Genomic DNA, 65,599 nt, shown 5'->3' with positions numbered 1-65,599 from the left:
TTCTTTTTTCTTTTTCCAAAATCCAAAGACTTTGCAAGATCGCGCGTGCGCGCTCTCATTTTTGAGTAAATTTTATCCCTAACGTGAGGCTCAAACTCAGGACCCTGAGATTAAAAGTTGCATGCTCTACCCACTGATGCAGCCAGGTGCCCCTTTGCTCATCACCCTACAAGACCTGTCATTGACACGTTATTTCTGTTTTTATATTTTATTGTCCCTCTTTTCTTGTCTTAGTAAAGTAAAACTAAAAAGTCCTCTACTGCGAATATTGGGATAAGTTTGAATTATGAATAAATTTTTTTTATTTGTTTACTATTTTGGAGATTAAGAGGCACTTTTCCATAGGTTACCTTTTTTTATTTTAAAGCAAATTTCTAAACTGTCTTGGACACTGAAATTGGCAGTGAATATCCACAGGGAAAGTCATTGTCCTAGTCTTTGTGGAGCAGTCTTAGGTTTTAGCTATCTAACCTTTGTTCATTAGTGTGCAGAACAACTTTCCTAACTCCAATATACACCAGCCCACATTCCTTTCCCTCTTTCTTGTTTCACTTTTTTTCCATTACACTTATCTTTCTCTGACCACCCCCCACCCCCCCACACACACTCACACACACAGGGAGGCATTTTTGTCATGTATCCCCAAAGAATGTATTCTTTGGCTCTAAAATAGTGACTGACATAGAGTTACCATCCAATAGATATTTGATAAGTGAATGAAAGGGTATTTTCATCCTGATACTGCACGTGTAGAGAGAGAAAGTTGAGGAATGTGGGGACTTTTCTATGTTCACACTTCTTGTAAAAAGCGGTATCATTTCCTGGTTCTCAAGTATCTTTTCCTGGTTCCCAAGTTCTTTCCCAAGTTATAAAGTCTTCCACATTTAAGTATTGTCCAGACTCCATTTCAGTTTATAGCTGAAGAATGAGTAAAAGACACTAGAATCACAACGACAAGGTATAGATTCGATAGGAAATCAGTCAAATTCATCACATTGTGGATAAAATTGTTTAATATATAATGAGGGCTAGTGGATATGTATGAGAGGAAGACCAAAGGAAAATCACGTTGACTATTATGAATGCAATAATGATGTCTTTAAACTGAAAACAAATAAAGGAAGGGAAAATTTTGCAGCTGGTGGTATCTTTTTTACAGACTTCTTAAGGCACGTCACCTTTTCACTAAGCCCTAGTACATTTATTGGTGATATCCTGTTCCCTTTAAGTCTTCCGCATGAAGATTGTTGGTTCACCTCTGACTTACTAGCTTTCTACAAATACACCAAATACTGTTTATCTTTGGAAAAGGCTAGGATTTCCTGTCATGAAAAAAAAAACATTATTAATATTTTCTTTCGTTTTCAGCAAGCTTAAATATGTGGACTGAAAAGTGCAGTGCTTTATTAAAAATTAATGAACTACACAATGCATAGCTATCAGACAACAGCCGTGGCAAAGCCTTTTGTCAGACAGTAGAGAAAATAAAGGGAAACGTGTCAAATATCAACCGTCACCCTGAGAAGTTTATCACGCACATGCCCACAAAGTATCTGTAAAGGTAAAGAAGAATCAAATGGAATCCGTAAGCCTCTTGAGTTAAGATTTGAAGCAAAGGCAAAGAGAAAGGAAAGGAATACTTTTGTTGGGCAGGGCAAACATCTAAAAGCTATGGAAGTATGAGTGAGTATGGCGTGATCCAAGAAAGCAAAGTGATCAAGCATATTCGAACTGAGGGTTCGTGTCACAATATATTGGGATATAAGGTATCCTATTTTTTTTAAAGTTTTTTTCAACGTTTATTTATTTTTTGGGGGACAGAGAGAGACAGAGCATGAACAGGGGAGGGGCAGAGAGAGAGGGAGACACAGAATCGGAAACAGGCTCCAGGCTCTGAGCCATCAGCCCAGAGCCCGACGCGGGGCTCGAACTCACGGGCTGCAAGATCGTGACCTGGCTGAAGTCGGATGCTTAACCGACTGCGCCACCCAGGCGCCCCAAGGTATCCTATTAAAATCACTACTAAACGTATCTTGCAGGGGTAACTAATCAATTATTTAAATATATATTTATTGATCTCTGTATGTGTATAGTATTCTATTTTCCGGGATAACGTGGTGAGCAAAACATACAACAGTTGTGCTCTTATGGATCTTATAATCTAGTGGAGGGCGATGAACACAAATAGCAAAGAGGCAAAAGAAAGAAAAAAGCAAGATAATTTCAGATCGTAAGTGCAATGTAAAAAATAGTGTAATAGATCTTTAGGGGCGGAGCTTGGGACAGGCCCTTGTGTTCATTTCACTGGACAAGTAAATGCTGCTCTGAGAGTTAAGGCAATCAGTCCGTCAGCATAGCCCTTTATTGGAAGCAGGATATTTGATTATCCGGATTGGTTGAATATACATTTCAAAATAAATTCTATCATGTATTTATCCTCCAGCTCCTCCTTGTGGCCATTTTCTTTTTCTCTCTGCTTTTATCTTTAGGTCTTTGATGCCTGCGGATTTAATCTTGACTTTTCTCCTTCCCTTTTTGTAAATAGTGTTGAATGAATTTCCATTTTGCCCATTCTCTAAATACTATCCAATTAAGACCCCTCTTTAAAAGTGTTCTCTGAAATGGGCACATAATATGTGGGAATGGAATGATCATTGAAGGGTGGAGTTAGAGTATCTGATTGTGTAAACTCTATTTCTTTTAATGTATCCCAAATCAACAATACTTCCATATTTAATACGTGCCTCCCCTTATTTCCCACAATGAACAGTACAGTCTGGGGGATTTAATTCATGTGACAGCAACACGAGAAGTCAAAGTTGATTCTGAGTTTTGGGCTAAGTGAAGTTTTCATTTACTGAAATGGAGAAGCATACAGTGACACAGCTGGGAAAGCGCTGCTTATTTTTTTGAGGTGTTAAGTTTGAAACTCCTATAGCATATCTAAATAAATATTCCAAGTCGTCAGTCATATGTACGGACCTAGTGATCAAACCCTGGCCTGAATACATAGGTTTGGAGATCACCTATGTATGGCTGTCAATATCCCTGGATGAGCACAAACAGGACAGAGGGCCAGGAACTGAACTTTGGGCCACAGCAGTTTTGTGAAGTCAGATAAGGAGGAACCAGCAAATCAGAGGGAGTATTAGGTAGTGAAGTAGAAAGAAAAACAAGATAATGGTGTCCTGTAGAACAGAGTATTTTGAATTTTTTTTTAACGTTTATTTATTTTTGAGACAGAGAGACAGAGCATGAACGGGGGAGGGGCAGAGAGAGAGGGAGACACAGAATCGGAAGCAGGCTCCAGGCTCTGAGCCATCAGCCCAGAGCCCAACGTGGGGCTCGAACTCACGGACCACGAGATGGTAACCTGAGTTGAAGTTGGACGCTTAACCTACTGAGCCACCCAGGCGCCCCTAGAACAGAGTATTTTGGAGAAGAATTTTAAGTTAAAGGGAACAACCAATTATATCAAACACTGCTGATAGGCCGAGTAAAATGAAACTGGGGAAAAAGTCACTAGATGGGTTAATGTGGAGGTTGATGGTGATTTAGGAATGCTTTTACAGATAAAGTGAGGGGAAAAGCCTGATTAAAGTGGATTCGGGAAAAGTAGGAAGAGATAGAAGGCATACAGAGCTTTTTGAACTCCTTTGTTGTTAAAAGAATTCGAGAAAGGGGGTAATTGTGTGTATATTTGTGTGTGGAAGGGTGAATGAAACCTTTTTTGCTTATTTTTAAAATGGGGGATAGTATATCCTATGTGTAAATTAAGGTGAATGAACCAGGAAAGATGAAACAAGTTAAAAATCTTTGAATACTAAGATGGAATGGATTCAAGTATGTATAGATGGAGATTGACCATGGATAAGAGTTTGTACAATTTGTACAAATGGTTGTACAAATGGATAGTGGTTGAAAATGATATTGTTTGACATACAGATACGACTTTCTTTCCTTCCTTCTTTCCTTCCTTCCTTCCTTCCTTCCTTCCTTCCTTCCTTCCTTCCTCTCTCTCTCTTTCTCTCTTTCTTCTGTCTTCTTTCTTTCTTTCTTTCTTTCTTTCTTTCTTTCTTTCTTTCTTCTTTCAGTATATTTGGTCAGTGGAACAGAGGAAATGTACTTGTGATGTTTATATTTTCTCAGGATAAAAAGAAGTAGGTCATCAATTAAGTTTGAAGAAAGAGAGAAGAAATTTGAGAACTGAGAAATGAGGAACTGGGAATAATCTTCTAGGAAATTCACAGAATAGATTGGTTAGCAACCACGCTGAGAAGTTATAATTTAAAAATATAAAATAAACCCAGTTGATATGGTCACAGTCAGCTTTGTATGCAAGGGCGAGAGTAGGTAGAGTTGAATTTGACCAGGCTGCATCTTCCAGATGTGTGTGATCAATGAAGGAGTAAGCAATGAATTTGTAGTTGTACGTAAGGAAATGATTATTATAATTGACCCTCACAAATGGCCCAAGTCAGAAAATGGGAAAAGAGACATGAGCGATTCATGACAAAAAAGAGGTGGTATGGTCACCAAACTTGATATCCTCATGGGCATCAAAGCACTGAAGGCTATAGAATCGCCACAGAGAGAGGGCTGGAAAGATAAGAGGTGGAGGTTAGAGAAGAGAATTTCTACAACAGAAGAATTAGAGGAGGTGCTTATATTGGCAATGAAATTGTCAAGAGTAGCCGAGTGCTGCCCAGTAGGATTTTCTGTCATAATGGAAGTGTTGTATATTTGCTGATATGTAAGGAGTATGACTGAGGAAACGAGTTTTCATTAAAAAATTTTTTCTTCATGTTTATTTTTCAGAGAGTGAGAAGGAGAGCAGGAGAAGGGCAGAGAGAGAGAGGGAATAAGGTAATCCATAGCAGGCTCCGCACTGTCAGTGCAAAGCCTGACGTGGGGCTCGAACCCACAAACCATGAGATCATGAGCCGAGCTGAAGTCAGATGCTCGACTGACTGAGCCACGAGCTGCCCCCCTGAGTTTTTGCTTTCATTAATTTAAATTTAAATAGTCACGTGAGACTAGTAAATACAATATTGGAGAGCATAGTTTTCAAGTATGATCACAGTGGGGGGATGCCAGGTGGTGTAGTCGATTACCGAGGTTATTCCGGGAACTGAGAGTCCAGTATATTGGAATTATCATCTACATAGATATTGGAATCAGTGCTAATCATGACAAGAGTCAAGATTTGAGAGATTCAAGACTATTGAAAAAATGGTAAGGAAATGAGAAATTTGGCGTATGACTATAGTAAGGTGTGGTATATAATAGCGTAATCTGTCAAAATGAGCTAGAGAGATGCTGGAAGTTTTGAGGGAGATAAGTATAAACAGTGGTTTCTAAACTAATACAATTATAAAGTAATAATAGATAATAAAGCCTTTTAGCATCATAATAGCAGAAAATGTGTAAGACGTGTAACCAACCCTTTTTCTTTTTCTTTTTTTTAAGTTTATTTATTTATTATGAGAAAGAGAGAGAGAGAGAGTAGAGCCGGGGGGAGGGGGAGGTACAGAGAGAGAGAGGGAAAGAGAGAATCCCAAGCAGGGTTTATGCTGTCACCAGGGAGCCTGACAGGGGGCTGGATCTCAAGAACTGTGAGATCATGACAGAGCCAAAACCGAATCAGATGCTTAACCAATGGAGCCACCCAGGCACACCGATCATTTTTCTTATAGAAATTATTAGCCACCAAGTGGGATTCCGCATCACGGTTTTAAAACCCAAGTATAATTTCATATAATACTGTAAGAGGTTAAATGCTTTCTTAGGGAACTTGAGGGTATGAAAGAATCAGGGCAATGAAAATTACTCAGCCTTTGCAGAATGTGGTGAAAGACACAGACCAAAGGAGAGAGAGAAAAACATCCTGAGTTTTCGTTTTTGTAATCACCTGTTTAACTTTTCTTCGTATCGATGGCCTCTGCCTTTGCCTGTTACATAGAATAGTAAACAGAAACGTAAATTTGTTATTTACTTCCACATTTTTGACAGGGGAGTTTAACTGATTATGACTCAGAACCTCAAGATAATTATTTTTTTGACTGAGCATTGCATCATTTTGAAAAAACAACAACAACAAACCAAAGAACAGGAACAAGAAATACATGTGCATTCGTGTGTTTAGAGATCAGACATAAAAGCTTTTGAAGAATCATTAGCTTCACATTGTCTTTCTGCAACCTATTGGATATTCATTCACACCCATGAAATACGGGCAGTTTATTCTGGAGAACTTTGACGAAGATAATCTTCACACAGAGGTGGACCTTGAAGGTTCTGGATCAAGTCCTTCAGCCATTTGAAAACAAAAACCTACACCAAAACACCCCCCACCAGTACTGTTATGTAATCTTTTCCTTCTTACCCCAAAGGAAACTTTAGAAAAGATTTCTTAGTTCCCTTGCTCATATATAGACCCCCCCAAAAAATTTTTTTGGGTCCTGTGTGAGTTCCCTCTTGCTGCTTTAGCAAATTCTACAAATAGAGCAGCTTAAACAACGCAACTTTAAGGTCTCTCAGTTCGGTGGGTTATTAATCTGACATGGATCTCACGGGGGTAAATCAAGGCTGTCAGCGGGGCTGTGTTCCTTTCTGAGTGCTCTGTGGGAGCACCTGTTTCCTTTCCTTTGCCTCTTCCTTGGTTCCTGGCCCTCCTCCTCCACCTTCAGCCAGCAATGTTGTCTCTCTCTGCCCGAATCTAGAAAAGGTTCTCCACTTTGAAGGGCTCGTGAGCTTAAATTGGGCCCCGCAGATAACGCAGGATAACTTCCTCATCTCACACTCTGTCACCTTGGTCACATCTGCGATCCCTGTTGCCATGCAAACTACTCTATTCAGAGGTTCTGGGGAGGGGAAGGTGCACATCTTTGGGGGAGGGCTGTCATTCTGCCTTCCACAGGTTCTCCACAACAATTATTTTTTCAAATATAAATTAGTGAATTTTTATAAGAAGCGATGATGGGATTAGAAGTAAATGCCGTGCCTGGAGTCTGATGCCGATGAACTAAATGACCAACCGTAGGTGAGAGGTGCTGTTTTTTTTTCTCATATTCTTCCAGATAATAGCCAGAACACTTGCTATATCAATTGTCTGCTTTGGGGCCCCTGGGTGGCTCGGTTGATTAAGCGTCTGATTCTTGACTTCGGCTCAAGTCATGATCTCACAGTTGGTGAGATGGAACCCCATGTTGGTCTCTGGGCTGACAGCACGGAGTCTGCTTGGGATTCTCTCTCTCTCCGCCCCTCCCCCACTCTCAATCTCAAAATAAATAAATAAATTAAAAAAAATCGTCCACTTTCTTGCTCATAGGGTGTTGTTGAAACAAAGTATCACAGTGAAATCTTTGTGCAGTGGGTTGACTTCAGTTTTACTAGAAACACCTTTTCAGGGCATTTTGAGTCCTAAGAAAGAGAACATAGAGCTTGGTTATTTTATCAAGTTATTTTTAAGATGAGATGTATATAACTTGTAGCTCAAAGAGGCTTCAAGGCGTAAAGATTCTCTAGAGATTCCCCATATGCAGTGGTCCCCGTGACTACCCAGCACTGTTTGTTCTTCCGGTTGCCCCAAACTCCAGTCTTTGAAATTTTCAGACCTGAAAGATGGCATATATTCTCTAGGAGTTTTAGCTGCCCCACAACAACGACTGTTGGCTGCCCGCAGGTTAAAAACCGACTGAATAAACAAATTAAAAACAAAACCAAAAGCACCACACCATGAGCCAGCCCTTTTGTCCCCAGAATCTCCGGAACTTCTGGTAGTTGCTTTTTAAATCTTGTCCTGAGTATTAGTTGTTATCTCCAGAGGGATTATTCTGTTTGGAATTTAGCCATGCCAGAGGGACCTGCCATGGGTACGCAGTTTTAACAGCTATCAATTTCTTCTTTATGTTCCATTGCTAGTACTGCCACTCTCCCCTCTCCACAATCTGTCTTTCTCTGTCACACACACACACACACACACACACTCACACACACACGTATTTCTTAAAACAGCAGCTAAATGTGGTTGGTCTTTACCTACACAGCTTTTTCTGTCTTGCACGTTCTATCTGATATGAGTGAGTATAAACCAGAACCAATGTCTTCATACAGGCTTAGCTGGTCTTTGACACATGTAAACACGACAGTCGGACCCTTTACTGAAACATTCAGATCCTCTACCTGAGGATCATGGGAATTCCCCCAGGAAACCGCCATCCGGGCTCTGCTCCAAGTACCCCTATTGCTTCACAAGAAGCAGTGCAGAAAGAACAGAGGGATTGAGATCTTTTTTATTCTGGTTTCTAAAGAGAAAGGTACTTGACTTCTCTTTCTACACACACACACACACACACACACACCAAACAAAAACGAAAACAAAAAACAAAAAACTGATTGTCATTCTGTCCTTACAGAGGGGCGGTGGGGTGTGTCTTGGGTCAGTAGAGTGTGTTTATAAAAGCTCCCAGCCTTGAGAAGAACACCCTGTTCCTGAGCCTGAAGACATTGCAACATTAATTGAGTAATTTACAGTAGCGCTTTCTTCTACAATGTCTGAAGAAGTGACTTACGCGACACTCACATTTCAGGATTCTGTTGGAGCAAGAAATAACCGGGATAGAAATAACCTAAGGAAAAGAGGTAGGAGTTCAGAGACAGCAAGATGTTGACCTTGGGGGATGCACAGGTGTTAAATGCTTTGAGGTTGATGCTAAGGAGAGGTGTGCTGCAGAATCTCCGAAACGGAGACAAAGTTGTGGGATGCGTTAGGTGGAATGGATGTTCCCAATTTGGGGGAGAAAACATGTACCTTCCAAGATCTCTTTAAACGTGTGGTATCACTATGTTTCTTGAGGCTCTGTGCCATAGTGAAACATATTGGATACGAGAGAAATTGAATTTGGGGATTAATGGATTTCTTTTTAAAAGTGAAGTCATGATATTGATACCTTGTGAGAGATGCCAGGCAAATATTCTTTTAGAAGTCAGATGGGAGGCTTCTAAAATAGAGAAAGTGGGGGAAATTTCTCTTTTCAAAAGTACAAATAACTGAAGAGAGGAATGGGAAGATGAGTGAGTCAGAAATAGACAGGAGATCATTTCTGTTTTAGAAGTTTAAAAAAACTGTTTTTAGAAGGTGGAAATTCCCAGTATAATTCGTACTGTTGAATCAATAATAACAGTATCTGTATAGTATTTTATATGCATTATATCATATTTTTCTCAAAATATAATTGTGAAGTAAATGGAATAATATTAGCAAAGCTGAGGCTGAAAAAAACTAAATGGTTAGCCAAGTTCTTACAACTAGTATGTGGAGTCCAAACTCAGTTCTAGTCTTCAGCTCATTCCCTTATCCCTTGTTGGAAGAAATATAAATCTCTGTGGTCAGGAATCCAGGTTAGTATATCAGACTATATTCTTAATTTTCAATAATCTGTTGACAGTTCAGGTTGTTGCCCAAATCATCTGATATATAGGAACTACTTTCTCCTCTTTGGATTTATTTTTAAGTGCGTGTGTGTGTGTGTGTGCACGCGTGCGTGTGCGTGGTATTAGGGCGATATGCAAAGAGGACGGGAATTGGTTTGTCATGGAGTCTAATAAAACTGGTTATACATTTTCGTTTATTTGTTTGTTTAAGTTATAGCTGTAATCCTTGAGATAAAAGGAGTTGTGGTTGTGCTGTATGTGACAGTGCACCTGAAAATTTGCATTAATCTGTCTGAAAATGTTGGGCTAGATGCCATTAGATTCTGAATAAAGAAATATTGTAGGTTAGACTACATGTTAATTTTGCCTTTCATTCAGTATTCATTCATTACCTACCAGATGCTAAATAGAATGTAATTGATAAAAGTAAGATCTGTAATAATCCTAGCCTTAGGGAGGTTTTGTGACCTCAAAAACTTGAAGTCTCCCCTATTGTCCAGATCATCCAGAGAAGCATTTTTCACCACATCTCATACATGCATTTGGTAACCTTTTTTTTTTTTAATGTTTATTTATTTTTGAGACAGAGAGAGACAGAGCATGAACAGGGGAGGGTCAGAGAGAGAGGGAGACACAGAATCTGAAGCAGGCTCCAGGCTGTAAGCTGTCAGCACAGAGCGCGACGCAGGGCTCGAACTCACGGACCGTGAGATCATGACCTCAGCTGAAGTCAGACGCTTAACCGACTGAGCCACCCAGGCGCCCCTGCATTTGGTAATCTTAAAGAAGGGTGTTCAATGATATAAAACACAAACCTAAAAATTAGGAGACACTCTTAAAGGGAAAGAGAATGGTGGGAAGAGAAGTGGGGGAGCACTGATGGTAGAGATCTTACTGCACATCATTTTAGGTATTTTTGAGAAAGTAAAGAGAGAAATAAGAGGGAGATTTTAGGAAGCTGGGGAAGCTTCCTAAGTGGGAGAAATAAAAACTCATGTGCAACTACAATTTCTCTGTTGGCTTTCTTCAGGGTGTCCAGCTCCTTCCCCCATCTGGCGCCAGGCTGCCCTGAGTCTGTTAACTCTTTGTCTGATGCTGCTGATTGGGCTGGTGACCTTGGGGATCATGCGTAAGTATATTTTCATCCAACCCAAGAAAGGTGATTAGGAAACACATTTGTAAACTATGCAGACTCAGGTTTGACAATATTATATGATCACATCTCTTTCATTCTTCCAAGTCTCTAAGCTCAACAACCAAGGGACAGACTTTATGATTATGAGGATTTTGGAAATGGATTTTATCCATTTCCTTTTAATAAACTAGACTGGATTATGAACACGGCTTTTGTTTTTCTCTTTATTCGTTGGAATGGGGAGCTTCTTTTCTGCATAGATGCACATCCACCTATTATCCCATTGGTGACCAACAGGGAGCCAACGGAGGGGGACTCAAGGAAAAGCGTGCCGTTTCATTCACCCCAAAGACTTAGTACAAGACTGGCTTAATCTGCTCACTCAAGACCTTTCTAGTGTAGAAACAGCCTGCCTGCTAGAAATGAAAAAGAGATAAAAACAAAGAGGAGAAGTTACCTGGGGGACCTTACCCTGTATGTAGAAAGTTGAACCACCTCTGCGTAACAATGGAAGTTCCAGTCCCAATCATAATAGCCCCCCAAAAAAGAGTATTCCCTTGGTTCTGACCCATCCTTGAACCGTCAGGGTCAGACAGGATAGGGAGTTGTGGACTAACATTAAGTGGAAGAACATCCCGAGAATACACACTTTGTAGGGTGTCGTTAAGTATATGATGGACAGAGCAATATTCCCTTTCAGGGGACTTGCAGGCAAGAAAGTTTATTTTCTGGAGGATGCTAGCACCTTCCATGCTACTTTCTTTCATTTTTACATGTGGAAGATTTCATAGGTAATTAGAATTTAGATATACTGGTTTGAACATTTAACTAGGAGCTAATGATGTGGCTTTAGCCTTTTTTCTTTTTAGCTTTCTTTATTTTAGAAAGAAACATGATGTTCTAGCAGCAGTAACAACAATCATTAGGGATTAGCAGCATGATGTTCTAGCAGCAGTAACAACAATCATTAGGGATTAGCAGTTGATCTTCTACAATGATGTATATTTTAAAAATGAAGATGCACTGATGCATATTCATTGGTTCACTATAGACGGGTGAAGGGTTTTTTTTTTTTTCCTGAAGGGCAGTGACTCTTAAATTTATTGTGACGATGAATCACCTGAGGTGATAATTAAAGAGGCCGATTTTTATGGATCCAAGGCCAGAAATAGTCTAGTGTGGCAATAAATCTGCATTAAAAATGTTTATTTACTGGGGCGCCTGGGTGGCTTGGTCGGTTAAGCGTCCGACTTCAGCTCATGTCATGATCTCACGGTCCGTGAGTTCGAGCCCTGCGTCGGGCTCTGTGCTGACAGCTCAGAGCCTGGAGCCTGCTTCAGATTCTGTGTCTCCCTCTCTCTCTGCCCCTCCCCTGTTCATGCTCTGTCTCTCTCTGTCTCAAAAATAAACATTAAAGATTAAAAAAAAAAGTTTATTTACTTATTTTAAGAGAGAGAGTAGGGGAGGGGCAGAGATAGAGGGAGAGAGAGAATCCCAAGCAGCCTCCCAGGCTCCACACTGTCACTGCAGAGCCCTGCACAGGGCCTGATCTCGGGAACCATGAGATCATGATCTGAGCTGAAATCCAGAGTTGGACACTCAGCTGACTGAGCTACCCAGGTGCTTCTAAAATCTGCATTTAAAAAAAAAACAAATATGTGGATGATTCTGATAAAAGTGGTCTTCACACCATACCTATTGCCTTAAAGGATTCTGTTCCCATGAAAACACCAATTACATGAACCAACTCCAAACAGGAAAAAGAAAACACACTAGACGAATGGCAAAATGGCATTGCCTTAGATGAAATAACAAAGATATATAATCATTAATTCATTTATTTAATACAAGTATAATCAGATGCAAAATCTCAATACAATTATAAAGGATGAGCTCCAAACAATTTGGAATAGCAAGGCAATCGTGTGTGCTTCGTCCACGATGCTTCAATTATTGGGAGCCGCTAATACATACGACGTGATGTAAGAAATATGGCTGTGTTAAAAGAATTACCTCTGGCTGAGAATAAGAGGATATGTGAACATGTATCCTATTATGTCTTGGAGTTTTGCAGACATCTCATGAAATTAACTCAGATTCAGAGAGATTAAGTCAACTGCAAAAAACCATCCACCAACAGCAAGATAACTTCTCCCAGCAGCTGAGTGACTACAGGAATTTTCCCACCGAGGAGGAGCATCTCAAATCCCAGATCTCCAGTCTATTGAAGCGGCAGGAACATATGGCCATCAAGCTCTGCCAAGAGCTGATCATTCGCACTTCAGGTAATCAGGACCTACCGTCAGGTCAAATCTGTTGCCCCAGTGGGCACTGATCACATGAGCCACCTTGCAGTATGAGAAAGTTATGGTATCCAAAGACTCCTAATGATGTCGCCCTACATTTCCAGGGCACAAGGGAAGATAGGAATTTATTTAACATTTCTGAAAACACAGAGGTGAATTTGGGGAGCATCTTGCAATGATCCCAACCTGGATTCTTCAGCCTCTTAATGTGTGAACCATTTTTAGGTGATGCTGATGTTATAAGAAGTTAAAAGTGTAGCTGGTAACTCTGAGGCCAGAAGACTGAGGCCTGGAAGGAGAATTTCGATCACTGTTGCCCCAGCCCATAATTGGGGGTGATTTCATTTTCACAGGCTCCTAAAGCGGTATGTTTTCAGAATGCTGGGTCTCAGACCCTATCGTCAAGTTCAATTACTTAGTTCCCAAATCCTTTCCCAGTCACGCCAGGATTATTTAATTTGTGCTAATGGGTGTAATTTCTTTTTCAGACCACAAATGCAATCCTTGCCCTAAAATGTGGCAATGGTACCAAAACAGCTGCTATTATTTTGCAACAAATGAGGAAAATACCTGGATTAACAGTAGAAATAACTGCCTGGACCAGAATTCCACCTTGGTGAAGATAGATAGCTTGGAGGAAAAGGTCTGGCTGAATTTCTTTCCCTGGTTATAGACATTATTCATATGATGGAAAATAAATACATGGAATTTCTGACTCACACAGTGGGAATTCGGGCATTTTGAATGAGAATGAATATCTTAACGTCTGCAAACCAGAATGTGGCTCTCCCATGATATTTTCCCCGTTGTCTCTCTCAGGATTTTCTGAAGTCACAGCCATTACCCAAGTTTTCTTTCTTCTGGTTGGGCTTATCATGGGATCCATCTGGAAAGAGCTGGCTATGGGAGGATGGCTCCATTCCGTCTCCATCGTTGTAAGTCTCAACTGTCGGGGTGATGGGGGGCGGGGGGAAAGCAAGCAAAGAATACTAAGAAATGGAACACTAAGAAAATCAATGTTAACTGTAAGAATTATAAATCTAGATACAAAAATAAAAGAGTACAATGTACGAAGAAAAGAGAGCTTCAGGAAGAACTATTGAGAGCAAGACTACCTAATTTCATGTATGTGACAAACTCATGGCAAAACACGGAAGCTTTTCTATTACTTGAAATTTCTTCTTTTTAATTTAAAAAACAAATAATACGCTTTGTTTGAAGCAGTTTATAAATATTAGCCCTATGATAAAAGCACTGTTATAGTCCTATTTTAGGGATGAAACAATTGCCATAGAGACATTAAATAACTTGCCTGAGGTCACTGAGCTCCCAAGTGGCAAAATCAGGACCGAGTGCTTTTGTGATCATGACCTTGGGCTCTCTGCTACCCTGACTGCCCAACACTTACAGTCCAGAGGGTGGTGTTTATCATGGACATACATTAACACATTTATTTAAATTCCAATTGTCAACCACTTTCTAACAGCAAGTATGTCTAAATTGGCGAATCACTTTAATAATTAGTTTTTTTGATGGAATTTACCAATTAGATTATATGGCAAATGTTTTTCATGACTTAAAATGAGCTGAATCCACACCTTCAAGGTTTTGAGGAAATATTTAGTGTACCTATAGAATACATGATACTTCGAAAATTACAGTTTTTGCAACTATTTAAAGTTGTGAAAAAATAGATGTCAAAAATATGTCAAGGAACACAGTCTTACAAAATTCTCTTAGTGATTACAAATCAAATATTTTGAGGAACACAGCTCATCACAACTATATCAAGACAATACAGTTGTATTTGTACTTTTTAAAAAAATTTTTTTAACGTTTGTTTATTTTTGAGACAGAGAGAGACAGAGCATGAATGGGGGAGGGTCAGAGAGAGGGAGACACAGAATCTGAAACAGGCTCCAGGCTCTGAGCAGTCAGCACAGAGCCCGACGTGGGGCTTGAACTCACGGACCACGAGATCATGACCTGAGCTGAAGTCAGCTGCTTAACCCACTGAGCCACCCAGGCGCCCCAATGAGCCACCCAGGCACCCCTGTACTTTTAATATAATACATGGTATTTGTACATTACATGAAATGTAAGATCATTTGGCACATTTCTGGGTGTGGTGGGTTTTTTCTCCACCTCCCTTCCCATTAAGTTATTCACCCATTCACCTCACTCCTGTTTTACTCCTTAATGCATGTTGTCCAAATTTCCTTTTTTAAAAAAACTTTTAATGTTTATTTATTTTTGAGAGACAGAGAGAGACAGAGAATGGGCATGGGAGGGACAGAGGGAGAGGCAGACACAGAATCCGAAACAGGCTCCAGGCTCTAAGCGGTCAGCACAGAGACTGATGCGGGGCTCGAACCCACGAACCGTGAGATCATGACCTGAGCCGAAGTCAACCAACGCTCAGCCGACTGAGCCACCCAGGTGTCCCGTCCAGGTTTCCTTAAACTGAGTTATAATCACTCATTTTCCACCAAGGGTACTGTGCTTCAGCGGTGGCTCCCCACATTCCCTGAATAACAAACAATGACAGGTCTGCACTTTTGTCCCCAGATATATGTCATCTTTGTCCATTTCCCACCATTTTGTCATGGTGGGACACACCATGACAATTTTGCGCTCGCTAATGACCACTACCAGTCATATTAAATCAACCAGTCTGGTTTCACCCAAATACTCACGGCGAAGAGCATGTGCAAAGTAATAAAAACACAAAGATGAGAGTCACTTCTTTGCAAATGGAGCCATATTGGGCATGAGATGATTACACACTAATCCGGAGTGTTGCTGCTAGACTGAGGGTTTATAGAACGCGCCACCATACCCTGGGAAGTGCCACTGTTTCCATTTTGGGCTTTACGAAGATGAGTCCCTTCTCCCAAAGGACTTTTCATTATCCCAGGCCCCTCCGCTCACTCCCGGTTAAAATATGGAGGAGATGGTCCCTGCAGCGAGGTGGGGAGTCTGACGTCACTGATGCCCTGAGACTGTGGCTGTTATCACGCAAGGTGCTGGGACTGAGCTTCTGAATCACACAGCCGTTTCCTCCTGAGTGAGGCTAATCTCAGCAAGCGCAGAAGCCAAGAGGAAGATTTAGTAAGCCCGGCCCTGAAGCCAGAAAAGAACACTGCAGTTTATGCAGATCATGCGAGTAAAAAGGCACACAGGAGGTTGAGGCCGGCTGAGCATGATTTGTAATGACGTTATTCAAGGGTTACCACCAATTCCTTACGGAGGAACTAGGGACCGGTATCAGAACCACATCGATGTAGTCACTTATGTTCTCCCTTAACCCTTATCGTGTTCTTTCTTCCTCCTCCACACGTGTGTGTATATATAGATACATAACACAAAATTATATATACACAAAATTATATTTGTGCATAACAAAATGTAATAACTGTCCACCCAGAACGTGATTTCACTTGTCTGTTTTCCTTCATAAAGTTCCAAAGTAAAGAAATCCTAGTACTTCTAATATCATATGTGCTGGGTAGTTTCTACCACGTTAATGGAGAGGTTACAAATTCTCAACCCAGAACTTAAGAATCCTGCTTAAGTAATTCTACCTGGGATTATGATTAACTTGAAATGAAAAACTCAGATATGCCAGCTTGAAGAATTTTGATATGTTGTGGGGGCACCCGGGTGGCTCAGTCGGTTGAGCCTCTGACTTCGGCTCAGGTCATGATCTCACGGTTTGTGAGTTCGAGCCCCACATCGGGCTCTGTGCTGACAGCTCAGAGTCTGGAGCCTGCTTCGGATTCTGTGTCTCCCTCTCTCTCTGCTCCTCCCCCACTCACACTCTGTCTTTCTCTCTCTAAAAAAATAAATAAACATTAAAAAAATTAAATAAAAAAAAAGAACTTTGAGATGTTGTGGAACCAGAAGTCTCTGACAGTTCAGATAGATGGCTTTCGGTAACTGAGAACACTGAATTGTGATCAAATTTCAAATATGAAATTTGTCTTTAATTTTAAATGGATGACTTTCCAGATTCAGCCCTAGAGAATACACCCAGATCAACGGATCCAGAGGATGTGCCTATTTTCAGAAAGGAAAGATTTATCTTTCCCGCTGCAGCGCTGAAATTTCTTGGATTTGTGAGAAGACAGCTACATTAGTGAAGATCGAAGATCTGGATTAATACGCATCTTCCGAATTCACCAAGATGTAAGGGACTTGTGATTACGTTCATGGGAAGAAAGAGAAGGCTACCCGACCACAGCCAAAAACATGAAAAGATGACGGTGTACGTAAACTATCAGGCAAATAAATTTCACGGAACATCCTCTGCTTCATCGTCTGATGGCTTCTGATCTGATGTTCTGGTGACTGCTGGGGACCTCGGGAGAATAGCCACTGTATGGCCCTGTTATTCTATCTCAGCATCATTTCACTGAATTTCCTCCCTCAAATAAAAGGCTCTTTTCCTGCTCTGTCATCACACATGCACAAGTGCACAGGGGTGACGTTTGAATATTTAGCAGCCAGCAGCCCTGGAACAACATTCAGGAGGCCCCGTTGTGACAGAGATCTGGGGGATTCTGGGATAGGGGTGCTGGCGGCTAGGGCAGCAGCATTATACCAACTGATTTGAAAATATTTTAGTATCTTGGCAAATTGTTTGCTCGTACCCTTTGTACGAGCTTTGTCATATAGGTGGAGTAGCACATCATTTAGTATTTATACTATCATTTTTTTAGATCAGTAATGTTGAGGTTATTGCTTGGGTAATCTGGGTATTAGAAATTGTGTGAAGATAGTAGAACCATTGTGTTCTATTTTTCAGAACTTTCCTGCGGCGTAGCTGGTCAGCGTCCCTGCACGGTAGTCGCCGAACATCGTAAATCTAGCTTGAACGTTTTTCTGGGACAAAATTGCTTATTCGGTGAAGGAGATGGTTTTTACTTGCTCCTCATATAATTGCGCAGCTGCGTAGAGGCTCGATAGAATGGTAAACTAACCCACAATACTGATCTGGCCAAACCAGAGATCTAGAATTCACTGGAAAAACTGACATGATCGGAGTTCTGAGCTAGGTGCATTTCAGACTACTTTGACAATCCTTTGAAAGAACATCACGCTAAATCCAGTAGCCTTTTACTCTCTAAAGATTTAAAATTGAGAGCTGATTGAAATTTTACATAGGCACTAACAGAAACTCTAGAACAAAGGAATCAAAGTCTAATGTGAAAATGTAGTGAAAGTTATAAGCAAAATATACGTAAGCACAAATTTGGAAACATAATTATTTCATCATAGTTCAAGTGAGCAGGCTTTACTAATTATCATACAGGACTGAAACACAAGTCTAATGCAGATTAAAAAAAGCAACTTTACTCTTTTATTTCTTTAGTAGCTTTCTGTCACTGTCATTCGCACAAAGACAAAATTATTCCTCAAAGGTCAACACCTCTGCACCTGACTCCCACACATTTGAGTTTTTCTTAATTCCCCTGGGAAAGATCATTTCTTCTTTTATTCCTCTATTTCTAACCATCGAAAGATCTACTATTAGTGTTAAAATATCTTTGTTGGTTATTTTGTTCCTATCAGGAGGTTACAAGTTTCTTCCCTGGTGTCTTGTATCTTTTAACTCTTATCTCCTGTGCACTCTGACTTTCCCCCTCACTGAAAGAGGACGTTTCTGTTTCTGACCTCAAAGTGGCTCTGGAATTTCACCAGATCGTACTGCTCATAGACGTCTCCCCACTTCCCTGCCATCATGATGTCGTCCCTGGCAGTCTTTGCAGTGGATAAGTAAACCCAAAGGTCTTCTGGAAGATCCTCCAACCCCTTATGTCGGAATAATTTATTCCTTGCTGCTTTCTGATACCTTGGCTTATGTTATGAGACATGCCATATGCCAGGAGTCAATCTCTCTCTCTCCCCACTATTGAAAATTTCTGGGAGATATCACACAACACACACACACACACACACACACACACACACACAGTCAAAAGTCCTGGGGAAAGGCCATGGTTTGTATTTGTTTTGGATAACTGTCCTTCCCTCATTGAAGAGTTATGTAGTTTCCAAAGCTGTCTTCATGTAAGATTTATACAGGTAGTCCCCTTAAAAGGACAGATTCCTGGGCTGCACCTCAGGTCTAAAGACTCAGAATGACTGGAGGGCGGGACTGCGGAATCTGCAAGTTTCACAAACGCCACTGGAGATACTTATTAACTCGGCCTGGATATTCGCCAATGTTTGAATAAATGGCCTCAATACTAGCTTCCCTGAGCAAGCATATTCAAAGGCAAAGGTGGCGGAACCATCCTCAAAGCGAAAACTCTTTCTTTTCTGTCTTTAAAAACATTTTCCTTATTTATTTTTTTTTAATTTCATTTTGCCGGCTTTACTGTGATATAATTGACATATAACATTGTATAAGTTTCAGGTGGATAAAACAACGATTTGATACATGTATTGTGAAATGATTTCCACAAGAAGCTGGAACATTATTTTTAATGTGTATTTACTTTTGAGAGAGAGAGAGAGAGAGGGTGCGCGATCCAGGGAGAGGCAGAGAGAGAGAGACCGACAGAGGATCTAAGGCAGATAGCAGAGAACCCAATGTGGGACTCAAACTCACGAACCGTAAGCCAAAGGTGGACACTTAACCAACTGAGCCACCCAGGCCCCCCATAGTAGGTTCAGCTAACACATCCATCACCTCAGTGGATGGCTCTTTCTGCAGTGTTAGCAAAATTAGTTTGGTTCGTGCAGGGCGAATTGGGTCAGGACAGGTCAAAATTGGGACAGAAGTAAGTACAAACCTCAGCTATTTCATTTTTGTGAGCTCGTCCCACAACTCTTTAATGAGAAGACTGGTTGGGGTGGTCAGGATAGACAGGTAATATGCCATTTGCTTTATCTGGCTTGGTGGACATACTCAGTTTAGCTGTGCGCTGCAATTATACTGAGAAGCTTTGAAGAAACACTGATGCCTGAGATTATTCCACCTCTTAGGACTCTGATATAGTTGATCGGGGGTGTGATTAGGTTATGGAAAAAAGAATTTAAGCTACTCTTAGGATTCTAATTTTCAGCTAGGGTTGAAAACCACTGGACTGAGATCATTCTAGCGACTATTTTGTTGGCGTAGGGCTACCATATTGGTAAAATAGCCAGACCTCCATTATATATGAAGAGAGAAGGTGAGCTAGTCCCATTGGTGAGGAGTCCATGGCCTTGGGACAGTGGGCATGGTGACTGTGATCGGAAGCTAGGGTTGTTGGTATATTCGAGGCTGTATACTGATTACCCTAAGTGAATCATGCTTGTTATGTTTGCTTATGTGTGGAGAAAGATGAAAGGGCACATTATTAACACTCTTTTCCTCAGGGCAGGTGTGATAGTAGTAAAACTGGACAGGAAGAGGATAGAATTAACTTTTAAAACTGAGAATTCATTGTGAAGCAGAGGACTGAAGAGGCGGTCAAATTTAACAAGACAATCCTGAAGCCAATGGAATTCTGTTCCTCAGGTATGTTAGTCTTGCCGAACAAGTAACTTGAAGAGCTGACATGTTTTTTCCCCCTCTCCTTCAAGGTATATAATATTATCAAGATAATAAAGTGCATCTCCCCTCAGTTTTCTCTAAATATATCTTAGCATGTTTTTCAATAATCAACAAAGACTAGGATTAAAAGTAGAGCATACTGGGCTTGAAACGTACTGGTTCACCCATTAAGCCATTTTTTTTTTAAGTTTATTTATTTTTGAAAGAGAGAGAGTGTGTGCACGTGCACCTGAGTGGGGGAGGGGCGGAGAGAGAGGGAGAGAGAGAATCTCAAGCAGGCTCTGCACCGTCGGCACAGACCTGAACCGGAATCAAAGTTTCAGATGCTTAACTGACTGTGCAACCCAGGCACCCCCAATAAGCCATTTTCAGTGATCTCGCAGATCATTTCTAATGTTCCCTATGAATAATCTACGTTCCTCTTTCCGTTTTCATAGTCATGGGGTCTAACGGCCTTGAAGCAACACCTCTACCTCGATGCCTATTATGTAGCTCCCCAGCGATTCTGGAAAATATTTGACATGAACGGATATTTTTGGCTATCTTGAGGACCAGAAAAATGTGATGTTTCTGTAGGCGATTTTCTTCCATTCTCTGCCTAGAGTATGGAGGTAGAGAAACTGTTCTCTTCACGTTCAGGTTCACAGTTAGAGGTGAGAGTGCCGTGTGTCCTCTCAGTTGCTCAGCAAGCTGTAAGACACGGCGAGAAGTGTAATACTAGAAATAGCGAATGAGTGCTATATGTGGAAATACTGAAGAAGGAGTGGTAACGTCGCTTTGGGTCTATTTACCCAAAAGCTGCTCTGTGTTTTCTTCATGTTCTAATTACCTTCTTTGGGTTAGGAGGCATGTTCTACTTGTATACTCAATTGTAATTTTATTTATGGACAGAAGTCAAATCTGTGTAAATAATAAAATACGCTGTAGCTGATCTTCATGCTTCCCCGATCTGTTTAGACTGACAAAAATTTCTTAAAATTCCTAAAAGAATCGTGTAGGTGCCTCTGAAACCAATTGTGATGACGACGATAATAATTAATTATAACAACGATAAAAAATATTCAAATCCTCTGAGGAAACGGCCATCTGTGAAATCAGGGGACCCATTCTGAGAGAGGACGGGAGGATTAAGTTTAACGTCCTGGTTTGGGCACAGGGTTGGTTGGTAGAATAGTCCACGGCACAGGTGGACGTAATCTTGTAGCCTCTCTGCCCGGCCCCTGGGACCTGGAAAGTGTCCCTGAATAGCACTGTGAGCTGACAAGGTAAATCTCCATTTTAAGGGCCAAAATAAGTAGTTTCTGGGAGGCCAAACATCTGTTTTTAAAAAGGCACACCTGGCGGCTCAATTAAGCGCCCGACTCTTGGTTTCAGCTCGGGTCATGATCTCGCAGTTTTTGTGGGTTCGAGCCCCATGTCAGGCTCTGTGCTGACAGTGTGGAGGCTGCTTGGGATTTTCTCTCTCTCCCTCTCCCTGCCCCTCCCCTGCTTGTTCTCTCTTTCACTGTCTTAAAATAAATAAACTTTAAAAAACATATATATATGTTTTTATATATATGTTATGTATATTTTAAATATATATATTTTAAATATAAAAATATATATTTTTTAAAAATATTTTTATATATTTTAATATATTTTTTATATATTTTAAATATTTTTTATATATTTGAAATATAAAAACATATGTTTTTATATTTTTAAAATATATTTATATATTTTAAATATTTTTTATATATTTGAAATATAAAAACATATATATATATATATATATATATATATATATTTTTTTTTTTTTAGGTGGAGAAATTCAAGTCATGAAAGACCAGAAGAGGCTTCTAGGCTACACCAGCAGGAGGCAGCAGACTATCAGTGAGAGGGACAGGTACGCACCAGCTAAGGAATTTGAAATTTTTGTTGTCTGACATTCCGGATGTTTCTTCCACTTTTAAGGGATTCTCATAATCGGAGAGAGGAAGGGGTTGTGGGATTTTCTTTCAGCATAAACCAAGATTATAACAAAAACAGCCATCTCCGGACTATTAAACTAACAGCCAAGGGGGAAACTTCCAGACACTATGCGCTGTTTTTTAAAAATTTTTTTTTTTTTAACGTTTATTTATTTTTGGGACAGAGAGAGACAGAGCATGAACGGGGGAGGGGCAGAGAGAGAGGGAGACACAGAATCGGAAACAGGCTCCAGGCTCTGAGCCATCAGCCCAGAGCCCGACGCGGGGCTCGAACTCCCGGACCGCGAGATCGTGACCTGGCTGAAGTCGGACGCTTAACCGACTGCGCCACCCAGGCGCCCCCTATGCGCTGTTTTTAATCCGAGCCCTCAAACTCACAGTACTGGGCAAAGGCAAATTATAATTGGCATGATAGAGCATTTGAATTCTTATTGGATTCGTTTGGTAATGATGACAAGTTATGAATTTCTGGTCTATCTCTTTGATTCTCAAGTCTTTTATAATTGTTTTTATTACAGGAGTAATATTCCTTAAGTGCTTTGCTCCATCATTCAATCAAGTAATTCATAGTGGAATAATCAAAATTATCTACCCTCACAAAATTAGATAATTCTCCATAAATACAAAACATGTGGGTACTTAGAGGAGGCCAATAATTCCTTTGAAAATATAAGCACGTATCTTTGACTCAATTCTTCCATGATATTTTGTGATTTTAATTCAGAAAATAGAACTTAAAAATATTTCAATTCATGAACACAATTTAAAAACTTGGTTGATAACTTGCAGATGTCATAGTGTTTTATTTTGTTCATTTCTAAGTGATAACTGTAGCAACAACTGCAGCCTGTGAGATAAAAGATTTTTTTAGAAATAAGAGAAATTTTTAAAAATTCTTTTTATTGAAGGAAGAATTGTGATAGACAAATTTTAATATCTGTGCCTTAGAATTTTGGCTGTTTAAATATGGATATTACCTCAGCCTTAAAAAAAACCCTAAAATTTACATATAAATGTGGTTTACTGCATTATTAATTCATCTTTTAGTTTAGTGTGTGTTTGAATAGAGATTCAACCTAACAGACAAGTATTGATTTTACTCTACGGATCCAGATCTGAACTTTATCTTTTGGCAAAAAGTGGTTGGTCCAAGTTGTGGACATGTGACCCAAGCGAGATAAATCTGAGTTCATTGATGGGTATTGAGGAGGGCACCTTTTGGGATGAGCACTGGGTGTTGTATGGAAACCAATTTGACAATAAATTTCATATATCGAAAAAAAAATCTGAGTTCATGAGTTGATAAATGGAAGTTGAGAAATAGATTTTTTTTTTAAGTTGGGGTTTTTAGTTGGGTTTGCTACTTGTTGCCGTAACAATCCTCCCTGGAGAAGGTTAACTACAGTAAGCGAGCAGAACTCAGATTCAAACAGAAGCAGAGAATAGCACCGTGCAATTTCATCTGCGGAGACCTGAAATCGGTAGCTTTCTTCAGTTTTCTGTACCACCCTAATCACCTTCCCCTCTGTGAGATAACAGATGCCTTCGTTTGTCTAGGCTGTTTAAATGGACTCAACTTTCTATTAACCATCACTAAAGAGACCTGACCAATAAACAATTTTTTTTTTTAGTGTTTCTTTTTGAGAGACAGCGAGAGAGAGAGAGTGCCTGTGCAAGTGGGGGAGAGTCAGGTAGAGGGGGACAAGAGGACCTACAATGGGCTCTGTGCTGACAGCAGAAAGTCTGATTCAGGGCTCGAACTCAAGAACTGTGAGATCATGACCTGATCCAAAGTCGGATGCTTAACCGACTGAGAAACCCAGGTGCCCCCTGACTAATACAAATAACAAATAATAACATACAAATAACAAATAATAACAAAACTCTAATAACAAAACTCTTTCCCAAATTCCATGGGAGCAACATTTAGTCCAAATCTACCTCATCCTTCAAAGGTATGTAGGGATTATTACCAATATCAAATATTTTACTACATTCTATAGCCTTTTGGTTATATTACACAGTTATATTACAGTGTTAACATATACGTAGCTTTCTGTCTTCTATTCCCGTTTAGATGACAGTGGGGTTGTAATTCATTTGGCAGAAATCCAGCACACTGTGAATCTTACATCTGTGCTCTAACTTTAGAAATTCTGACGGCAAGTAAAGTATGAATATAGCTTTTCTTCTGGTTTTCTGTACCAGAAGAGAAAGCAGGCCTTAGGAGACAATTACACATCAGAATTGCCAAGACGTTACATGCTTAATCATGAGATGAACGAGAAAGATCACAGAAAATGTCTTCTGAGGTATGTGTAGATGTCTTGATTGTAGGTATTCTAACAGCCCCAACCTCGCCTCCAAAAATGTTCCCAGGAAAGCACACTTCACATTCTGCATTTTCCCAGAATTTGAAATCGAATGGAACAGAACTTTAGAAACTCAGTCTCGGGCACTTTGTAAGAAGAGAGGTAAACTAGTGTCGTACCAATGATTATCATCATGGCCAAAATAATCTTAGTGTTCCCCTTATTTTCATAAAATATAATCTGTACACAGAACCTTCTACTTATTCAGAGGACTAAATAGCAAATCTATTTTACGACAACAAACCATAGTGGTTGAGAGAACAGACGTCAGTTCAAATCACAGCTCAGCAGCTTACTAGCCCTGTGACCTTGGGGAAGTTACTTAACATCTGTTTGCTAATTTATTTCATACTCAAAATAGACATGATAGTAGTTTTTTTTTTTCTTTTACAAGCTTGTTGTTAAGACTAATTAAGTTAATATTAAGCTTTGAGAAAATCGTCCAGCAAACACCAGGCACTATTTGTACTATGACTGTTGTCGGACATTCCGGACAAACTAGAAGTTTGCTGAATGAATAAAGTTGGGTTTCCTAATCAATGTAAACTCTGGCATTTTTTCACTATTTGTCTAAAACAGCTGTCAAAAGATTTCTTAAAACTGTCTGTTTATTTGAGAGAGAGAGGGCGAGCTGCAGAGGGGTAGAGAGAAGGAGAGAGAAAATCCCAAGCAGGCACCTCTCTGTCAGCGCGGAGCCGGGCTCAGGGCTCTGTCTCATGGGGCTCGGGGCTCATGAGATCATGACCTGAGCCGAGATCAAGAGACAGAGGCTTGACTGACTGAGCCACCCAGGGGCTCCAAAAAGATTTTAAACATTGCGGATTTTCACCCAGCAGCACGGAATAGGATATCCTGTTCTTAATGTTTATTTATTTATTTTGAGAGAACGAGAAGGAGAAAGCATGAGTGGCGGGGAGAGAGAGAGACAGAGAGAGAGCACGAGAGAGAGAGAGAGAGAGAGAAAGTCCCAAGCAGGCTCCACGCTCAGTGTGGAGCCCGAAGGGGGACTTGATCTCATGACCTTGAGTTCACTACCTGAGCCGTTATGACCAGATGCTTACCGGACAGTCACCCAGGCACCCTGAAATAGAGTGTTCTTGAAATGCAGTTGTATGTTTTTATGAAGTAAAATTGTATCACAGTGTGGCCTGTAGATAAATGCTTCAAAAATGTATGATAGATCTTTATAAGGTTTATACTTGAAAGCATCAAGAGTATACATTTGAACTACTTTGACAAAACAGTTTCATGAACAGTGTATTTTCTACCCAGTCTACCAATCTAGAAGAATTCTACCTTTTAGGAGGTATTTTAAATTCTAATTGTGTGTGTGTGTGTGTGTATATATACACATATACATATATGTACACATATATATGTATATATGTATATGTATACATATATGTATACATATGTATATATGTGTATATATGTATATGTACATATATGTATATATGTATATGTATATATGTGTATATATATACACACATACATAGATATATATAATATTCATACACGAACATACACAATTAGAATATATATATATATATATATATGGCACATACATATGACACAATTGGCTCAGAAAATACCATTCACACACGCACACCCACAAATAGTTGAAAATAGAATTTGTGTAATTCGCTTCCCCCCCCCTCTGCCCCGCCCAGTTCTGTGTATAAGTTTTTTTGTCCCCTAAAGAAGAATGTTTTGTGAGGCTGGAAGTTCCCAAGAAGCCTATGTCCCTTTAAAATATTTCTGTTTTAGAAGGGCCTGATTTCTCTCTCTAGCTCTCTCTCTTTGTGCTTCCTCTCCTCCGCCTCCTTTTCTTTCGCCAGGGACCCTGGGGAGGGCAAGGAGCGGGAGAGGCATGATCTTGGGAGAACAAGGCATCTGCCTTATTCCAAGCCCTGTCCTACATGCACAGCTGGGCATGCACCACTGAAGGCAGAGCTGGAGGAAGTCGGACTGCCTGCCGGAGTAGAGGTTGGGGGTTGGCTGCGGTATTCTCCAGTAAGGAACTCCCGAAAGCCCTGCTTGCTAGAGAATCGCAAGAGCCTATCAGGCAGCAAGTTCAGATAGGGACAAACTATTGCCACTTTGCAGCTGCCGCTGAGAATGATTTTCAGGGGGTAGGTCCCCTCCACCCCGGAGGCTATGCAGATGGTTGTGACTGGGCTCTACCTCCATAGGTCTAGAGGGGCCCTTGCTTCCCAAGGCCTACTGAAGGGGTGCCATTTCTCCCCTATGCCTACTCTGCCGTGCAGTTTGGTGTGGCCAGGGACCTGGAATAAGACAATGGTCACGAGAGACTGGGTCACAGGAGAAGGCTCTTGAGGGATGAGGTGCATACCTACTCCAAGCCCCAATCTACCCAATGGAGAATGTTCCCCCTGAAGACAGAGTTCCAGTTTACCCAACCCTTTTGCCCAAGAAGGGCCAGGTGGAGTGGCTGGTATAATCACCTGTCAACCTAAAATGGTCAGAAAGGCAATAATTAAGCAAAAGTGTTTATCTGGGATCATAAGCTGCAATTCAGGGTACACGAGTTTGGGTAGCAACCCACATAGTGTCTACTAGGGGGTGAAAGTCAAAGATGTTTATAATTTTTTTTTTAATGTCTATTTATTTTTGAGACAGAGGGAGATAGAGCACGAGTGAGGGAGGGTCAGAGAGAGGGAGACACAGAACCTGAAACAGGCTCCAGGCTCTGAGCTGTCAGTACAGAGCCTGATGCGGGGCTCGAACCCAGGAACTGTGAGATCATTGACCTGAGCTGAAGTTGGATGCTCAACTGACTGAGCCACCCAGGCGCCCCAAAAGCCAAAGATGTTTAAATACAAAACAAGAATGCTTATATACATTGCTCAAATAATTCTTTTTTTTTTTTTTTAGAGAGAGAGAGAGAAAGAGAGAGGGGCACCTGGGAGGCTCAGTCAGTTAAATGTGTGACTTCGGCTCAGGTTATGATCTCGCAGTTGGTAAATTTGAACCCCTTGTCAGGCTCTGTGCTGACAGCTTGGAGTCTTGTGCCTGCTTCGAATTCTGTGTCTCCCTCTCTCTCTGCCCCTCCCCTGCTCATGCTCTCTCCTTCTCAAAAATACATAAACATTAAAAAAGTTATTAAAAAGAGAGAGAGAGAGAGGGAGCATGCCCAAGAGTGTGAGTGGGGGCGAGGCAGAGGGAGAGCAAGAGATAGTATCTTAAGCAGGTTCCATGCCCAGCTCAGAGCCCGACATGGGGCTTGATCTCACAACTGTGACTTCATGAGCTGAGCCAAAATCAAGAGTCGGTCGCTTCACTGACTGAGCCGTCCAGGCGCCGCTGTTCACAAAGAATTTTGGTCACAAAGAATTTTGATGGACTCTGGCAGCAGAAAACTAATCTTGACTAAAAGGTGACTAGGGCTTTCGCCAAGCAAAAGTTGTAGCAAGTGGCAGATTGTTGTGCAGAGTCCTTGGAATATTTGTGGTTTGGCCCAGTTCAGAAGTTCGTGGTTCCACTTGAGGAGAACAGGGAGGACGTGTATGAAGCCCACATCCTTAATGGCCTCCCAGGTCAGTTTCAAAACCCCTTGACATAAGTGATTCCATTTTATTTCATCTTACATACACAGAGAGAGAGAGAGAGAGAGAGAGAGAGAGAGAGACATCTGGGAGCCCTAGTTGCTGGAGAAGCCCAGAAACTCCATCAGGCAGCAAGTCCAAATTGGGACTGTCACCAATTTGTAGTCGCTGCCTGGAGTGATATCCAGGTGGGGTGAGTGGGAGGGGCCTCAAGCACGCCGGAAGCTATCTAGTTGTTTGGGGGTGGGCCTTAGCTCCACAGTCTAAGAGGTCTAGGCTGCCCAAGGGCTACTAAAGGGGTGCCTAATGCACATGCAGTTGCAGCACAGTTTGGCTTAGCCTGTAACACGGCAAGGGTCAGGAGAAGCCTGGTCACAAGAGGCTTGGGAAGAAGGCATCTACTTAATTAAGTAGATAGGCACAAAAAGTGTGCCCATTCCCCAGGAAGGCAGTGCTGGAGAATGCTGGACTGCCTGGTTAGGGAAGGGCTGGGGTCCTGGCTGGGGTTTCCTTTATATTAAATTTCCAATTCTGATGAATGTATCTACTCATTTCTAGCTGCTGGCATGAGTTCTTGGGCGTGCACTGAAGAGTTGATTGAAGTTGGGGGCAAAATTTGTCTTCTGGGTAAACTTCTGATTGTTGGAAATCTGCTTTTCAAAACACAAGACACATCTCCCGTCTTCAGTCTTCTCGGGCCAGGGGTATTAGCAGCCAGCAATAATAAACTTTAAAAATAAATCGCAACACTTTATTTCTTAGGGAAGTTTTAGCTATAGAGGTTGATCCTGCCCTAAATGGTGTCTCACACTTCCCTGGGACCCACGGAGCACTCAAGCCAGTGAGAAGCACCGGGCAGAATTAGCAGAGAAGGGCAGTCACACGCTGCAAGGTGGAGGACATTGCAGAGGTGACAGGAAATGAACAGGGGAGCAAGAAATGGCCACGAAGGCCTCCTGAACAAACCCTCAGACCTATGAAAACTCTGAAGTATCCATAAGCTACAAAAATATCGTCATGTATATTTTCATTATATCCTGATTCATCCAGAAGAAGGGTTAGCATTTAGATCCTATTTAGGGAATAGGATCAATGTTCACCAGCTGAAAAGTGAGCCTTCAAAAATGTATCCCTCACCAGAGCTACTAGTACATTTATAAAATAGCACCGTGATAGTTTGTGATTCAATCACTAATTTCATTATATACTTGTATTTTTAAAAAAAGAAAAAAAAAAGAAGATAGTCTCAGAACTCATGGATATTTCATTTTAAACCCCTTTGGCACTTAGCAGACATAACACATAACCAAAACATATTGCTTTTGAGATAAGGAACCAAAGAAAGAGAAACAAAACAGCAAGTAATGTTTAGTTTCAGCTTCACGTCAGTTCTGGTTAATCTATGACCGGTGCTTAAACCACAAGACCTGTGAACTTAAAATATTTTAGGAAAAAATCTTTCCTTAATAATTTAACTGATGGGGGCGCCTGGGTGGCTCAGTCGGTTGAGCGTCCGACTTCGGCTCAGGTCATGAGCTCGCGGTCCGTGAGTTCGAGCCCCGCATCGGGCTCTGTGCTGACAGCTCAGAGCCTGGAGCCTGTTTCAGATTGTGTCTCCCTCTCTCTCTGACCCTCCCCCATTCATGCTCTGTCTCTCTCTGTCTCAAAAATAAATAAACGTTAAAAAAATAATTTAACTGATGAAGAGACATCAGCAGGATGGCAGAATAGGAGGTTCTTTGTCCCTTAACAGCAACACTAATTTGACGACCATCCGCACATAAAAACGTCTTCACGAGTGCTGTAGATTCCGGGGTGAGAGATTATAGGAAGGAGCATGGAAATAAGAAAAGATGCATTGATGGGAGTAAGGAGGACAGCCTCACTTTGTACACATCAGCCTTCCCTGTGCCCAGGAAGTGCAGTATAAGAGAGACCCCCTCCACCTGGTAAAATACTGGTAATCACCTCTAAAGAAATAGAGACATCCAAACTGCCTGGCGAAGAATTTAGAAGGGATGGGAAATGTTTTTAAACATCGTGCATTTGGTGAAAAAACTACCTAACGGAGAAACTGGTTTTTGAGAAATGTTTGATTGGTGGAAGCTACTCAATTCCCTAATGTTGTTCAGATGAACTGTCATTCTGTTTGAGGAGCCTTCCCTTAATCCTCTTCCCAGAAATTTGTCGATTACATTTGGGGTTTCCTACCCTGGACCAGTTCTCGTGGATTTTCCATTCCTGGGCCTGTGCTCCCAGAAACTTAGATTCTCTGTATCCATTTTTCTATCTCTTCAATGTACTGTGTAGTGACCTGTGACCTCAGTTCCCTCATGGATTAAAGAAGAGCTGTTAATTTTTAATTTATTTGGCTTTTTTTCTTGTTGTGTGGATGGCAGTGATCATTTCTAAGCTCCATATTTGCCAGACCAACACCCAGAAGTCCATTGCTAATTGTGTAATCTCAGGCATAATCATTTCTGCAGTTAGAACAGGCTCATTTATTGAATGGATGGACACTGAATAACTAAAAGAGTGAGTATAGTAAGAATTAAGTAAAGTGGAAACAGCTAGAGTCATGACGTGACAGAATGTTTTTATTCCCCTAAAAACAGCATTCAATGGATCCATAAAACAATCACTTCAGTTCATTTGTTTTTTTTTTTTTTTTAATAAGTAGGATTCGTTAGGAAATAGACTCTGAAATTCTGAGATTTCTGGGTAGAAGCTTTAATGCTAAATGCTTTTGAGAATGAGAACACTGAAGGTAAGGGGAGCCACGCTGGGTAAAGGAAGAAATTGTGCATCCACACAATGTAGTTGCAACAGAGGTCCCAGCTGATCCCATGGGGGAATTCTGGGACTTGGCTGGTCCTTCCAAGTTGCACTTCTTGAAATAAAAGGGCTGGGTCTGCATACCCCCCCTCCCCCAGCTTAACCAGTCATTTGATTTGGGCTGTCCTGAGAGGGTGACTTTCTTTGGCAGAGAGCAATTCCCAGTAAGAGACTCAATTGAGAGAATTCATTTGCCAACACTCCCAGGAGCCTGGGAAGTAAATACCTCAGTCCTGAAGGGGGTATTCGGGCAACACACTAGAACATCTACTGCAACCTACTCTTGCACTGTTTGGATCTGCTTGGCTAGTATAAAAGTGTTCCATGACTAGCTCCTCCAGCATTCTCGTCAGTCTCTTTTCTTGGTGAAACTTACTAGTGAGACAAACTCTTCACCCTGTCATTGCAACTAACATTTACTACCTTCGTACCTCACTACCCATTCTAGACGCTGCTCACCCTTGACCGTGCTCTCAACTAGTCTAGGTGTTTTACCTAGTGGGGTGACCATGATACTCATTGCTAAGGTATCTAAGACTCTGGCTGCCAAGTTCTTCTCAGATCACTTCTACTGAACTTACCTATTAACTGTCAAAGTTTAGCAGGGAACTTGCAAGAGATATCCTAGTGGGTCACCTTGATGACAAACATATGCTTCACCTTCCCTCTTATGCAACAACAGCCCTACATTCTCCTGGTGATCAGACTTAATTAACTTTGTCAGGATTGTGACTCATTGCTTTTCCTGCTGGGCTCTTGGCATAAAAACCCCAGACTAGCCATAGTTTATGCTTTAATGAGATTCTGATTGTTTGCCTGATGAAAATGCTCCCGCTGTGGAAACCAGTGCTTTCAGACCTGCATATCTTAAAGTTGAGATTATGTAAACACAAATTCCCCAAACCGATGGTAGCAGTGGTAAACAGGGTCAATCCTATTTCCACCATTGGTTCCCAGATCTGTGGATTCTACCTACTGAGACATAGAAACATGTGATAATTGTTGATTGAGAGTGTTTTCTGTTAATCCAATATTCTTCATGTGACTCATGAGTCTTTAAAGACTCTAAAACTTTTGAGAAAGGAGGTGACCTTCTAAGTAAATAACCCACATTAACAATTGTAACAGCAATAATGATATTTTCCATACTGAGTTGTGATAGCTAATTTTATGTGTTAACTTGAGGACCATGGGGGCACCCAGACATTTAGTTAAACATTATTCTGGGTGTGTCTGTGAGGGTGTTTCTGGATAAGGTTAATAATTTAATTGGTAGCCTGAGTAAAATAGATCGCCTGCCCTAATGTGAGTGGACCTCATCCAATCAGTTGAAGACTAGAATTTTTTTTTTTTTTTTTTTTTTTTTTTGTAAAGACTGAGTAAAAGGGAACTTCTCCTGCTTGATTGCCGAGCTGGAACACCAGCCATTTTCCACCTTTGGACCGAAACTTACAACATTGGCTGTCCTGGGTCTCTAGCTTGCCAACTGCATATCTTGACACTTTTTTAGCCTCCATAGTCATATGAATCAATTTCTTGTACCTATATCCTATTGGTTCTGTTCTTCTAGAGAACCCTGAATAATATAGGTCTTGGTACTAAAACTGGTTAAGAGAAACAGAATGTTGAGGATAAAGTTTCTGAATTAGTTGTGGAGTTTCTGGAATTGGCTCTTGATTTGATTAGATTTAAAGACACGAATGACTATTTCCAGTTGTAAAGGGGGCATTGATAGTCCACGGTGTGATGTGGCAATGGATATACAAAAACATCACCATGGGATACTCATCATCAACCACTTAAAAAAAAAAAAAAAGAGGAAGCTGGGTGACTATGAGACTTTCATGTTTTGTTTTGTTTTGTTTTTTCTAATCAAACTAACAAATATAACAAAACTGGTTGGTTGTTTGTACTGGACAAAGTGGAGAAAGAAAAGGATGAGCTCAGGGATTTGAACTTCCAACTCAACTGGCGCATAAATGATCTCAAAACTTAATGTATGCCGTGAAGGACACCCTTATATTCTCCAGACACAGGGTCGAGATTGTTGAAAATCCAACCTAGAATCTCATCCTATGATTATTGAATTACTATAGATATTGAAGTCCCAGCTTCAAAGAGTATCTACTGTTAAAGAGAGAGTGTTGAGTGAGGATGAATGGAGTCCTGAAAGTTGGAATGGGGACATGTGGGAATATCCTGGTGAAGCTGGGGATATTGAGCCTCTAAATTCTGATGGATCTTATTTACCACTGGAAGAGATCTCCCCATCCCCAGAGGGAGCAGCCTTTCACCCCCAGTGGGAGTAGCCTCTCTATCCCCTTCTGAGAGGATTAACCCTACGATGCTGAGGAAACTGTACAGACTCCCTGAGACAGCTGCTCAGCAAGACAATTCTGAATATCCTCAGGACCTCCCTTTCACTCTTCCTTACTTCTAAACTTACAACAAGACTCAAGTCCCAGAAGGTGCCTAACGGTACAAAGTATGATCCATGAGAAGGTGAGCTCTACCTCAAAAGAACAACTGGAGTTTTCTAATTTATGCAGATGAAAATCTGGGAAGCATGTGTGGGAATGAATACTAAGGCTGTGGGATTTTCCCACTAGACGAAAGAAACATGAAGTTGGATTGGGTCAAATTTATTAATATGAGCTCACTAAGCAGAGATTCTGCATTTAATATCGCAGTTTGGAGAGTTAGAAAAGACTCTAACAATTTGTTTAGTTGGTTGACTAAAATATGGACCAAAAGGTGGCCTGTCGTGAGAACATTGGAAATACTAGAGCTGTTTTAGTTTAATGTAGGAAAAGCTGAAGGAGGTTGGAATGTTAGAGTGGATTTGTTATTTAAAACCTACTCACCCACACTGGGAGGGTCTGGAAGACATACATAGCCTTCACCATGAGAGATAAATTTGTGAGGGGAGTCCCTAGCATCCTTGAAGAACGCTGAGATCGCTCTTCTCTGTAAACTAGACTTACTGTAGGAATTGCAGTCACTGAATTGGGAATAAAAGCAAGGAGGCTAATTGGATCCAAAGTGGCAGTGGCCGAATGGCAACATTCAACTGCAAAGGAAAGCTGAGTGTTGTTACCATGATGGACAGCACAGCCAAAGCAGCCATCAGAATACTCTGACTCACATAGACCTGTGGACTTGCACAATTAACTAAGGTGTTCCTAGAAGTGAAACAGATGGGAAGGCTACTAAGTCGTCACTCGATCAGTATAAGCAGAAAAGTTCTAGGTCAAGTAAACCAAAGTCTACCTGGATCATTAAAATATAGTCATGGTTCTTCAATCAATTTCCAGACTTACACCAGTTTACAGACCCAGAATGAAGAGGAGGACCGGTCCCCATGAGGAAGGGTTTCGGTATATTGTCTAAAATTTATACTGTTAATCTTTTCCCCAACCTTCCTCAATGAGACCTACAGCCTTTTACTAGGGTAACTGTGCACTGTGCAAAAGGAAATAATCAGAACTTTCAAAGACTGTCTGTTGGACACTGGCTCGGAACTAATTCCAGGAGACCCAAGACCTCACTATAACCCACCAGTCAGAGTAGGGGCTTATGCAGATCAGATGATCAATGGAGTTTTAGCTCAGATCCCTCTCACAGGGGACTGGGTGGGTCTCCAAACCCATCCTGTGATTATTTTCCTTTTCTGGAATGTACGACTGGAATAGATATACTCAGCAGCTGGCAAACTCCCCACATAGATAGGTTCCCGGACTTGTGGAATGAGGGCTATTATGGTGGAAGCTACTAGAACTGCCTGCACCTAGGAAATAGTAAACCAAAAGTAATACCACATTCCTGGAAGAATTGCACAGATTAGTACTACCCACCATGAGGGACTTAAAAAATGCAGGGGTGGTAATGCCCATCTCATTTTTCCTATTTGGCCCGTGAAGAAATAGATGGATCTTAGAGAATGACCAGAGGGTTTTGTAACCATCTGGAGATGATTATTCCAATTGGAGTTGCTGTACCCGATGTGGTGTCATTGCTTCAGCGAATTCAATACACCCCTGGTGTTTGGAATGCAGCTACTGACCTGGCAAATGCCATTTTCGCTCTTCCTGTCAATAAGACCAATCACAAGCAGTCTGATTTCAGTTGGCAAAGCCAGTAATACACTTTCACTGTTCTACCTCAGGGGCATATCAACTCTCAAGGTCCATGTCATAATTTAATGTGCAGAAACAATGATTACCTTTCCTTTCCACAGATATCACACCGATCCATTACATTAATCACATTACATCATTAAGTATAAACATTTCTAATCTGTAAAAAAGAAAAGAAAGTAAAGAAAAGAAAAGAAAAGAAAAGAAAAGAAAAGAAAAGAAAAGAAATTGTTCTTTCCAATCTCTTATATTAAAACTTTGTAGTTTTAATACCCCAAAGAAAATTATTTTGTTCACTTACTGTATTCGAAAGCAATACAAATTCATTTCCAAAAAATTGTGTACATATTCCCTTTTAATCTAGCCTTAAGTATTTGTTCTCCTCTCTACTTATTCTAAACCATATACAGACAAAATTAAGATAGTTGTTATGAGAAAACGACTGAGTCATCAAAGGCGTCCTCCTCTGTGCTAATTCCCCCAAATTTCATACTAGCTTGAGTAAGTGTCTTAACCATCCTTTGAGAAACCACAAGTATTTCTAAAGGATTCTGCTAGACTGAGTGAGGCAAACATATACCAGACATTTCCTGGACTGAACTTAAATGCATGTTCTATGTTTCTCTTTCTTAAGAGTTCAAGTATTAGCAACCAAAATTGTATCTAGGTATTTGTTTATAATCAGCAAGCAGCTTGCCTGAAGTGGATGGAGGGAAGATAGATATGTAAAATTAAAATATGTAAAAATCTTCTTTATTTAGAAACCAAAAGTGAAATATAGCATTTTTTTTTCTTTCTGTTGCTGTTGCAAGGGTCATCACTCTGTTTCTTCTCTTAAGCAGTAACAATGTGACTTAAGTTTATTTTGATTGGCTACAGGATTTCGAGATGTTCCAATAACATTAAATCACCTTCGCTAGGTATGGAAGGATGATTAGGAATTAATCAGGAAAATATCAATATAATATTAAATATAATATGTTGCAAGGAGCAACACAGACAAAGGCTTGGAGGTAAGATATCTATTTGGTGGGTTTTAGAAAAGCAAGCATGATAGGAACTTACATTATGAAGCCGTATGGTACATAATAGCATTGGGGATTTGTTTCTTTCCCATATGATTGAGTGCTTTATATGCAAGATATGCAGAATATTCTGGGAGAGGAGACAAAGGGATGGAAGACATAAACACTAATGTTTTTAAGTTTATTTTTTTTAGTAATCTCTACACCTAACATAGGGTTCAAACTCACAACACCAAGACCGAGAGTCACATGTTCTTCCAACTGCACCAGATGCCTCAACATCAAAACTATTTTTTCTCGAGAAGTGTACATGGGAAAATAGGGAATAACTGAAAAAATTAAGGAGGTGTGAGTTATCTCAGACGAATGGTTTGCTATGCAAATAGTATAAAGACATTAAAGAGTAAGAGGGTCATGTGTCCAGATCGTGGACATTTATATAACTTAATATGCTTAGGCATAGTTCTATGTATTGATGTCATGGTATATAATTAAAGTCCTTATAAAACATGCTAAAAAGCTCATTGACTAGGGATTTGAAATTTTCTCATGTTCTAAAGAAAGATTAATCTAATAAATAGGAGTTAGGATGGCAGAGATATGGAAAACCGCATTATTGGTGGTAAGAGGATTAGGACCTAGAATGAGCTAACATGGAGAACAGAATAGAATAGAGTTAGAATAGAATAAAGTTCCTAAAATAGAAATTATTTGGTTTTACTAGAGGAGGGGGTATTGAGGTAGGAAGCACAATGTTTCTCATATTTCTACACTGATATATAGGAGTTGGTATAACACATTTATCTTTATTTTGTCTGTTTTTATTTTTTTATTAATCAGAGAAAACTGTTCAATTGGGTAGATAAAAAGCTTGCTCTAGAGGTTAGGAGTGAGGTCTACTTGAGATAACGATGTGGCCTTCATCCACATTTAAATAAATGTTAATATATTTGGCATATGAAGAAAAGGGCATATGTAAAAAGACGAAGGTCTAAAATAGAACTTCAAAGAAAAACATTGGAGACAGAGAGAGAGAGAGAGAGAAAGAAAGAGAGAGAGAGAGAGAGTCCAAAGAGATAGAAAAGTAGTCAAGAAGCAATATGACCACAATGGGGGAGGTTAAAGATGAGAGCATTTCCAAGAGGCATTAGATATCTATACTGTAAAATGCTCCAGGACTATAAATTGCCTAGTTAATTGGCAGTTTATGATCAATGGTGACCTTAAGTGTGACTGAAGTCCCTTTACTGTTACTTTTAAGAATTTTACAATTTTTAGTTAGCTTTTTAGTATTTTTCAGATTTTTATGCTAACATAGCCTGTCATTACTAAAAACTGAAAGTGTCTTTAGAGACCTTCAGTTTGTTAATGCACATTTTTCATGAATATTTTTAAGTGTGATACTGTGGTTTATAATAAATATGTATTTTGGTCTTCCATCTACAGTTTCTGGCTTACAGCTCCTAAACTCCTTGGAATTTCCTAAGTGATAAATACAATGGGAACATCTTTTATTATAACATTTGGTCTCTGGTCCTCAATTCCTGAAATCAAGCCACTTCAGAGCCCTAAAGGTAAAAGGGGTATTTTGGTATTTGTAACAAGTTCCTTTCAACCAGGAAGGCTTGAGAGAGTTTATGTTAATGAGTTGTCTTGAGGAAATCCCCAGGCCTGGGGGGGAGGGGGTGGTTGCCAGGGAAACCAACCACGAAATGAGGGTTGGAACTTTCAGCCCCAACCCTGGACTTCCGCAGAGGAGATTGAATCTACCAATGGCCAATGATTTAATTAAGCCTGCCAATGCAGTGAAGTCTCTGTAAAAACCCAAAAGGAAGGAGTTTGAGAGCTTCTGGGTTGGTAAATCAGAAAGTTTCTACCTGCCATTATGCCTGGCCCCAACCCCAAATGCCACAGGAACAGAAGCTCATTTGGTCGGGACCTGGCCGTATGCATGTCTCCATCTGGCTGTTGATTTGTATTCTTTAATATTCTTTGTAATACACCAGTAATCTAGCAAATAAACTGATTTCCTGAGTTCTGTGAACCCCTCCAACAAGTTTATTGGAAGCCAATAAGGGGATTGAGGCACCCTTTGATTTATAGCAAATCAATCAGAACCACAGGTAACAGTCCAGGCTTGCAATTAGCATCTGGAGTAGAGGCAGTCTTGTGGGACTGAGCCCCTAACCTGTGGGATCTGATGATACCTCAGGACAGTGTCAGAATTGAGTTAAAAAAAAAAAAAAGAAAAGAAAAGAAACAAAAGAAAAGAATTGAGTTCAACTGTAGGACACCCAGCTGGTGTCCAATTGCTTGGTGATATGGGGAAAAAAATTCCACCACATTGTAATTGGTGAGCAAAATCGTAGTAAGTATGTTATATTTTTGTGGTTATTATTATTACTATTGTGAAGGACACTTCAGTAGCCCTGAAGATAAGAAAAGTGTTTTGTTCCATCACAGGTCTTGTAGTAGAATCATTTCTATGAATATATTTTCTAATAAATTGTCCTAGCATGACTAGAATAAAGCACATGTGATAATATCTTAGTCTTCTATGATTCTGAAGGGTTGCATTTGCAAATGCAGCAGAATCAAATTTTCACTGGAACAAAAGTCAAATGTGTATGTGTGAAAATACATCTGTCATTTACCTATAATTTAACCTACCTTTCAAGTCCTTATTCCCCTAAAATACCCAGAAAATTCAACTATGCCAATTTGCCAGACAAATCAGATTATATCTGGCCTGTTGTCAGTATCTTACCTCTCATTGGCAAATATTCAGTAAATTCACAATTCTCTCATTTTTTCCTTATGACATATCTCACCAGGCAGGTATAGTCAAATACTATATTTTAATATCACTTAAAACAATTCTTATCTTGGTGTTTATGCTGCAAAATTGGTATATATTTAAGATTATTTACTTGAGTTTGGTGCTTTTTTTTCTTTAGGAATTGGCTTTTTATTTATTTTTTGTTTATTTTTATTTATTTTGAGAGAGACATAGAGAGCAAGTGGGAGAGGGGCAAAGAGACAGAGAGAGACAGAATCCCAAACAGGCTCCTGCTGTCAGTGCAGAGCCTGATGTGGGGCTCAAACTCACGAACTGTGAAATCATGACCTGGGCTGAAATCAAGAGTCAGATGCTTAACCACCTGAGCCACGCAGGCACACAGGAATTGCCTTTTTATTGCTTATATAAAATATCTGTAGGTCTAAAAAAACCAAAACTATCATGCAAATCTAGCTTTTATTATTTCTCCTATCCCCTTCCTTCATTAGTTGTGGTTTACCCTAAATTTTTTTTTATTAAAAAACAATTTTTTAATGTTTATTCATTTTTTCAATTTAATTTTTTATTTTTTTTTTAATTTACATCCAAATTAGCATATAGTGCAACAATGATTTCAGGAGTAGATTCCTTAGTGCCCCTTACCCATTTAGCCCATCCCCCTTCCCACAACCCTCCCGTAACCTTCAGTTTGTTCTCCATATATTCATTTTTGAGAGACAGAGACAGAGCGCGAGTGGGAGAGGGGGAGAGAGAGAGAGAGAGAGAGAGAGAGAAGGAGACACAGAATCTGAAGCAGGCTCTAGGCTCCCAGCTATCAACACAGAGCCTAATACAGGGCTCGAACCCACAGATCTTGAGATTGTGACCCTAGCTAAAGTCAAACACTCAACCGACTGAGCCACCCAGGTGCCCCTATAATTTTTTTCTTTTAAAAATTGTAAGAAAATTACCCATAAGTATGTGTGTATGCAAGTATGTATTTAAATTGTAGCCCTCCCCACAATTTCCTAAGCAAAAGGCTATCTACTATAAATATTGTTCTCCTCCTTGCTGTTTTCATTTAACAATATCTCTTGAAGACGATCTAAGACAATGTAAGAAATGGGCTCTTATATATCACTTTTAAGTGGCATATTACCTTACTTTATGAATGTACAGAGTTTATTCGATCAGTCACCTATGGGTGCACATTTGGGTTGCTGATACTTTTCTTATGGCAAAGAACCAACAATGCTGTTAGGAATAGCCTTATGCGTATCTTTTTGTTTGTCACTCTACTTTGAGTATGAGATTTTTGGCTCGTCACTCTATTTTGGGTATAGATTCTTAAAAGTAGAATTTCAGGGTCAAAGAGTAAATGCATATGTCATTTTGCAAAAGGCTCCTCACTGGGGATCTCATCACCTTTCAGTTCTACCAGTCACGTATGAGTTGCCTGTTCCTCCATAATCTCACCAGCAGAGTATTTGTAACACTCAGAAGATTTGTTACACACAATTTTCTTATTAAGTGTGCAATTAACTTTTTTCATATGTAAAACTTAATTGTCATGAATCAGTAAGGATATTTTCACCAAAAGAGTAAGAAAGAAGATAAGGGCTAGACCATAAATTCCTGAAGTATCAGCTTTATTATCTTGAGAAAGCTCTCATAGATTTCTCATCGATGGAAATATGTAGCGGTCTGGGGAAAAAGGTTGATTACATGATTATAAAACATAGCACACCTCAGATGTTCACTTTTATTTATTAATTGAACTTATTTTTAAATATCAGAAATAACACATGTTTACTGTAGAAAATGGTAGGAAATACATGTGATGTTAATGAAACTAGTCCACTTAGCCAGAATCAACATCGGACTACATCCAAAAAGAATTCAATTTTCTTACACATAAAAATTGAAAATTCTAATGGATGTTTTCCAGAATTTTTATTTTGATTTATTTATTTATTTATTGTTTATTTATTTATTTAATTCTTATTTTGATTACATTTAATTTATTGATGAATATGAGAGGAGTAATACATTTAGACACTGAGATTTCTATCTAAGAATAAATTACGTTACTCCTTTTGTTCATCTTGCCATCTTTTACTACAATTTTAAATCTTCATCATTTCATATCCCGTATTAAATTTTTCATCTGAGTTTTATATATTTGTTATGTTGGGCAATACCTTTTCTCTCATTGGAATGATTTGCTTTTCTAACAGTTTTTCATTTGTGTATAATAAGGTATATGTCTTGGATATTTGTCATGAGATTGGCCAACATAACTTTCAGTCATTTTTTTAATGTCACTTTTTCTACAAATCCACAATTAATATTTTGTCATTTATAATCAATTGTCACTAATCTTTTAACTTTTCTCCTCTTCACTTGCTAGAATACTGGGGCAATGTTAAATAAGAATGGTGATAAGCACATTTTAGTGAGTACAAAATACATAGAATCATCATTTTGTTTCATTTTTGACAACAATTTTATTCTTTTATTTTTTTATTAATTTTTTTTATTATGAAATTTATTCTCAAATTGTTTTCCATACAACACCCAGTGCTCATCCCAACAGGTGCCCTCCTCAATACCCATCACCCACCCACCCCTCCCTCCCACCCCCCATAAACCCTCGGTTTGTTCTCAGTTTTTGGGAGTCTTATGTTTTGGCTCCCTCCCTCTCTAACCAATTTTTTTCTTCCCCTCCCCCATGGTCTTCTGTTAAGTTTCTCAGGATCCACATAAGAGTGAAAACATATGGTATCTGTCTTTCTCTGTATGGCTTATTTCTTTTTTATTTTTTTTATTTTTTTTTTTTAATTTTTTTTTTTAACGTTTATTTATTTTTGGGACAGAGAGAGACAGAGCATGAACGGGGGAGGGGCAGAGAGAGAGGGAGACACAAAATCGGAAACAGGCTCCAGGCTCCGAGCCATCAGCCCAGAGCCCGACGCGGGGCTCGAACTCCCGGACCGCGAGATCGTGACCTGGCTGAAGTCGGACGCTTAACCGACTGCGCCACCCAGGCGCCCCTGTATGGCTTATTTCACTTAGCATAACACTCTCCAGTCCCATCCACGTTGCTACAAAAGGCCATATTCATTCATTCTATCTCATTGCCAAGTAGTGTTCCATTGTGTATATAAACCACAACTTCTTTATCCATGCATCAGTTGATGGACATTTAGGCTCTTTCCATAATTTGGCTATTGTTGAAAGTGCTGCTATAAACATTGGGGTACAAGTGCCCCTATGCATCAGCACTCCTGTACCCCTTGGGTAAATTCCTAGCAGTGTTATTGCTGGGTCATAGTGTAGATCTATTTTTAATTTTTTGAGGAACCTCCACACTGTTTCCAGAGCGGCTGCACCAATTTGCTTCTGCTATCTTCATGTCACATCCACGAATCCAAGCATAAATGAAATACAACATCTGAAAAACAAATGAGGAAAGTCTATTAAAGATGTGATATTGACACACACATATGCATAAGTAAGTATGCACTGATATACTATAGATTAGTATATATATATCAGAATTTACAATCATTTGCATTACATATTGAAATGACTAACAGAAGTTATATATTGAGTGAGATGATTGCTTACAATATGAGAGAAGGAAGAGGCAGCAATCTGAAATGGAACGGGATTTGGATCTGGAATAATCTGAAGACAGAAGGAAAATCATAGTTATAGATGAAAAATGATGAAGGGATTATTAAAAACACTCAGAGAAAACTTAAGTATGTTTGGAAGGCTGCAACAAGACCCTGGTCCATTGTATTGTATTGTATTGTATTGTATTGTATTGTATTTATTATTATTTTTGTTGCGGAAACCCTATCACCTCACTGTTTCCAATGATCTTTCTATAAAACTCTGTTTTAAGTGGTCCAATATTTTTCTGTAGCTTTCAGATTAAAATTCAAACTCTCCCCGTTATCTATGGGAACACTCATGACATTCTAATTTTATCCATTAGTTCATTTAGCTCCCTGTCAGCCATTCACTTTGAATACCTTGAATTTTCCGAGCACCCCCTGCTATCCCTCACTAATTTTATTGCAATATGCCTCCTCTCCCGGCATTGAATATTATACACCCATCCAGTCTGGACTGTTTTCTCCAACTATATTGTTTCTTACACTATATTTATGCTTACAGGCACTCATTACACTGAATTATAATTTTTTGTTTACTTGTCTTCTTCTTATATCATGTGTTACTCAAGACAAGGGATAGTTATAAAGGTTACGCATAAAACTTTATATTCTCAAAGGTGTGTTGACACATAGAGTGAAGTGATTTCCTTTATTCCTTTTTTTTCTTTTCATGAAAGAAGGTAAGAAAGGAAACAGTGAAGAAGAGAGGGAAGAAAAATTAGTCAGAGGTTATAGAATTTTCAGGAGAAGAAAGGATATGGGTCCTCTCAGAGTTTCCACTGTGATTACTTGTATCACCCTTTATATCCAGCCTCATTTGAAAAGGAAAGTTCATACACTCCATCTTTGTCTTCCACCCTTAAAATATCCTGACAGATTTCTCACTTTCACAGAGATCTAATGGAAACACTATTCTCTTTTTTTTTTTTTTTATTTTTTTTTCAACGTTTATTTATTTTTGGGACAGAGAGAGACAGAGCATGAACGGGGGAGGGGCAGAGAGAGAGGGAGACACAGAATCGGAAACAGGCTCCAGGCTCTGAGCCATCAGCCCAGAGCCTGACGCGGGGCTCGAACTCCCGGACCGCGAGATCGTGACCTGGCTGAAGACGGACGCTTAACCGACTGCGCCACCCAGGCGCCCCAACACTATCCTCTTAAATAACAGTAGAGTCAACCCGCCCCAACTGCCTTATTTCTTCTTAGCAAGGATCATAAGGTATATAAGAGCCCCAACACATGAAATATAATTTTATGAAAAAAAATGAAAAAGAAAGAAAGGAAAAGAAAGGAAAGGAAAGGAAAAAAGGAAAGGAAAGGAAAAACCACCTCCTTTCTTCCAAAAAAGAATTTAGGAAAGAGGAGAGTGGTATTTTAAAATACTCCTCTAATTAATATACTTGGAGGACTCCAAAAGATATTATCTATGTAAGGTACAAACAGGATGCTACAAAAACTAGAACTCTCAAGAATCATATAACGGTTTATCAGATTAAAAATATGATTTTTGAAATAATAATCAGTAGAAAGATTTTAAAAAAGAATTTAAAACCTAAAAAAGACAGAAAATACAGAGAAAAGATGCTAATCTGCAAATCTTAATATTTGAAAAAGAGAAGTCATGGAAAGAACAGGAAATAGAGTGGAGGAAAAATAAACCTATAAGTCACAGAGTATATTTTTCCTAAATTTGAAAGACAAACTTTCAGGTTGAGAAGGCCAGAGAGTGCACAGCAAATAAATGATTAAAAAGCACTCATACCCAGAATATCCTAAAGTTGCAGCTCCCCAAATGAATAAAATATCTTTAAAAGCTAAAATTAGGTCATTTTTACGGCATGAAATTACACTGGGAGCAGACTTCTCATCAACAACATTGTTTGCTAAAAACAGTGAGGCAACTCTTGTCACACTCTCTAAGAAACTAATCTTTAACCTTTGAATTTATACCTAGCCAAAATAAAGACCTTTTCAGACATGCATGAAGACAGAACATTTATTTTCCATACACTCAGCTAAATTCCATTAGAGCTAAACTCCATTAAAATGTGAGTGTAAAATGTGAGTGTAAAAAAAGGAAGAAGGAATTGCAAAAACAAACAAACGGAATCTAACCCAAGAAAGAGTGAGGAAGAAGGAGAAGGATTAGTTTGATAAAAATGATAATTAAACACATAAAGAAACTAAGTCATAAAAGACAAAGAAATGCTTTTTTAATAGAAGAATGTGTAAATGATTACAGTATTTTCATGTTTCTTTATTTCAGATATATTCCAAGATTTTGAACCCAGTAAAGATTCGAGGGGAAGATGGAGAACCCGGTTACTGAGGAGACTATATGAAACCATTTCACTCACAATTTTCCTCCTGCTTTAAGTCTTCACAGTATTTTGCAGTGAAGTTGTTCAGCTCGTGTAATGTGTCTTCTGTCATATTTTTGAAACTGATATGCTCATTTGAGATATTATTACATATATTCATGTATAGTGTTACATTTTTCTCCCATTGTTGTATTATGCTTTGTTGAATGTAATCCACTGTTCTGTTGCCAAAGATGAGTTCTTGGTAATCTATAATTTGTATCAGGAGATTAATAACTTTAACATAGTCAAACTTTTCTAATAAATTATATTAATGTCACCATAACAATTTAAAGTTTAATGGAATACTCCTATTAAAATGATACCTATATATGTGTAAAATACTTACCATATGTACTTTTAAGATTAAAACTCATTTGAGATAAAAAATGTTTTATGTTCCTCAATGGAGAACTAGTTCCTTGTTTAAGGAAATGCCTGAATAAGCTTAAAAAGAAAAAAAAAAACAAAGATTTCTGTGAAGCAGAGATTTCAAAATAAGAGATGATGCAATTCTGTAGTTAGTTTATAGAAATGGACATCACACTTTGGAAATGAGGAGGCACCATAATATATTGGTGAGTCTCTGTTGTAGTTTGGGTTTCTTGGACAGATATAACCATAATTTAAGGGTGGAGAATTGGTAAACAGCGGTCTCAGGATTAAAAAAAAGTTCAGAACCCAGGGATCATGTCTCTAAGAACATCAGGAGAGTCAGAAAACTTTATAACTTCTTCGTTTTGTAGGACTGTTTGGCATATTTTGGCTTTTCTATGTAGACCAATGTTAGTTTACCTGGGAACCCTGCAACTTAATAGAATCTTTAATTTTTAATTTGAGTTTTATGAGGATTAAATTAGATAAAATCACAAAGAATGGATGTTCAAGAAATGTTAGCTATTATTATAATCATTCTCTCATTTCCTCAAGATGCCTTTGTGCTCACTATTGTAGGAGGGAAAAGCATCTCCTACTAGCATCCAGGCTTGGGAAGAGATGCTCCCCACATATGGAGTGCTTAAAAGAACCTTTTAGGGGCGCCTGGGTGGCTCAGTTGGTTGAGCGTCTGACTTTGGCTCAGGTCATGATCTCACAGCTCGAGAGTTCGAGCCCCACGTCGGGCTCTGTGCTGACGGCTCAGAGCCTGGAGCCTGCTTCGGATTCTGCATCTCCCTCTCTCTCTGCCCCTAACCCGCTCGCATTCTGTCTCAGTCTCTCTCAAAAATAAATAGACATTAAAAAAAGAGAACCTTTAGTTATCAAATAAGTAATTAATAGATGTTTAAAGAAACAAATTATCATAGGGTTTGGGAGTTTAGTCAAAGAATAGAAGAAAACACGATCAATGTAGCAAAGAACAGAAACACCGAGGAAAGGTAAAGGGACATTAAAACCATACAGTGTAAAATCAAATGATAGACAGATGATCAAATATTCCCTCCTGGTCACTTCCAGACTACACAGAACTGGAAAAGTACTTAGGGTTCTCTGACCCTGGAAATTAAAGGTAAACATAATCATTCCATCATCAGCTATCACTTTTGGACTTGGCCCTAAAATTCCCTTTACTTTGAGGTCTAATTAATTGCTTGTATATCTGGAAATTGTCTTCCAGGTTTTTCTCAGATGAAGTATATGACTTTTTATTTTGTTAGGATGGATGAATTATATCTTTTCTGAAATTCAAGATAGATGAATGGTAGTTATTTTCTCTCCATACGTATTCAGTACTAGAGGATGTCTAATTATTCTTTAATTATATCTTTGTTTAAATCTGTTCTTTTTTTCTCTTTATGAACTCTTATTACTTACATAATAAATCACTTGGATAAATTATCCAAGTCCATTATGATTTTCATATCTCTTTAATTTTGAATAATTAAATTTTAATTTCTTATTCAATTTTAATTTCTTCTGTATAATCTTCCAAAACATCCAGTTGGGCCATAATGAGCTCCACTCTCTCTTTTAACTCATCTACTGAAGTCATTATGGTCAAAGTCACGTTGTTTCAATTTAAAATTTTTTGATTCCATAATTTAATGTCTTACATAATCCTGTTATGCTGGTTGTTTAATTTTGTTATCTTTCTCTTCCAGGCATTCTATTTTACTAGTAGCTATCTGTTTGGGGCCTTTGGATTTTTCCTCCTTTGGCCTCTGGGTCCTTTAAAATCAATAGCTATTTTTATTTTCCCTTAGTTTTATTTACTCTGGAGTTTGAGATCAAGCTTTGGAATACTTTGAGAAGTGTCAAACCTACGTGTAATGGAAGTCACACTTGTTCCGTCTGCTATATGTCAATGGCAGGCCAGATGACAAGTTTTAATTCTATGTCCCATATAAAGGGAGACACCTGGTCCAATGCCTTCTCAGACACAAGGTCTAGTACTCTATATGATTTAGAATTACAGGACCTTTTGTGCATGCCAATTCAGCTTATATACAAAACCTTTGAGATCAGAGAGACAAGCGAGTCCTTGAAGACAACACAAGAAGGTTGGTACAAACTTTCTGCCATAGAATTCAATAATCTCAAGAGACTAGGGACAAGAAAGGAACAAGAGTGAAGAGCGCTCTATCTCTTCCCCTAAGCCTTTTTTTTTTTTCTTCTGTGAAAGGCTCTTAACTATCACAGAAGTAAACAAGTACATCACCTCCTTTTTACTGGAACCTTACAAGAGTTTTGGACATAGACATATTTTTTTAAGTGTTTTTGTTTGTTTGTTTGTTTGTTTGTGTTTTGTTTTGTTTTTTAGAGAGAGAGTGTGTGTGTGCGTGGAGGAGAGGCAGAGGGAGAGGGAAAGAGAGCATCTTAAGCAGACTCCGTGCCCAATGTGGAGCCTGACATGGGGCAACTGACATACTTTCAATGTCTTTTCTATTTCTAGCTCCAGTTAGGGGAGGGACTTGATACTAAGAAATGGGAAGGAAAGGCAGAATAAAAGTGAATTTGGGCTATCTGAAATGTTAATGAAAAATCACTGAAATTGATCATTACAGATAGATCTCATTCTTTTACCTTGTTTTTTTTTGTTGTTGTTGTTCTAAAAATTCTAATAAAATAAAAGGAGGATAAAGAAGGCATAGATTCACAATAATGAGGAGAAAGGAAACCATATAAATGGCATTTTGGAAGATGGATAGCAAAAGCTACTGGTAACTTCATGGGCTTTGGGAAAGTGAACCAAAGTCAGCAGTGAGAAAACAGAAAAAAAAAAAAATGCTGATCCTCATTTAAGAATCCCAAAAGCCCTATGAATTGGTGACCAAGTCATACTTTATTATTCCAAGTGGAGGTGTGGGGAAGCCTGAAAACTGGAAAAGTACCTGAGTATCTATAGATGATTCAGATACTCCTTTTGCCCCATATTTTCTCCCCTATTTCATACAACCGAGTTACCCTCTGTGAGATAATAGGATATATATCTAAGTCTGTATCTGTATCTATACCTGTATCCCTCTATCTGCCCTATTTTCTGTCACAGAGCTTCTAAAGCCCTGATATTTTCCGAAGTAAGAAGAACACTAGAACCATCTCTTATTCTGACATTTGATCTTTGACCCTGCCTCTGACATAAGGATCTTAAGTCCTTATAAATTCCCAAGTGATAAAAGCCCTAGGAACATCTTTTGTTCTAATGAAGTGACTCTGAGCAGGCTCATGGGAGCTGGTCACTGGAAAGACCAAGCCACGATAAGAAGCTTGGAAGTTTCAGCACCCTCCCACCCTCTTGAGAAGGGAGATGGACTGAAAAGGGAGTCATTAACTCCATCCATCATGCCCATGGGATGAAACCTCCATAAAAATCCCAGAAGTATGGGGTTCAGAGAGCTTCCACGCTGGTGAACATAACACCTATAAGGTGACATAACCCCAGCTCCATGGGAATAGAAGCTCCTGGGCCCTCGCACGCTTCACCTTATTATCTCTTTATCTGGCTGTTGCCTCTGTATCCTTTATCATATCCTCTGATAAAATGGTAAACCTAAGTGTTTCTTGGAGTTCTATGACCTACTCTAGCAAATCAATTGCCCCTGAAGGGGTAGTTATGAGAAACTCTGTTTTGTCGCCAAATCTGACAGAAGTTGTGAGTAATCTGGCCACCTACTACTTGCCATTGGCATCTGAAGTAGGGTGGGAGCAGTCTTGTGAGACTGAGCCCTTACACTGTGGAACTGGACCACCGTCTCCAGGTAGACAGTATTGGAATGAAGTTGAATTATAGGGCATGCGGGTGACGTCACAGAGAATTGCTTGATGAGGGAATAACCTACAACACTTTGATGCCAGAAGGGTCAGAAGTGAAGTGTTTTTTTGTGAGTGTAAAGGAGACTCACAGGGAAAGAAACTCACGGTAAAGAAGAACTGTTTGTTTTTTCCTACAACAGGTGGAAATGGAGTTTTCTCTCAATACCCTCTCTTACCCATTCCAATGAAAAACTGTCTGGGGAAGAGTATTGGAGGATTCCTCTTCCAAGGAACTAACTGGCCCAAGAGGGGAAATGAAAACAAACAAACCAATGCAGATATTGACAATTGGGTTCCTCAGTGAAATGCACAAGTCCACGAACTCTACGTATGCACCGGCGTCCCACTCAGTTGATCGGGTATCACACTCTTAAACGAGTACGGGCAACCCAAGATCACCAGATATTTGAAAAAAGCTGCTACCGTGAAAGACTGAGAAAAAAATATAACACACACAAAACGGACGAAGAAGAAGCAGAGAGAACGCAATGAGAATACTCAACAAATTCTGTAAATAAACTAAAACTCTCTTAGATTTCTGGGGGCACCAGGGTGGCTCGGTTGGTTGAGCTCCTGACTTTGGCTCAGGTCATGGTCTCTCAGTGTGTGGGTTCTAACCCCGTGTCAGGCTCTGTGCTGACAGCTCAGAGCCTGGAGCCTGCTTCTAATTCTATCTCCCTCTCTGTCTGCCCCTCCCCTGTTTGCACTCTCTCTCTCCCTCTCAAAAATAAATAATAAACATTATTATTTTTTTAATTTTAAGCTCTTAGATTTCTGATGGAAGTATGAAAATAAAAAACAAAGTTGAAAGTTTCTTATAGTTAAACGTACCCTATCCAACCCAGAATTGTACTCTTATGTATTTATCTGATAAGATTTTTATTTTATTTTTTTACTTTTTTAAAATGTTTATTTATTTTTAGAGAGAGAACACAAGCAGGGGAGGAGCAGAGAGAGAGGGAGAGAGAGAATCCCAAGCAGTCTCCATGCTGTCAGCACAGAACCTGAGGGGGGGGGGGGGCTCGAAGTCATAGACCAAGAGATCATGACTGAGCAGAAACCAAGAGTCAGAAACTTAGCCAACTGAGCCACCCAGGTGCCCCTACTTGACAACATTTTTTTTAATGTTTATTTATTTTTGAGAGAGAGAGAGAGCAAGGGAGGGGCAGAGAGAGAGAAAGAGGAAGGCGAGGGAAACACAGAATCTGAAGGAGGCTCTAGGCTCTGAATTTTCAGCACAGAACCTGATGCAGGGCTCAAACCCACAAACTCTGAGATCAGGACCTGAGCCAAAGTCAGATGCTTAACCAACTGAGCCATCCAGGTGTCCCCTGATAAGAGTTTTAAAAAAATATGTCTACATAAAGACTTGAACATCATAGTAGCTTTATTTATATTAGCCCCAATCTGGAAGCCACCGAAATGTCCACCTACAGGTGAATGGAAAAATATTTTGTGTATTCATACTACGGAATACTACTCAGCAACGATAAGGAATTAGCTACTAATAACACATAATGCGAATTAATCTCAAAAACATGCTTAATGAAAGGAACCAGTCATAAAAACCCATTTATATAAGGTTCAAGAGCAGGCAGAATAGTGCAGGACGACAGAAAGTAGATTAGTGATTACCAGGGGCTAAAGTTGGTGGTGATGGCGGTGGGGGTAACTTTGAAAGGGAAGGTTTTGTGTGTGTGTGTGTGTTTCATCTTTTGTTTACTTTTGGGGAACCCTGATTAAGAAATTTTATTATAGGGGCGCCTGGGTGGCTCAGTCGGTTAAGCGGCCAACTTTGGCTCAGGTCATGATCTCGCGGTCCGTGAGTTCAAGCCCCGCGTCAGGCTCTGTGCTGACAGCTCAGAGCCTGGAGCCTGTTTCCGATTCTGTGTCTCCCTCTCTCTGACCCTCCCCCGTTCATGCTCTGTCTCTCTCTGTCTCAAAAATAAATAAACATTAAAAAAAATTAAAAAAAAAGAAATTTTATTATAGAAAATTAATGCATCTGATGTCTCCAAATAAATTTGTAACAATAGACACACAGGAGACAGAGACAGTAGTTGCTATATCATAGCCTTGTTCCTCCCAAAGGATAAAACGTCACTCAAAAATGGGGCGAGGGGGCTGAAAGGGAGAGAGGTGGTTAGAGGAAGTAGGTACCAGCCTTTTGATTAAAAGTCATACAAAGTAGGGAGCCTCGGTGGCTCAGCCGGTGAAGCATATGACTCTTGATCTCGACTCAGGTCGAGATCTCATGGCTCATGAGTTTCAGCCCCACATCAGGCACTGCGCTGACAGTGCAAATCCTGCTTGGGATTCTTTCTCTCTCTCTCTCTCTCTCTCTCTCTCTCTCTCTCTGTGCCCCTCCCCCACTCACACACACACTCTCTCTCTCAAAATAAATAACTTTTAAAAAAAAGCACACCAGGTATCTTTTTGAATTGGCAAAAATATTGTATATCTTCATTTTGATGGTTACACAGGTTTATGTTTGTTAAATACAATGAACTATACACTTAAAGTGGGTGGGTGTATTATTTTGTATTTTAATTATACTTCAATAATGTTGAATTGAAAAGACAATTTTTAAAACCTCAGAGAAGTAAGATATGATTTTGTACCTATGCCCAAGAGTAGGATGTGATACAAGAAGACATTAGAAAACGACAAACGTTTATTGAAAATGAATGAGGGGCGCCTGGGTGGCGCAGTCGGTTAAGCGTCCGACTTCAGCCAGGTCACGATCTCGCGGTCCTTGAGTTCGAGCCCCGCGTCAGGCTCTGGGCTGATGGCTCAGAGCCTGGAGCCTGTTTCCGATTCTGTGTCTCCCTCTCTCTCTGCCCCTCCCCCGTTCATGCTCTGTCTCTCTCTGTCCCAAAAATAAATAAACGTTGAAAAAAAAAACATCCATGAAACAGGACAGAAGGATAAAATGAGGCAAAACAGGAGGAAATAATATTATAAAATAGGAGAAATCCGGAAACAGATGAAAATGCTGGGGGTGGATGGAGAAAATAATAAAAAAGAGATGATTTCCTGTAAATAAGGGATATGAGTTTTATCACCTCTTGCTTATCCTCCTTAGTTCCTTTCTCAGATGCTTCCCATCTTGTATCTTTAAAAATAATCTTGAATTTTTATGCCCTACTGTCTCCCACAAACAATGCCCAAATTAACTTTCTCCTTGACACAGTGGCTGCCTTTATTCCCTGAGGGCCTCAGCTCTGCTCTCTGCCAGCCCAGCTCCGCTCTCAAGTCCCTCTGCTTTATTTTCAGTTTCACCATCTATCGCCATTGCTGGCAATTCATGGTTATCTTTTCAGGAAAAAAAAAAAGGGGGGGGAAGGGAGGTCAATTCTCTAGTCTTCTTTTTTTACTCTCTAACTCTCCAGACATTCCCAGGGTCCTTGGTCTGATTCTGATTCTGATGACAGATATGTATATTTTTTTTAATTTAAACATTAAAATATTTTAAATTAAAGAAAATAATCAGTGAAATTAATTAATTAATTAATTAAAAATAATTTTAAAAGGGCAATATTGGTTTCAGGAGTAGAATTCAGTGATTTCATCACTTACATGCAACACCCAGTGCTCATCCCAGCAAGTGCCCTCCTTCATGCCCATCACCCATCTCCCCCATCTCCCCACCTGCTCCCCTCCATTAACCCTCAGTTTGTTCTCTATCAAGAATCTCTTGAGGTTTGTTTCCCTCTATCCTTCTCCCCTACTTCTGTTATTCTGTTTTGTTTCTTAAATTCCACATACGAGTGAAATCATACGGATGAGGCAGATGCGATATATGTACACAATGGAATATAACTCAGCCATCAAAAATGAAACCTTGCCATTTGTAATGATGTGGATGGAACTAGAGTGCATTATGCTAAGTGAAAGAAATCAATCAGACAACAGATATTGTATACAAATATCTTTTATAAAAATAAAATGAAAGTAACATACACAGCTGCATACAAAGGGAAAAAATTATTTTATACCAAAACGCATTAGAGAATATACGACAGAACATAAATTGCATCTCCAGCTTTATAAGCAGCTCAAGTCAGTTGCCTATTATATTTATTGGATGGCAAGGATGTTATACTTCTCCTCAGTACTTACAGTAGGTTTGTCAACATCATAGACACAGAGAAGAGGACTGTATTTGGGGCACCTGGTCCTTAAAACATTATCCGCAAACCTGATGCCTCAAATTATATAACCAGAGATTTGTTCACAGATGTGATTTTTTCTTCCTCATTTGAATATAACATACTTCGGGGTAAATTCAAAAATTAACACTTCCACATACACATAGAAAGTATAATTTTATATTAAGATCAAAAAGTCTTAAAAACAAACACAAAAGAATAAAAATAATGTAAATAACAAATTATTAATGACAAAAAGCAACCCCAGGGAAAGCATAAGAAACCACGTATCCTATAGCAATAAAAAAATTTCAGTACCTATGATCAAACGATCTTTCTACTGTTCCATTGTCACCTAACTTTCTAGGAATTGAGTTGCTGGAGGAAACAGACTGGAATTAAGCAGCCTGGAATGATACCATGCAGAGATGAGGAATCTTCAGCCTTGTTCCTTCTCCGCAAGAAGCAAATGTTTATCACATCATCACTGACTAGGATCCCCGGGGTCCTATAAATCTCATAGTATGTGTCTATTTTATGTCTTCTAGCAGTTAAATAAAAATCCTGGATAGTTAACGTTCATGCTAATACTGATTTTCCTTCCCATAAGAGTCTGTATGTGAGATCATCCTAAAATGCCTAAAAAACAAGAAATGCTCTTTTGGTGACAGCAGAGACCTGGATTTCCAGAGGCCTAGACCACCATCCTTCCCCCCCCCCACACACACACTGTGTACAAAACTAAGCTCTGACATTGTAACTTCACTGTGGACTGGCACTCCGTAACGGGAATCCCTGGAGTCTGGCGGCCTTGAGTCGAAGGCAAGAACTCACCAGTGTAGGTAAATAGTTCTCCAGTGTGTCTGATCCTGCATAGAGGCTCTTACCGGTTCTCTTGAGACTGTAGCTCTCTTGGAATTTCTTCTTCTTGGAAGGATCTGGAAAGTGGAGACTAGCATTAGTCACTTCTTCAGGCACTACTGAACAAATAAAGCACAATCACCGTGTGCGGTGCATCTCACACGGAACTTCACAGAAGCGACTCTCAGGGCGTGATCTACGCATGCAGAGGCCAAGTTCAGCGATCTACCTTCGTAATAAACACCAAGCAAAAATATAGTGTCAGAAAACAGACTGTGTCACTGAGAATTTCGGAATTGCTTTGTTCTCACCTGCACGCACATCTCTTTCTTTTCTTCACTTCCTCTAGTAAAACACACAGTTGAAGCAATGGTCTGGAGAGAAAAATGTGGGTCTTAAATATAAACATTCTTTTTTTTTTAATTTTTTTTAATGTTTATTTTTATTTTTGACACAGAGAGAGACAGAGCATGAGCGGGGGAGGGGCAGAGAGAGAGAAGGAGACACAGAATCTGAAACAGGCTCCAGGCTCTGAGCTGTCAGCACAGAGCCCGACCTGGGGCTCGAACTCACGGACTGAGAGATCCTGACCTGAGCCGAAGTCAGACGCTCAACCGACTGGGCCACCCAGGCGCCCCTCTTTTCCTCACCAAAACTTTGTCTCCTGCCTTTTTCCTTCCTATTTTTGTGGATTGGAAAGGGCTCTTGGAAGTTAAGAGCAGAACAGTGACGGAGTAACACAAAATCAAAAAAGTGGTACTAAGAGCAGAAAAAGCTAATTTGAGCTACGCTAATTATTGTCCCCCACGTCCCCGCCCTGCACACAGAACAGCCGTTGAAAAGAAGGGAGATGTATTTTAGAAGCGACAGTTCTTTCTTCAGACTGTACCCATCGGGTTAGGACCTGAATTCTAATAACTTGAGTTTGGGGAGGAAGGTAGGGTATATAGGTATATTAATCTAGTTTATAGATTGGGGAGTCATGCCTTGGTCACAGTCCAGCAGAGATTAGTCAGTGGCCAGCATACTCTGTATCCTGAATATCTAGCGTAGCAGCAAACCATAACAGATGTTGTCAGTGCCTTTAGTGGATAAGTTATTAACTTGTTCAGAAAAAATCACAGCATTGCTCAGTAAAAGGCAGCAGTTACATACTGGCATTAATAAGAACACCTTTATTGAGTCGTAAGAAAGATCGGGACATTGCGCAGTAGGCTGACATAACCACCTCCCACAGAGTTTCTGTTTGTTTGTTTGTTTGTTTGTTTGTTTGTTTTTTAACTATGTAAGAAGTACATTTAGGAAAGAGAGTGTTGGGCAAATTGGTACTAGGAAAAAGACACTGCCTTATACCACAGAGTTTGAAACATATTTTTTAATGTTTATTTATTTATTGAGAGATGGGGGGTGGGGAAGGGGCAGAGAGAGAGAGAGAAAGAGAGAGAGAGAGAGAGAGCGAATCTCAAGCAGGCTCTGAGCTGCCAGCACAGAGCCCGTTGTGGGGCTCGAAATCACGAAACCATGAGGTCATGGCCTGAGCTGAGATCAAGAGTCAGAGGCTTGGAATCCCGACTGGAGGTTGAGGGTGGGGGCGGGGATGGGGCAGGAAATCTGTGGGTAACACGAGCTTTAGTGCTTTCTCTAAGATGAAGCAAATCAGGGGAGTCTCCAGGCCTCATTTATCAAAGACTAAACGCATCGACCTAAAGCTTTTGACCAATTTGTCCAAACTTTGACGATTCTCTTTCCAAGAACGAATGTATTTGATCCTTCTTTTGAAGTCTTAAAATATACGTACATTCGCTTCGAACCAGTGATCCCACTGTCTGGACCCCGACACAGAGATAAACAAAGATCCATGCACTTGGCACGTTGATCACACTGTTATTTGTGCGTGAGAAATGATAAAAGAGTTAAATACTAAGCCAAGGGAAAAATTGAAATCCTTGATTATTCAGGTAATGAAATCAGACGCCCAGTAGATGTTTTGTGCCTCTCAACAGAAGACGTTGCACAGTGTCTGGATAAAAATGGGATAAAATAAAAATACTACAAAGGTAGAAATTAAGGACTATTTCACACGGTGTTGAGAAGGAGAAGATATTTTTTTTTTTGGAGGAAAACCACATTCCAATGTGTAAACTTTGATAACGTTAGAAAGCTCCAAGACTCCCGCCGAGATGCTCAGAATTCTCAAGGGCTTTAATTTGCTCTGGAGCAAACAGATGTTTCTCCCATCCTCACAAATGTGCTTGTATTCATAAGGAATTACCTGAGGAAAAAAATCATCCACTCTTCCAATCGTCTTGCTGAAACCTTAAGTGGTAATATATCCCCTACATCTTCGAGGCTCAGATCTCTTCTCACAGGTACAGACTCTCATCCCCACCCCAACCTGGGCACATTGTACTTGGTCTCCAGAAATAGAAATGCAATGCAGTTGATTTCATAGATAGGTTCTGCCTCTTTCACTCTGAAAAATTTCATAGGTAGGTTCTGCCTCTTTCACTCTGCCTTTTCACTCTGAAAAAATAGGTAGGTTCTGCCTCTTTCACTCTGAAAAATAAAATAAAACTCTGGGAGTTCAGAAATGTTAACTTACTTATGTATTCACTTCTTTATTCAGCTAATTAATTGAGTATTTACTGTGTGCTATGCATTATTGCGGAGCGAATGATGGACACATTTTCGTCCTTAATGTGGCTTATATTCTACAACTCATTTTTTGTAATATGCTTTTATGTTGATGTTTTTACATATTTATTCATGGATGAGTAGTGTGACGTAAAGTAGTGACAGTGTTCAGGACAGGAATAAAGCTGGGGGAAAGGGTGGCAGAGGAAGGAGAGAAGGTTTGTGTTAAACAGGGAAGCCCTCCCTGCGGAGGTCTCATTTGGCACAGAGGACAGAGAATAATAACAGCAAAAACATTACTCTCCAAAATATGCTAATTGAATACTATAGTATTTACTGTTTTAGGTATTGAAATCATGAGTCGGCATAATTTTTTAAAGTAACTTGTCTGCTCTTTCAGCTTCCAAGTTTTCAGTATTTTTTCTAATGTTTGTTAATTTTTGAGAGAGAGAGAGAGATTGCGAGCAGGTGAAGGACAGAGAGAGAGAGAGAGAGAGAGAATCCCAAGGAGGCACAAAGCTTGACATGGGGCTGGATCCCACAAACCATGAGATCATGAGCTGAGCCAAAATCAAGAGTAGGGCGCTCGACTGACCGAGCCACCCGGGCACCCCTAGATTTCAGTATTTTTACATTTCCTCTTTCTTTGTAGTTTCATCATAATATGTTCCCTCTTTTCAATTTCTGGGCCAAACACAAACCCTTGCCAAATCTGACCAAGGCAGGAAATATGTCTATACTGTGTCGTCATCTGCTCTAAATGGGAATTAATTCAGTTCTCCATCTCTGGACCCACTGGTCTAGTCCCAGGACCTTGATACACATTGACTTCTTGGGTGTGTTTCACTACCAATAATGCTCTGTCCTGAAACCCCGAATCAGAGCCCCTTCATCACCACTTATACCCAAAGTGCCCAATTCATAAACAAACCCCAGAGGAAAACGATGACAACAGTCGAGCAAAAGTAGTCAGAAAACGAAACACTGACATATGTAGGATCTGGCTAACGGTAGACAATACTCAGGGGAGTAATGACAAAACGTCCCGGGATGAACATCATAACAGCTCTTGTATAATGCTAGGCTGGAGACTGGGAAGGAGGGCTCTGAGAGAAAGGGATGTACCGCAGAAAATACAACATGGCAGAGAATCTAAAAATCTGGAGGATATAATATACATATTTTTTTTGCAAGTTGGAATGTTAGGTAAGAAGAAAGGCACTTGTAAAGGGAGGTTTTGTGTGTCTTTAATTTCTCTTTCTGGGACTTTGTTGTCAATGTGTAGGAATGCAGGATATTAACTTTGTATCCTACCACTTTACTGAATTCATTTATTATTTCTTGTAGTTTTTTGGTGGATCTTTAGGATTTTCCATGTATAGTATCAGGTTGAGTACCAATAATGATAGTTTAACTTTTTTACCAATATGGATGCCTCTTAATTCTTTTTCTCGGCTGATTGGTGATGCTAGGATGTCAGTACTATGTGGAATAAAGGTGTTGAGAGTATACATCTTTGTCTGTTACTGGCCTTAGAGAGAAAGCTCTCAGTTTTTCGCCTTTGAGGATATTAGCTGTGGGTTTTTCATATATGGCCTTTATTATGTTGAGGTACATTTCCTTTTTTTTTTCAATATATGAAGTTTATTGTCAAATTGGTTTCCATACAACACCCAGTGCTCATCCCAAAAGGTGCCCTCCTCAATACCCATCACCCACCCTCCCCTCCCTCCCACCCCCCATCAACCCTCAGGTTGTTCTCAGTTTTTAAGAGTCTCTTATGCTTTGGCTCTCTTCCACTCTAACCTCTTTTTTTTTTTTTTTTTTTAATCTAGTTTGCTGGGAGTTTTTTTTTTTTTTATCAAGAATGGATGTTGAATCCTGTCAAATGTTTTTCCCACATTCATTGAGATGATCATATGATTTTTATCCTTTGTTTTATCGATGCGGTGTATGACATTGATTGATTTGTGAGTATTGATCTATCCCTGCCTCCTGGGAATAAATCTCACCTGATTAAGGCGAGTGATCTTCTTAATGTACTGTTGTAAGTGGTTTGCTAATATTTTGTTGAAGGTTTTTGCATCTATGTTTACCAGGGATATTGGCCTGTGGTGTTTTGTTGTCATTGTTGTTTCTTTGTTTTTCAGTGTCTGTCTGGTTTTGGTATCAGAATAATGCTGGCCTTGTAGAATATATTTGGAAGCTTTCCTGCTGCTTCTATTTTTGGACTAGCTTAGGGAAAATAGGTATTAATTCTTCTTTAAATGTCTGGTAGAATTCACTTGTGGATCCATCTGGCCCTGGACTTTTATTTTTTGGTAGTTTTTTGATTACCAATTCCATTTTGTTATTTATAATCAGTCTGTTCAGATTTTCTATTTCTTTCTAGTTCAGTTTTAGAAGATTGTATGTTTTTTTTAGGGAAGTGTCCATTTCTTCCAGATTGTTCACTTTGTTGGCATATAATTTTTCATAGTATTTTTTTTAATTTTTTTTATGTTTATTTATTTTTGAGAGAGAGAGATAGAGCACAAGCAGAGGAGGGACAGAGAGAGAGGGAGACACAGAATCCGAAGCAGGCTCCAGGCTCCGAGCTGTCAGCACAGAGCCCGACGCAGAGCTCGAACCCACAAAGCACGGGATCATGACCTGGGCCGACGTCAGACGCTCAAATGACTGAGTCACCCAGGCGCCCCCATAGTATTTCTTATCATCCTTTGTATTTCTGTGGTGTCAGTTGTTACTACCCTCTTGTTTCTGATTTTATTTATTTGGGTTCTTTCTCTTTTCTTCTTGATGACTCTGATTAAGGGTTTGTGAATTTTGTTTACTGTGGGAAATAAATTTAAGAATTCTCTACACTTACACCAATGGGTTAACAAGGCTTAGGGTGTAAAACCGCTGCAGGGGGAAAGCTCCCAAGGTTAGCTAGTGAGCCGAGTAACTTGTTATCCTTAAAGCTGCATGCTCCATCCATCTTAAACTTGAGACATAACGGCCAATTAGTTGTACCTCCTACAGGAAAACGCTTTCCAACTGGTGTCAGTATATCATTTTATTCTTTTTGGTGCAACTGTAAGTTGCTTTGATCACAACTTCGTACTCCACTTGCCCCCCAAACCCTTTGCTTCTTACACACACAAGTTAATGGTTACTATCTGATTGTTTTCTTCTGCACGTTCACCGTGTATGTAAACTCTCAAGATTCTAATAAATACGGAGAAAGGACACTTGCTCAGGGCTCTTGTCTCCCCCCCCCTTCCCGCCCCAGACATTAGCCTCTCTCATTTTCATTTCTGTGTCTGCTCTCTTGCTGGACAAGAGAGACCTCCAGACTCAAAGTCTGTGACAGTTTATCTTTTCAAAGAATCAGCTCATGGTTTCATTGATTTATTTTTTAGTCTGTATTTATTTCTGCTTGGATCTTTATGATTTCTTTTCTTCTACTCACCTGGGGCTTTGTTTGTTCTTCTGATGGTCCTTTTAGGAGTGAGGTTAGATGGTATATTTGATTTTTTCTTGTTTATTGAGGTAGGCCTGTATATACTTCTTTCTTAGAACTGCTTTCACTGTGTTCCAGAAACTGTGCACCATTGTGTAGTCATTTTCACTTGTCTCCATATATTTTTTCATTTCTTCTTTGATTGCTCCAATGACCCATTGGCTGTTTAATAGCATGATGTTTAGTCGCTGTGTGTTTGTGCTTTTTTCCAGTTTTGTTCTTGTGATTTGTTTCCAGTTGCATATTGTTGTGGTCAGAAAAGATGCATGGTATGATTTCAATCTTCTTAAATTTACTGAGGTGTGTTTTATGGCCTAATATGTGATCTATTCTGGAGAATGTTCCGTGTGCACTCGAGAAGAATGTGTATTCTATTATTTTGGGATGGAATATCCTGTGTCTATTTATTGTGTCCATATTTGTCAATGTGTCATTCGAAGACATTGTCCCTTCTACATGGCAAAGGTGGAAGGAATAAAGTGAAGCAAAATACGCAAGGACATATACAATTTCTGAAGGAAGTGGCATATTACTACATCTGTTCGCAATTGTTTGAGCAAATCGTCACATGGCCAAAAGTGACAATTAGCTGGGAAAGTGTACTCCTACTAAATAAACACAGCAAAGGTGGGGATATATGATATTCACAAGAGGAAAGAGCAGAGAGTTGGGAACCATATAATCTCAAATGATGGAAGCTCTCAAATGATGTGATTAGATTTAGGGCCTACCTCGATAATCCAGGATAATCTCCACATGCCAAGATTTTTAACTGAATCACATCTCCATTGATCCTTTTTTTTTTTTTTTTTCCCTTACAAATTAACATTTGCAGGTTCTAGGGATTAAGTCCTATTATCCTGAGTTTGTCATTTTTCAGTCTACCACAATCTGGACGGGGTAAAATTCCAAGTGGTCAAGTTCATCTGGATTCCAGATTGGGACTGTAAAACAGGAGCTTTAGGAGAAGACTATGGAATCTACTCCTTTGTGGAAGCCACCTTTGAGGGAGATGCTACCTCTGAGGAAGTGATTGTCTCTGTGGAAAATGGTTTCTCCACAAAAGTCACTGTCTGTCAGGAATCACTGTGTCTGAGGAAGCTGCTTTGTGGGACTGAAGTCACATACCTATTAATAGACCTTTAGGTACTCTTGGTTGGCAGAGTAAGAATTGATAAAGATGGAGTAACTGGGTGTGGAGAAGGAGGAGATAGATGATGGTCTGGGGCCTACCAGACCCTTCAGCATCCACCTTCCATTCTGTTTGACTCCAACATCCTTTCGAGATTAATGATCTCTGCCTCAGTTTTATCTCCCAGTTATCCCTTGAGTTCCTCTCATGGCCCATCTCTGACAATGACCTAAACAGGGAAAGGGATTCTGGGACATGTATTTCCCAGACAGGAATTTTGATGTTAATTTGACCACAGAAAATCCAACATGTAACACATTTCTGTTGATATTTAGTGTTGCCGGCCTTCAGTTTCAGCCATTTTGGTAGGAGTACCAGTACCTCACTGTATTTTTATTTTCAATTTTTTATATGGCGAATAATGATGTTGAGCACATTTTTTCCCCTATGTTTTCATGGCCATTTGAATGTCTTCTTTCAGGAAGTGACTCTTGAAGTCTTTCTGCCCATTTTTAAAAAATGTTCATTGAGGGGCGCCTGGGTGGCTCAGTTGGTTAAGCGTCTGACTTCACCTCAGGTCATGAGCTCACAGTTCATGGGTTTGAGCCCCGTGTCCGGCTCTGTGCTGACAGTTCAGAGCCTGGAGCCCGCTTCAGATTCTGTGTCTCCCTCTCTCTCTGCCCTTCCCCTGCTCGTGCTCTGTCTCTCAAAAGTGAATAAACATTAAAAAATTTTTTTTTAAATAATAAAATAAAATAAAATAAAATAAAATAAAATAAAATAAAAAAGTAAAATGTTCATTTATTTTGAGAGACAGAGCCTGAGCAGGGGAGAGGCAGAGAGACAAGGAGAGAGAGAATTCCAAGCAGGCTCCACACTGTCAGTGCAGAGCCCAAGTGGGGCTCAATCCCATGAAACATGAGATCAGGACCTGAGCTTAACCTACTGAGCTTAACTTACTAAGGTGCCCCATTTCTGTCCGTTAAATTTTTTTTAATGTTAATTTATTTTTGAAAGAGAGAGAGAGAGAGAGTGTGTGAGGAAGGGTCAGAGAGAGATGGACACAAATCTAAAGCAGGCTCCAGGCTCTGAGCTATCAGCACAGAGCCAGGAGTGGGGGCTCGAACTCATGAGCCATGAGATCATGACCTGAACAGAAGTCAGACGCTTGACAGACTGAGCCACCCCGACACCCATGCCCACTTTTTAATTAGAGGTTTTTTTTTAATTACTAACTTGTAATTCTACCCTGACTATAAGTCCTATATAAATTTGGATATGTGTGTAGTGTATTATATTCATTCAACCCAGCACATACGTGTCTTTCCAAGGGTCACTTGCATCTTCCCTTTCTTTTTTTTTTTAATTTTTTTTTTCAACGTTTTTTATTTATTTTTGGGACAGAGAGAGACAGAGCATGAACGGGGGAGGGGCAGAGAGAGAGGGAGACACAGAATCGGAAACAGGCTCCAGGCTCTGAGCCATCAGCCCAGAGCCTGACGCGGGGCTCGAACTCACAGACTGCAAGATCGTGACCTGGCTGAAGTCGGACGCTTAACCGACTGCGCCACCCAGGCGCCCCGCATCTTCCCTTTCTTAACACTGTTCTTATTTTTAGTGAAGCCTAATTTTCCTTTCTTTTTATTGTTAGTGTTTATTTCATGCTGAGAACTCTTTGTCTGTTGTAAAGCCATAAAGATATTCTCTTATGTTTTAACTAGAAGCTTTATAGTTTGAGCTTTCAGATTTAGTTCTATGATCCATTTTGAATTAATATTTATGTATCGTATAAGGTAGATAGGATGTGTCATTTCTTTCCATACTGACATCCAATTGATTCAACTCCATTTATCGAAAAGACGATCATTTTCTACCTCTAATGGCAGCGATAACTATTTTTATATACAAATAAGCCAATTGTATGCACATGAGCCTTTTTTTTTTCTTTCTTTTGGATTCTTCGTCTAGTCCTGTGGATGTATATCTATCCTGGTATTAAATCATTCTGTTTTTTGTTTTTTTTTTTTTACCATGGCATTAAAGTAAGTATTGGTATTCGATACTGTAATTTCTGCAAACATTCTTCTTTCCAATGTTGTCTTGGCTATTCTAAATCATGCATTTCTATGCTAGTTTTACAATTGGCATGTCACATTCTAAAAAAAAAAATTATATGAAATGTTCAGGGACTGTATTGACTATAGAGGTAAATTTGGGAGACTTTACATCCCAAGAATATATAGTGTTCCAATCCAAGTGCATGGTTACCTCTCCACTTATTAAGGTTTTCTTTTATTTTGTCAGCAACACTTGCACGCTTGGTTTCCCAGGAAGCAGATTCTGAAATCAAGGTTAGCGAACTGGGGCGGGGGGGGTGGAATTATTAGGGAGCACCCTCAGTGCAAGAGAGGGGAAGGAACCAGGATTGGGCAGAACGTTTTCCGCATTTTATTACATTTATGACTATTTTATTTTGGGATACTGTTATAAATGATATTGCTTTTTAAATGTTTTTCCATGGCTTACTGCTAACCTACAGAAATATGATTGATGTTACACCCTGACATTGTATTTTGAGGCTTTATCCAACAACTCTGATAAATTATGTATTCTAATGGTTTATAAGTTATATCGTTTTTACGCACACACATACACAAATATATTAGCTACAAATAAAAATGTTTTATTTCTTCCTTCCTCATGTTTTACATATTTAAATTTATTTTCCTTGCCTTATTTTACTGCCAGGGCCTCCAGGTTACTGAACAAAATGCTAAAGGCCATTCTGATCTGGGTCCGGAGCTCAAAACAAAACATTCACTTTTTTTACCACAAGCATGGTGTTAGGTTTACAAGTGGTTATTAGTCCTTTGTTTGGTTTGTTTTTCTTTTCACTCTTTTGATGTCACCTTCCTTTAGCAGATTAAGGAAATCTTCTGCTTCAAGTTTCCTGAGAGTTTAGGTATTACGTTTTCTCAAATGCTTTTCCACATCTATTAAAATAAATTTTTTCTTTCTCTTTCTTATGTTTTTTTTCCTAACATGTAAGTCAACCTGTATTGTAGCAGGATTCTCGCACAGAGAGTTGTAACACTGAGGCTTTTGAATTTCCAGGAAGCAACTTTATTCGTGCCAGCACTGCTCAGTTGGGTTCGTACCCGAAGAACTGAGCACCGAACGTCACGTGGCATAGTTTTCTATACGTTTTCTATTTCTTTGTTTCCCATATATGGCAACACACACAAACATATAGTCGATTAAGTAGTCTCAGTTTACAAGGTCATGAGGGATATTGTCACGTAGGCGCATAGCCAGGTTACTTTTTTTCTCTCTCCTTAGGGAGGGGACCCTACCACAGTATTACCAGCATAAATTCCAGTTGCTCGTGATGTATTATCCTTTCGATATAATTAATTCCTAGTTTTCATTTTCCCTGATGTTCTATAAGGTGGGTATTTGCCTTGTTATTTCTGGAAAAGCGGGAAAAGTTAGCTTCAGTTTTCTGTATATTCACCCAACCCACTGAATTCATGCTCAACATAAATTGAGCCTGTATCTAGATGATAAGGTATGACTTTAGGCTCCTGTTCCATAGCCAATGAGGAGAAAGAAAGTTTACAAATGTACATGGTTAGGAGAGAAGCAGAGATTTAGTCTCATAGCATCTGTACTCCATTTGTGCGGGTCACAAGATGTATGCTCCGTGCAGTTGCTTAAATGGCAGCATAATAGCAAATTACTTGCACTAATCATATTTTTCATCTGGTATTTCACTCATTAGTGTGTTCTCAATCTTCACTGGGTTAGCCAGCTTCTCACATATAATATTCTTTGAGTCAGAGCAGAGTGTATAGGAAACATATATTGTGTCTATATAGCCACAAAACATGGTGTCATCAACGTCCTTTGTATTT

The 65,599-nt window shown here is 39.6% G+C and overlaps 2 protein-coding genes across 7 annotated transcripts in view; one reads left to right on the top strand and one right to left on the bottom strand.

Moving 5' to 3' along the window:
- Window positions 1-8,484: 8,484 nt before the first annotated feature.
- On the top strand, window positions 8,485-45,541 carry CLEC12B (C-type lectin domain family 12 member B). Of its 5 annotated transcripts, XR_006959958.1 has the most exons (11): window positions 8,485-8,643; window positions 10,466-10,564; window positions 12,637-12,855; window positions 13,365-13,519; window positions 13,696-13,811; window positions 16,888-17,143; window positions 17,684-17,848; window positions 20,245-20,386; window positions 22,223-22,307; window positions 37,773-37,900; window positions 45,058-45,541. XR_006959958.1 is itself a non-coding variant. In XM_047067354.1 (6 exons), exons 1-6 carry the CDS (start codon window positions 8,553-8,555, stop codon window positions 17,036-17,038), a joined length of 831 nt encoding a protein of 276 aa, XP_046923310.1. In that variant the 5' UTR covers window positions 8,485-8,552; the 3' UTR covers window positions 17,039-17,182. The 5 variants fall into 5 exon arrangements, 2 of the variants coding, with proteins under 2 accessions (XP_046923310.1, XP_046923311.1); XR_006959959.1 differs by lacking the exon at window positions 17,684-17,848 and having other exon boundaries at window positions 20,250-20,386; XR_006959961.1 differs by lacking the exon at window positions 17,684-17,848.
- A 19,244-nt stretch (window positions 45,542-64,785) lies between these two features.
- The window catches only part of CLEC12A (C-type lectin domain family 12 member A), an 11,173-nt gene continuing 10,359 nt past the window's right edge, over window positions 64,786-65,599 (bottom strand). For both annotated transcript variants that reach the window (XM_047065099.1, XM_047065101.1), the window contains one exon: window positions 64,786-65,599. This exon is cut by the window's right edge and continues 9 nt beyond it. In XM_047065099.1, the coding sequence (XP_046921055.1) occupies window positions 65,431-65,599 (169 nt within the window). In that variant the 3' untranslated portion in view covers window positions 64,786-65,430.

This window comes from Lynx rufus, unplaced genomic scaffold (genome assembly GCF_022079265.1).
Source record: "Lynx rufus isolate CCGP_SWC_20201006 ecotype Redwood Valley unplaced genomic scaffold, mLynRuf1.p SCAF_7, whole genome shotgun sequence".
NCBI classification, from domain to species: domain Eukaryota; kingdom Metazoa; phylum Chordata; class Mammalia; order Carnivora; family Felidae; genus Lynx; species Lynx rufus.
The sequence above is the reverse complement of the archived record's forward strand: the minus strand, read 5'-3'. Positions and strand labels throughout refer to the sequence as shown.

Excerpts from the sequence above, each read along its gene's own strand:
- CLEC12B (XM_047067354.1), top strand. The coding sequence starts at position 8,553 with ATGTCTGAAGAAGTGACTTACGCGACACTCACATTTCAGGATTCTGTT. Across the intron at positions 8,644-10,465 it reads AAATAACCTAAGGAAAAGAG|GGTGTCCAGCTCCTTCCCCC; the intron begins GTAGGAGTTCAG and ends GGCTTTCTTCAG. Across the intron at positions 10,565-12,636 it reads GGTGACCTTGGGGATCATGC|TTTTGCAGACATCTCATGAA; the intron begins GTAAGTATATTT and ends TATGTCTTGGAG.